This window comes from Mustela erminea, chromosome 16, assembly GCF_009829155.1.
Source record: "Mustela erminea isolate mMusErm1 chromosome 16, mMusErm1.Pri, whole genome shotgun sequence".
NCBI lineage: Eukaryota > Metazoa > Chordata > Mammalia > Carnivora > Mustelidae > Mustela > Mustela erminea.
This window is the reverse complement of record NC_045629.1, coordinates 42,597,876-42,669,964: the sequence shown is the minus strand read 5'-3', so window position 1 is coordinate 42,669,964 and position 72,089 is coordinate 42,597,876. Positions and strand designations below refer to the sequence as shown.

At 40.0% G+C, this 72,089-nt stretch overlaps 1 long non-coding RNA gene across 2 annotated transcripts; it reads right to left on the bottom strand.

The window, feature by feature from the left end:
• Positions 1–14,248: 14,248 nt before the first annotated feature.
• On the bottom strand, positions 14,249–69,177 carry LOC116575235. 2 transcript variants are annotated; one of them, XR_004279665.1, is made up of 6 exons: positions 69,060–69,177; positions 67,679–67,982; positions 49,372–49,598; positions 39,526–40,255; positions 38,368–38,527; positions 14,249–14,643 (listed from the first exon to the last, which is right to left on the bottom strand). It is a non-coding gene; the product is annotated as an uncharacterized LOC116575235 (long non-coding RNA). The 2 variants fall into 2 exon arrangements; XR_004279666.1 differs by lacking the exon at positions 49,372–49,598.
• Between the last annotated feature and the right edge of the window lie 2,912 nt (positions 69,178–72,089).

Below are 72,089 nucleotides of genomic sequence, written 5' to 3'. Positions count from 1 at the left end.
TTAACCCAGCCTTCTTAGCATAGCACAAAAGGCTCTCCAAAATATGTTCTTTCTCTGCCTGTCCAAATCCATGTTCTTTAACTTTCTCTCTAATAGAAAGCAATGTTGGATTTTTTTTTTAAATAAGGTTATGTAACATCATGATAATAGGTGGGATGGATATCCATGATACCTAGATTGAATCCTGGCCTTGTCACTGATTATCTGTGTGACCTTGGGCAAATTACTTAACCTCTTTATCGTTAAGTTTCCCCGTATGCAAAATGGAAGGTCCTGATTCAAACTTTTCCTAACTCAGAGAACTTTGGAAATATTTTATTTGTCCCTAACATAGAGCTAATGAGATTGTCTTTTGGGTGATAGTTTACGGCAATAAGCTGTACCAAAATGTATTTTTGAGAGCAGTGTTAAACATATTAAAATATTCTCACTTGCATAAATCAACTTTCTTATCTCAACTGACTTATCTGACATTTGGTAGGAACAAAAGTTCACCTGTCAATGCAAAAGACAAAGAAGTGAGAAAAAAAAGGGGGGGTAATTTTGAGGAATTTTAAAATTTATTGGAAGAAAGAAAGACTCTCTCTTTAAAACAAAACAAATAAAACAAAACAAAAAACAATTATTCCACCCTGTATGTGAGTGTTATATAAACTGAGAAGGACCATGTATACATAAACTGTTATGTTTAGACTTAGTGCTCACCCTTTTCTGAGTCTCTTCATTTAATTTTTGGGAGAATGATAACTTCTTGCCCTTTTACAGTTAGATAAGATCTTGCAACTAGTTTGACCAATAAGCTGGACCATTCATTACTTCCTGGTTGAAGCACTGAATTACTGGTGGGAAACTAACACTTTCTTCCCATGCTGGATAGAACAAGGACAATATTCTAGATGATACATCAACAAGATGGCAACTCCTCCCTTAGCCTGGATTACTGAGTGACTATATGGGGCAAGTTGCTCCGGAGTGTTGCCTGGACCCACAATAGATTTTTTGATGGTGAGCAATGAACTTCAACTGGATTCAATCATAGACATTTGGGGGTTGTTTGTTATTGCACATAATCTAGCTTCTCCTGGATTATGATTCTATAAGAGAAGAATGACTTTTTCTCCCTTCATGCACTTAGCAAAATTAAATGGACACCCTGGTGGGTAGAGCTGGTTCCCAGTACTAAATCTTGTGTGGGGCACTGGAAGGAGCTGTTGTATAGTTCTATGCTGATGAGGAAGCGATGCCCCTTTGTGATCGACTCCTGGTTGTTTTCCCTCTTTTAATTAGCAGTTTTTGTTATTGTACTTGGGAGGCAAAGCTTTAGGAGCAAAGGCCATGGCTTTAATGATAAATGCCTCCTCAAACATTTCTAACCTGAAAATAAAATAACATAAAACCTCTCAAATGAATGTGGGAGCAAGCTGCAAATGTCAATTCTGCCATTGTATGGATTTAAAATCAAATGTAAACAATGTTTGAGGAAACACTGACCTGAATCAAGTCTTTTTTTTCACACTAGTAATTAGTTCTCCAGCAGCAGGCTCAGGCTGAAAGCTGGGTCAGTGCCCCCTTCCCCTAGGAAGCCGAGAAAATTCTCACCGCAGCCAGACCACAAGACAAGGCCCCTGGGGATGTTGTCTGCCGCTGTTGCCTCTTGGCCCACTTCTGGTAAAGGGCAGGTTTCTTGGCAAATGTCCCCTACCTTGATTTGCAGGGAGTGGATAGAAATTCTTTCTTTCTTCAGTGTGGACAGTAACAGAGTGGAGAGGCTTGAGTAGGGATGCTAGAGGTTAACATTCTAGAAATCAGATGACAGACTTAACCAACACTGGGGCTATCAGAACTGAAAAGATATTTTAACTAAAAAGAAAGGTAAATAGCCACAGTGTTATATACCTTTGCTCTTACTCTGGAACACAGTGCAACTATGAAGTCAAATGATCTGAGGGTTTCTTATTTTGATTTTTATTCTGCAGCTTTTTCAAGTATCAGAACTTTTGATAATGCATTTTCCTGATTCCTGATGGTTTTTTAAAAATTTGAGACTGAATAGCTAGTTTACCTTTCCCACAGTGAGCATCATCTCTTTAAGTCCAAGAAACAGATACCAAATTTTGTGTCAAAAGTACACACCAGCTAATCAAGGAGAACTCTGGAGTTCTTTAACCTCTGAAGCTATTACTCAGAACTCAAAAATTCGGACATGTCCTTGTGAACATCCGTGCCATTTCCAAGTTTATTTGAGAGCCTTTGGTCAGGAAAACATTTTCAGACCATCAAGATTATCCTCTTTGTTTCAAATTCACAGAACGAAAAGAAAGTAAGGCCCTACCTAATGAGGTGGAAAAATCATTTAAAAATCAGATAAATACCAAAGACTTCAGTATTAACAATTTATTATTATAGTATTCACTAACCTTAGGCAGGATGGATATAAATGTTCTCTAAAGTGCTAAGTAGAAAGAATTTAATGATTTCAGTTTAATTCCCTGTTGCACTGAAGTCCATTCTGGAAAGAAAAAATAAAAACCATCAACGTACATTATATTAAAGGTCTGAGTCTCAAAAGGAACTCTAATCTTTGGCTGAGAAAACAAAGTATTTGAAAATGCATCCTGAGTCTACTGAAACTCCATCGCTCTGGAACAAGTCTGCTGTTATCAATGGCCAGTTCCTCTGTTCTGACAGTAAATTAAAATACCATTCTTCGCCTTAACAAAAAAAAAAAAAAAAAAAATGAATAAGAAGAATAAGAAATTTAAATGACTTTGCCGAATCAATTCTTGGGCTTGCTTTTCATATCTTCTTCCTTTATTGAGGCCTTAAATCTGATATCCTTCAAATAGGCAGGCCAGAGACGCCAATGGCTCTTACCTGTCTGCTCCCCTTTCTCTCTCCTGATGCTTCTGGTCTTTGTTCATCATTTTTTTCAGGTCATTACATCCCTTCTGGATTAATTTCTTTAATATCCCATTGGCTGGGCTGCCAGAACTCATTTCTTCATTACTGTTCTTTGCTTAAGGGTAGTGGTTGTTGAATCCTCTACCACATCCCCTTTGATCTGCTTTGGATTTTTTTTTTTTTTATAACATCTATTTCTTTTTCCTTCTTTGTTTATCCCAGTGGCAGAAAAAGAGGATTAATTATTTCTATGAAGCCAGCACTTCTCTTTGTGTCAAAGTGCTGGCAAACAAAACATATTTATCTCAAGAAAGAGCATTTCTCCCTTGGCTGCGGTGGATGGATTTCTCCGTCGGCTGGACGTTGGATTCACTGAGGGCAGGGTCTGTGTTTGTGGATTCCCTTGGCAGAGCCAGTGACACAGGGACAGTGTCTGCAGGTTGAAGTCCAACTCCTTAATAAGTCTCCTTGTCGCTAACCATGCATACCTCCAAACCCATTCCAGAATAATCTTTCTGAAATACAAATGGGAACTGTTATTTCTTGGCTCTGAACATTTCATGGGCTCTCCGAGGTCTTCAGAAGAAACCCCAGCTTTTCAGAACTGCATGATTAAAAACACCGTTTTTCTCCACCTTACGTCGTATCTTCCCACTTCAGTCCTATTGAGATAGATGGGTTTCCAGGCAGAAGAGTTGGGTTTCCATCTCTGGCCTTTTGAGCCTATTAGTCTCTCTTTTGGGAGTGCCTTCCCCTCCTTTCCACATTTGGCAAAGTCCTCACACTTTTTAGGACTCAGTGCAAGATCAGCCACTCTAAACCTTCTCCTATTTGCCCAGGACCCACAGGGTCACTGTCCCCGTAGCACTTTATGTTCTAGTCTGGTGTTGTGCTCATGACGTTTCATCTGAGTACCTACCTGCCTGGATCACCCACTAGGCTTTGAGCTGCTGAATTTATCAGAGAAGTGTGGCTTCCTTTTTAATAATTTTATATAGTTTCTCATCTTTTTTCTTGGTAAGCCACCCTTCTGTTGGTTTTCTGTAGAGTAAATAAGATTTGGACCTGTTTGCATTAAGAAGGTCTTCTTTTCTTCTAAATTCTAAAGAAAAAAAATGCATCATTGGTTTGAATTTATCGAGATAGCATTGAATTAAAAATTGGGGTCATACTATACATACACAATTGTTTTCTTATATTTTGTATTTTCCATTTTATTGTTTTATTGTGAGCATTGTAACATGGTATTAAATATTTTAGGTAAGTATAATTATTGACTGCATAATACATTATTTTTTTGGTTGTACTCTTCATTTCTACAGTCATCACTTACTATAGTATTATTGCATTGAGTATATGTAATGTGTATACTTTTGTATATATATTTATATGTTTGTACTATATCACAACATAAAACATATTTCTTATTAGAGATCAGGATCCAAAAAGTCTGATAGCCAATGACTTCCTTATAGACTAGTTCTGAGACTACCTATTCCTCTTTAATATTTTTTCTTACAAAAGAAAATCAGGTTAAGATGAACCTTAAGGAAGGCAACTTTGAAAGGTTTGACAAATACAAAATTTGTGAGTAGAAGTTAGAATAGTCCTACTTTAGAATTAAGTGAAGAAAGTCCTACCAGAGAAGAGTCAAACATGTGATAGATAAACATATTGTGTTTGATTTCCTTGTGTGACTTATGGGAGCCATACTCATTATTTTTAACTTCACTTGCTTTACCTCCATTAGGTCGCCTGTCTTCTTCTACCACCCTGAGTCGCTGTGCCATTTACTACAGCAGATCGGGGACCCCTCAAATGAGGAGCCAAAGTTATAGACTCAGTACAACACAGTCAAGTGTTGTTTCTACATTTAACCAGCTAGCCTGGGCCCTCTGCTGTCCTTCCCACTGTGTTCTATGTATCATCAAAACTGAAGCATATCTTAAGAGTAAGAAGTTTCAATTAAGGATATCAGGGGGAGGTCCCCGTTTTTAAAAAGTCTATCCTACCTTCCTGCTTAGCAGTAGGCTTCTTGATTCAGAAGAAGGAGGAGATCTTTTAGAACCCTTGTATCTTACTTTCCTTGCATTAACACCTAGCATTAGCACATCTCACAAACATGGGACCTGGTAAGTCCTCTTGTGTAAGTTTTCCACAATTCATCTTTGTGATTCACCATTTCTAATGTGAGTAATTTACAGTAATGAGCCATGAGCTGACACCCAGGCTGGGTGAGACAGAGGCAATGTTCAATCTACAAGTGGCAAAGAGTACTTGAGGGATACATTCTCTGCATTCTGAAAGCATCTTAATGATCCTAAGTGCTTTAGATGTTTAGAGGAAGTTCAAAGGCACTGAATCAATTGTACATCATTAAAAGAAAACAATACATAAAACTCGGGAGCTGGAGGAATGGTATCTACTTTCCTGTTTCAGAGACTGCAGAGACTGAGGAGATGGAAGGGTGGGAAACTGTTGAAGTGCTTTTGTTCCCTGGAAGCACAGGGTAAATGCATGTTTCCTTATGTGTTAATGGCTGGGTTCCAAATGGACCTGGGTAAGGATGAGTGAATTCAGGCGTGTTTTGGAATCATGGAACCTATCAAGCTATTGCTTTTTTCCAGATGTATTGCATTCAGCAAAAAGCCAAACTCGTTAGCTGAACACTACTTCATATTTAATTTTTAAATTGATTCATGTATGTGACAGGATGGAATTTACATGTTTCCGAAGATTTTTACATTTTTTACAATATGGGTAGTTGGGGAACTTTGGAACTGTGTCTCTTATAACAGATGACTTATTTTGTGATAACAAGAATGGCAGATATATTAATATCAGAACATAAATATTATCACCAGGCAGGTGGACACCCTTGGTTCAGAAGGTCAATTTCTTAATATAAGAACACAAGCCATTAATTTGATGAATGGCATTTTCCTTTCTCTCAGAGTAGGCTTTTTAATATGAATCCATTATTGAATAGGGGAGAGAATACTAGTGCCAGCAAACCCCTGCCAGTTATTTTTAGATTCATATTTATGTTTTCCTTTGGTACCCACTGAAGGCAGCAAAGTACCTACAAAGTGGGAGAAACATGGCCATTGACTTCAGATGGCACTGGGTTTGAATCTTGCCTTGCCACTGATTGGTTGAGTGGCCCTGAGCAAATCACTTCTTTAAGACTTACCTTTCCTTCCTTGTGGAAAGAGCACGGTAGGGTTCCCGGTTGTGCTCTTGTGAGAATTAAATGTATGTGCAAATTTTTGAACATAAGGCCTTTTGGAAGTTGTAGCAAATGGCTCAGAGATACTGCCCTCATGACTTCCCTCAGCTGATGGTACAGAGATGGATGTGGAGGTGGGCAGCTTTCCTCCGCTTGGCCACCATTTGCTCCCTGACTTGCCGCCATTGACTTATTTTCTAGCCCGGCCATGTTGAAGTTGTGCCCTTTAGGTGTCAGGCAGGCCTAAAACCTATTCAGAGTCCACCATGTCCCTATTGATGGCCACACAGCAGAGCTGTCTTCTCGGGAGATCCTAGTCAGAGTTTGCCACTTCTGCTCTCTTTGCCTTGCTTTGACTTCCTCACTGTGTTTCCCCCGTGCGTGTTGTGGGTAATAGCCTCCCTTTCCCTATGCTGAAGGACATGGTAATCTGAGAGGGAATGAAGTCCTTGTGTAAAATACATCCTCGTCTCTCTTTTTACATTGGTTCTGTGCCCACAGTATTATCTGGGTAATGAAACATGGAGACCAGAATTTAACTATGTTTGCCTGACAGTTTCTATCGATAGACTGGAGACTGAATATGGAAATAGAGATTCGCGGAGGTATCTCTTGTCTACCAGTGGATCAGCCTTTTCTCACCAAGCTGGTCTTTTTTCTCTTCTCAAGAGATCAGACCTAAAAGAAAGATCATTCCTACGACATGCTATAATATGATCAGGGGATCCTCATCGTTCACAGATTCCATATTTGTGAATTTGCCTATTTACTAACATTTATTTGTAATTCCAAATCAATATTCTCATGCCTTCCCCATCATTCACAGACATAAGCAGACTGAGAAAGGTCTGAGTCCCCTCCAAGCACAAATTCCCCACTGAGGTCCAACAAGGCATCCTTCTGTGCCTGTCTTTCTCTCATACAGAGAATGGAGCAGAGAATGGTGGCAGGAGGGGGCAGTGCAGTGTAGTATGAGAAGCTCCGGCTCTGGGGCCCTTGGACCGGAATCCCAAATCCGGCATCTATTAGTGGAGTGCCCGTAGGGAAATCATTCAACACGTCTGAGCTTCATTTTTTCTTTTGTAAAATAAAGAAAATAGAATCCACTGATTAGAGCCATTTTTAGGATTTAAGATTATGATCTATGTGATATTAATGTATATGCACAGATATACCTCTTAGGAGCAATTGTTCCGTATTCACTAATTCAGTGTTTGCAGAGACCTTGTAAAATGTAACTACCACAAATGATAAACATCAACTGTTAATATGTATATTGTACGTGTGTGTGTATGTGTGTGCAAATATCTGTCCGTGGAAGAGTACATAGGGAATAACAACTAGACCTTGGATTCAGTTCTGTTTCTATTGATAGACTCTACTGATGTGTAGATTGAGACAGGTTACTTTACCTCTATGCCTAGAAGTATACCTCTATGCCTCAATTCCTAATATGTAAAGTTAGGTTCAAGGTGTCTGCTGTCCCCATAACAAGAAGTCATTGTGGGGATAAAATGAATTTAATAGTCATAAAATTTCATAGTAACTTTTAAAGCACCCTCGTAATGGAAAGTTGTATTTTCATCTGGCTCCTTTCCAGGCAGCAGGAGCCATCAGGACACTGGGATGGTGATTCTGCAGGGTCTCTAATCCACAATGGACCATTCGAATTTAGAGTTCATTTATCCCTTGGTTTGTTTATTTGCTCTTTCAATGAACTGGTATTGAAATGGACCATGTGCCCAGGCCTAGGCAAGATGGGGATGCAAATGAATAAGCCAGACCCACTTCTGAGGATGCTTACTGCAGGAGACAAAACATACTTTTTGGATTCTAGGATAGGGGTATCCCAGGCTCCCATGCTTCCGCCAGGCCCAAATTCTTCACACGGCCCTGGGTCTTCTTCTGACGATGGGGACTTACCCATATTCATGTCAGTTACATATGTGTGTGTACTTGTGAGTGTGTGAGAGTGGGTATGACTCTGTCTAGAGAAAGAAATGGGGATGCAAACTCCCCTGACACTTTCTCCAGGTGCAGTCTCCTTTATGTTCTTTCATTCACATGCATCCCCTTGGAGTCCCATGGAATGTCTCTGGGATCTTAGTCATAATCCCTCATGCTACAGCTGCCAGCATATAGAACTTCAAAGATGTCCAGGTGACAGTTCCTGAGAGATAAATGCATCAGCTGCATAAACTTCATGCACCTCAGGTAGTGTTTTGTGGGAAGCAGGTTGGGTCCTTTTTGTGTTTGAAACCCAGAGTAAATAATAAATAAACCCACTAATGTGATTCCCTTTGAGGAATCATTATTTGTCTTGCAACTTCAATTCTCTGATACTATATGAAAGCAATTCTTGGACAACATGCGTGCATAGGAAACCCCCTCAAGTTGTTTAAAGGGTCTATAATTTTGCAACTGGACTTTCAAATTGTCTTGATGATGGATGTAAAATAGGGAGAAAAATTACAGACTTCCTTGGAAACTGCTTTGACACAAGGTTTGAGTGGACATGAAACTGATCTTAAAAGACCTAGAAGGAAACACAGTAATCATGTGAACTCAATCCCTTCGGAGAGAAAGTCTGGAGTGGTGAAATAGATATCCTTATTTTTGGATTATTAGTTTGAAAATGTAATGCAATTTAGTCACTATACAATATACATCTTTTCCTCTAGCCTTCTTCTCTTTGGTTTCTCCCTCATCAATTTGACTAGTTCGTCATCTTTTTTTTTTTTTTTTTAAGATTTTATTTCTTTATTTGACAGAGAGAGAGAGACAGTGAGAAAGGGACACAAGCAGAGGCGGGGGGGGGGGGGGTGGGTAGAAGCAGGCTTCCCACAGAGCAGGGAGCCCAGTTCGGGGCTTGATCCCAGGACCCTGGGATCATGACCTGAGCTGTAGGCAGACGCCTAACGACTGACCGACCCAGGCGTCCCTTGACTAGTCATTCTTATCAAACTAATCAATACTGATTATTCATTCATTCTTTCATGCCTTCATCTATTACTAAGAGTGAATTAGAAGCCTGTAACGTGCACAGCACTATCAGGACTTAAATTCCTCTCCTGGAACATGACCTGTGTGGATAAATGAAGTAGATATCCTAATGCGTAGCGTCTTTCTGTGTAGTCTTTCAATATTACATGTTTATTAAATTCTAGTAGATTCATCCGCTTTTATTAAAGATTTCAAAGATTTTTCTCCCAGTCTGTAAAAGGCAACATCAGCTCAGCCAAAGTAGGTTTGGGGTTTCTGTTCTAATAGCTGTTGAGTTCAAACTGTCTTTTCCAAGGTCTGGCAAGATAGTGAGGAGGTTAAGAGCACAGGCTCTGAAGTCAGACTGCCTGGATCCAAAGTCTGGCTTGGCGTTTTTCTACCTGTATAACTTCAGGCAAGTTACCTAACTCCTTTACACCTCCATCTTATTATCTGTAAAGTGAGAATGATGTTATCTATGTCCTAGGGCTGTCCTGGGTATTAAGTGGGAGGTCCTGTAAGCACATGGTAGAGCAGCTGAACCATACTGACCCCAGTAAGTACTTGTTAGATGTCAGTTGTTATTGCTAGTGTTGTATCATGGAAACCATTTGTTTGATTCCTGGATTAATTCGCTAGCACATTGGATATTCTCTGCCTGAAATTTTACATTTCCCCTAATATGACACATGATGCTCGTTTGGATAAACAAGAGCCCCTGAGTTAATTATTGTTAACGTCATAAATGCAAGGGTGCAGCTATGGGACGGATGGACCCTACATCCCTGAGTGAGGCTTGGGAAAGATACATCCTGTATCTGTACCTCTGGGAATAAATGTATTAAACTACCAATACTGTGACTAGGGAAATGGAAACCTAAGGAATGAATCTGGTGGGAATTTCATTCGGATTCTTAAATTGAGGAAAAAATTGGTGGTTTTTACAAACTTAGACTTGATCAGCATTGCATGGGAGATTTCTAATAATATAGATTTCTGAGCTCCGATTAAGACCTAGTGAATTAGAATTTCCTGGAATTTCTATTTAACAAAAAAGTTCCCACCAGTAATTTGTATGCAGCTAGCCGGATCCCAGCATGTGAGAAGCATTGACTTATGGTGTAGTGGGTTGTTGATAGCTAAATGCCATTAGTAGGCAGACATTCTAGACCAGGTAGAAGAGATTAATTTCAACCTTCATTTGGTTTACCTTGAGGGAATCCTAGGGCCCCTATGCTCCCACTTCTGGACCGGTGACATCAGAGGACAAGGAGGAAAGAGGCTCATTGAAGGGCTTTATAATTTGAGTGGATAGCCTTTGTTCTCTGTGAATCCCTTGGAACTTCCTCCTAAAGCTTAGAAGAAGGTCTCACATCTCACCCTTTGACAATAGTTCCTGGGTGTTCTGGGTGTATGTGGAAAACCTCCAGGAAACATGCAGCTCACAGTTATAAAGCACGATTTGACAAAAACAACAAAACAGAACAACCCCCCCCAAAAACAAACCCCCCAAACACAAAACACTAGAAAGCTGAAAGACAGAAATAAAAATTTAAGAAAACACAGCAGAGCAAACCACCATTGTCTCAAGAAAGCAGTTGGCTTACACAGTTTAGACAATACATTTTGTAAGTGAAATGGTGGCCCTTTTCATTTGGATGCTAGAAAGTGCAGAGTCAAGTTTATGGGTCACATCCCACCAATATAGTGTGGCTGTCTAGCCAGATATTTTATGTACTTGTCTCCCTCTTATACTCTTCACATCATTTTTCTTACACTTATTTATCATTTTCCCGTATTTCCTCAGTGAGGTATTTTTAATCCTCTTCTAGTACATATGGTACAAAGCATATAAAATCATTTTGGAAACAAGTTGGGATTTTAATGTATAGGCAAATATATAGTAGGCAATTGGCACATAAGATATTATTTTTGCCCTAATTTACACAACTTAGTGCTCAGAGAGTCATAGAAACATGTGAAACTAACTGCAGTGTGGTTTTCTAAGTGCTCTGAAGGCAGTGGTGGGGGAACGTGTGCTTCAAACGTGGTTGTTCACAGTGAAGGAGGAACCCCCCATTTGCCCAGGAGCAATTATTCTGCACCTGTTGCGTGCCAACAATTCTTTCAGGCCCCAAAGATAAAAACTCCCTGAGCCCCAAGGAGTACAAGTCAATGGGCATGGGGAAGACAAATATGTAGGCAAATAACTATACTATAACACGATTCATTCCAAAACTGAGTATATATAAAAGGCTGTGAAAACACAGAGAAGGGGCAATTAATTATATCTGGGAAAGGAAGTCTCAAGGAGAGAGAGCTATGGAGAGGTGATGACATTTCAGCTTGATCTTGTGCATAACAAATGACTTCCTATAAGGTATTTTCCACCTGTTTTGAATTAACTAAAATGATTAGGTCTTAGAATTTATAAAGGTCATCTCTACTAGAATGGGAAAAGTGGATCACTCTTGTAAAATAACCATTTAAAAAGCACCGGCCTGATTCTGGATGGCTATCAGAACGAATTAATGCTAAAAACACAGAAGAAAGAAGATTCTTGAAACTGAGATGGGGATTTGATAAAAAATAGTGCTGATAAATAATTGTATATAATTAAAATAAGAAATGTGATATCAAAATAATTTTATCTTCCTACTCTACCACATTGTCTTTTAGTTTGTGTTTGACTGATTTAGGCACAATTACAGGGAAAAACCACTGACTAAGGAGATAAACAGAAATGTTGCCAACCCTTAGGACAGAAGTAATGCTATGTGTGCTCCAAATCCACTTCGTTTTCTTCCTGGGTCCACCAGGAAACTCTGTTTTCTCATCACCCTTGCTGATCTCTGTCACTTCAGAACTGGCCTAAAAAATCTTCCATGCTTGATCTTTGACTCTCTCACTTTCTCTTCCATGGAGACCACATGTGAAAAACAATGGCGTCAGGAGCTGGAAAAAGCTCAGGTCCCTGGGGTACGCTTAGAGGAGGGCTCACTCAGAAAGCGAACTAGGAACCTCCGCACTGGATTTTGCCTGAGCAAAGTAGTATCGTACATTGCGCAAGACTGCTGAGATTTGCGATAGTTTGTTACATAGTGGTTATTCTGTTCTGATAGTTTGTTACATAGTGGTTATTCTGTTCTCCCACACATCTCGTGTCCTCCCTCCACGAGATGATGTCAGCACTTTTCCTTTATAGTTACCTTCTTTTGTTTCCCTCCATCCATCCATCCTCAGAATCACATAACACACTGTGGTTCATTCAAGACATGTTTACAGAATTTATGAATTAAGGTTTTCAGGCACTAAGATTGGTACTGTAATGCCAAACTATCAAGTATGCATAAAATAGGTCATGAAAATAGGCAGATCTCACTTCTCAGAGAAGCTACATTACATTGGCTGTTATTCATGTAGCACACGTATGGGACATCTCGAAGTCTGGCCCCTGTGCCAGGCCCAGGGCACACACAGAGTGTAAGGGCAGCATGTTCTGCTGTCATGGCTGTGAACATACTTGGAAGAGGGCCACCCAGCCTGTAAAGAATGAGTCAGGTCACTTTTTAGTCCTCAGAGTCTCAGATTCGTTTGGCAAAACAGTAAGGTTTTTAAATAGCTGTTTCCATGTGTGAATTCTGAAATTATTTCTGTGACATTCTCATGTACCTGAATGAACAATTTATTCAATCAAGAATATTTCATAAGCATATCCTGCATTTCAGCTAGGCATTGCTCTAGTTATTGAGATGAACACAGTGAACAGACTGGCCCCTGCCTTCAAGTGTCATATAATCTAGGAAGGAGAAACATTTAAAATAGCGCCATGAGTGTTTTCGTGGAGGCAAGACACAGTACGTTGCCTTTATTTCCCACGTTTTCTCTTCTTTCTGGACAAAAAGATATGTTCATACTTCTGGTTTTTAAAGCCAAAGCAACACCAAAAAGAATTGAATGTGCAAAATTTAATTCACTTATTAAGGTCTCTAAATTTATTTTTTCTCCTTGGTCATCATGGCTGTGGTTTGGGTAGAGGGTTGGGAGTTAGTGGAGGGGTATTTTTGTATCAAACATGCTGATTGATTTTAAGCTCCTGATGAACCATGTATGTGCATTTATCTGTGAATAGGTAGCCTTCCATATAGCTTTATGTAGGAACCACAGATATATAAGAATGCTCTTTTTTATCCCTATCACTAGGTTGCTCAGTGGCAAAGGCCTAATTAATTCCTCAGTTCCTTAATACAATATCAAAAATAGTGAACCATTGAACCTGCAAGTATGTCTGGTTTTCTTGCACTCAAATTCCCATGCCTCCAATTCATCCCTTGCATTGAGGAATGCCAGTCTCTGAGATTCATTTCCCCAAGCTCATCGCATTGTACCTATTTACCTATTGAAAATACCCTCAGGGGCTCCCATTGCTTATTGAATTATATCCAATTCCACAGTAGCATTTCATGCCCTCCTTTGCCCCATATAGACTGTGAATCTCCTTAGCACCCTTGTCATCTCTCACTGCAGGTGCAAAGTCCTGAATATTCTTTCCGTTCCACATACCCATTAATCCTTATTCCTACTTCGTTATGGTATCCCAAGTCTGTCCCTGGCCTCCTCACCCATTGTGCTTCCTGGGCGCTAGTTTCCTGCAGAAATGCCTGTTTTCAAGCACTGGAGGTGGAGTAGGGTGCCCATGGACTGGTCCCAGTGGAGATGGCTCCTGTGCTATCAGAGGGCATCTGTAGATCTTCATGCAATGAGGGTATATCTCATCCATTCCACCCCATCTGGCCTTTCCCTGGAGGGTCTCTGCCTGTTCCTTAAGGTCAGCATCTTCTGATCTGCTGTCTTCCAAAGAATGGGTTTGGGGGGATAGAGATTGAGCCAGTGATGCCCAAGGACTGAGAATTTGGAAGTCTAGCCTCTTCCTCATGGCTGCCATCCATCACCTGCCTCGGCATCATCTGGAAACTGAAAAATGCAGAATCCTGGCCCACAACAGACCAACCAAAGCAGAATTTACAGGGTGATCTCAGACAGCCACAGTTTAAATAATTATTCTGTGTAGGTGACTTAAGACTGAGAGCTACCCTCCACAGATGGGAGACAGTCTGTGAGAGGATCCTGGTGTTAGTCCCGTTACAGCCAAAAAGGAAGGGTTAATTGGCTTTCATTTCTTTGTTCACGTTAGTGTTTGACTTCCCGGCTGCCATGTGGATAGCAGGAGAGTGGAGTCGAAGGAGTGGGGGAGTGAGGGCAAATCAAGGCCATACCTCCTTGACAAAGGGGACTGTCCTTGACAATCACAAGGAAAGGAATAAAGTATTATTTGGGGGGTGGGGTGGGAATTACACAGACAATCCTCAATGTCCACTCATGATTTCCTTGAGCACTAGGCCCTGGGCAGGCAAAGCAGAAGGGTTTGCAGTCCTTGATGTGTTGTCCTACTTTGTGCCCCCCACCACATCTCGTTCTATTTCCAGAACTTCATCTTCATTTCAAGCTTGGCGACATTGCTGTAACCAGTGCTGACATATTGGAAGAATAAAAAAGAACATATGATTGTATTTACTTATTGTTGCTTTATCTTACTTTGGCATGAGTTTTATAAAGTATATGATGCATAGTGGAACATATATATTCATAAATTAAAATACATACGTTCGCATGATGCATATAGTCCCTTTTCTTTCCCTGATCCTGTATCCCTTTAAAAAAACTTCACTATCAGCTTTCTTGACCATGCAGCAACCTGGTCCTCTAAGTTAGAACCAACCGCTGACTCCTCTTTCCTGATGACTCTCTAAGGCCTGGGAATTTTGTATTTTGGACTCTCCCAGGGCTTTAATGAATTTCCTTTTGATGCTCGTCCAATGGAACCAGCATTGCTATTTGACATTTTGAATTTTTCATTTCAGTATGTGACCTTGTAGGGTGTTGTTTTGAAGTAACCAAATCCTGATCTTAATCTAGTGAGTTTAACCCTTGCTTGTTTCTCTGCCAATGTCATAGCCAGTTAAATACTTTGGTAGTCACATAATGTGCCAGAAAATTAAAGCTGGTCCTTAATTAAAAGTCCATCCTCTTCCACCTATGACTTAACTCAAATTATTTTGTGTGACCTTACAAATTTGAGATACATACGGTTTATATTCTTAGCTTCTTGAACCTCCACCAGTTAAATATATAACAAATACCTGCCTCTTTCCATAAAGAGCAGCATGTGTGGGTACATTCCATAGTCATTTAATTTCTTTTTAAGTTGGGCTTTTTTTGGTCCAAGGATCATTTTTTTTCATAATAGATCTAAATTTATACCAGTTGGTTACTATTTCCAGGACAGCCTTGTCACCGACATAAATCATCTCATTTCAGCAGCTACAGTAAATAATTGGGCCCCTGAGACATTGTTTTCCATCTTCTTTGCAGAGAGCTCCCTACAACCTCTGGGTTCTCCCCTGGGTGAGCAGGGTGATGGTGCCATTGCCTCTGGCCTTTTCATTTATTATTTATTTCATTTATTGCAGGACTCAGAACAAATTGGAATTGGCAAAAAATGGAGAGAGAGTTTGTGGAATGATAATGTCCAAGGTTCTCAATGATTACCGGAAACTGTGGGCAGAGCAGACAGGGAGAAGAGAATAAGAGAAACACAAAATGTGCTATCATTTCAAAGCAGAGCACCTAAGAAAAAAGTGCTTCTAAGTGCACGAATTTTCATGTCTTAATAACAAAAGGCTGGTTTAAGAAAGTTTTTTGTGTTGTTTTGTTTTTAGAAGTCAAATGTAGGCTCCATTGCTAGAAGGAGCTCTAGCAGGAAGTTGACAGACTTGCAGGATTGGCTCCCTGGGGCTAAGCTTCTCCCCTGTAAGTCTCAGTTTTTCTGGTAGTAAACACCCATGGATTGATTACTTTTCTGGCTCCCTGGAGTATAAAAGGGTCAGCTCACCACTAGGTTGTAATAAAGCTTCCTCCTTGGTTTCTGGTTGATGAAATACTTTCCAGCTTTTGCGCAAAGATTAATTTGCTACACTAGAACTTGATTACAATTCAGTAGCTTTTTATCATACAGCTTTCATCTTGGACCAATTCTTAAAATAGGGAGCTTTTAAATGATATGATCCTGATGGATACCAAGTAGGATTTTACTCAAAGGCAGCCTAAAATGTATAAAGTATCTGGCCTAATAACCGAAACAGAGTAAATACTTAATAAAACAGTTATCTCCTGTCTTTTGGTGTGTGTGTGTGTGTGTATGTGTGTATCCTTTCTTCCAGAATTTCAGAGTTTGACTAGATCCTAGAGGTCATGTAGTCCAATGATGCATAATCTCAGATGCAATAATAGGTAGGTATTGTTTCTACTTTTTTTTTTTTAACAGTTTTTAATTTTAATTCTAGCATTGTTAACATATAGTGTTATATTAGTTTCATGTTTACTATACAGTGATTTAACAATTTTGTACATTGCTCAGTGCTTATCAAAGTAAGTGTACTCTTAATCCCCATTATCTCTTTCATGCATTCCCCCTCCCACCTACCTCACCTTTGATAAACGTTAGTTTGTTTTCTATTGGTAAGAGTCTGTCTCTTGGTTTCTCTCTCTCTCCCTTTCCTTTGCTTATTTTGTTTCTTAAATTCCACATGTGTGAAATTATATGGTATTTGTCTTTCTCTGACTAGCTTATTTCACTTAATGTTATATTCTCTAGGTCCATCCATGTCATTGCAAATGACAAGATTTCATTCTTTTGTAGGGCTGAATAATATTCCATTGTAGATATAAACCACTTCTTTATCCATTCATCTATTGATGGACGCTTGGGTTCCTTCCATAATTTGGCTATTGTGAACAATGCTGCAGTAAACATCTTTGTATTAGTGTTCTTGTATTTAGAGGGTAAAAACCCAGTAATGTGGTTACTGGATTGTAGGGTACTTCCATTTTTAATTTTTTGAGGAACCTCCATACTGTTTTCCAGAGTGGCTAAAACAGTTTGCATCCCCACCAACAGAGAGCACCCTCACCAACACTTGTTGTTTCTTGTGTTTTTTATTTTAACTATTCTGACAGGTGTGAAATGATATCTCACTGAGGTTTTGATTTGCATTTCCCTAATGTTGAGTGATGTTGAGCAACTTCTCACGTGTCTGTTAGCCATCTGGATGTCTTCTTTGGCAAAGTGTCTGTTCATGTCTTCTGCCCATTTTTAATTAGATTATTTGTTTTTTTTGTTGTTGTTGAATTGTAGAAGTTCTTTATATACTTTGGATACTAGCTCTTTATCTGATATGTTATTTGCAAATATCATCTCCCATTCCCTTTTAATTAAAAGGAAACCTATGTTGCCTTTTGTTAGTCATTCCCTTTGCTTAGCAGAGGTAGGTATTGTTATTAACCATAGTCTTCAGATGAGAAAACCGAAATCTTGGAAGATGAAATAATTTACAGAATCATCCAGCTAAGATGAAACTCAGACCTAACTCTAATAACTGTGTTCCTCACTATTATCCTAGATGCCTTTTAGGTAATATTTAAACTCATGCTATCAAGTTGAAAGTATTAGTTATCTGTTGCTGTTTTACAAACCCACCCCAAAACTTGGACATACCCAAATACAATCATGAGTTATTTTCTTGCATGGTTTCTGGTGGGTCAGGAATTCAGGAGGATCCTGACGAGGCAATTCTCACTCAAGGTCTTTTATGAAGTTGCGGTCGGATGTTGGCTGAGGTTGTAGTTGCCTAAAGTCTGGACTGGGGCTAGAAAATTCACCTCCAAGGTGGCTCATTCACACACCTGGCAGATTGATGCTGGCTCTAGCCGGGGTCTTCCATTGCCCTCCATGTGGATTTCTTCCCAGAGCTGTTGAGTGTCCTTCCAGCGTGGTGGCAGGCTTCCCTTATGATATGTGATTCAAAAGGTCAAGGCTAAAGCAATAATGCCTTTCATGATGTAGCCTTAGAAATAACATACTATTATTCCCACCACATTCTGTTGGTCACATGGGAAATTCCAATTCAGTATGTGAAGGACTATATATGGGTATGAATACCAGGAGGCATGAGTCGTTGGGGGTCATCTTAAAGGCTGGCTTCAATTGCAGACTACTACTTATTCTATTCTTTCATAAGCCCTTTCCAAACATGACTCTAGTCTATTGTTCTTAGCCTTTATTGATCCATTATAGACATTCAATAAATATCAGCATAACCAATGAACTCAATAAATATTTGGACCTAGGAAAGTGAAGAAACCCAATTTTTTGAGCTGTTGCTAGAGGAAATTACCTTACTTGGGCCTTCACCAATGACTTACTTTTTTCTGCCAGCCTTTTCCTTTTCAAAATCAGTTTACCTTCCCTCTAAGCTTATAATCTAGTGATTGTGAAAGGGAACCTTTCACTGATGCCGCTCCATCTGATTGAGAGACCTGAGAATAGGTTTGACAAATGGGTTCTTCCCGACTAATCAGAGTCTTCTCCAGGATGATGTCCCTGAGACAGCTTCTGTAGTAGCTCCTAGTCCTACAGAAAGCCATGAACCAGGTCTCTTAGATACTCCATTTCAGAGTCAACCATGAGTCAATTCTGTAATGTATAAAGAGCTATAAATATCTCCATGCATTAATAATGCTGGTTGTTGGTAAATAGAAATACAGTATATAGAAAAAAAATGTTTCTTTGGGAAGAAAGCCATTTTATTTTGTCATCTCTAATTTACTCGCATTTTTCATCCTATATGTTACTTAATGAAGATAAGCCACTGAAGCTTTAGTTAGGACAGGAACTCTGCTTTTCCAGAAGCAGTGCCTGGTGTGATGTTTAAAAATACAGTTCTCTTCCAGTCCCTGCTCCTTTCTTGTTCCAAGGATGTCATTATCAATACTAATATAAATTTTTCATTGCTTGAGCCATTACAATATACTGGGAATAGATTTTTCAATTTTTCAAGTTCCACTGAGTATATTAGCAAAATTATCTGTCTGTCAGTGGGCATGTGGTGACGCCAGTAGCATCTCTGATTTTGATTGTTCTGAATCTTTTATTTTTACAGGTCTCCAGTAGAGAAAAAGCCAAGGATTTATTTGCAAACCATCCTCTCCCCCTTTTCTTCTGATTGCTTTCTCTTATGCCTTTTATTCTCTTATCTGAGTCTTTAAGAAGATGGATACCAAGAGTAATCTTAGAGAAAGGATGTGTATACTTCATTGGTAAAATTGTGAGCTTTTAAAAATCATGCTTCAAGGTGTTTTATTTTATTATTTGTAATATCCTTATAAGTTAGAGCAAAGAATTTGTTAAGGAGGAGGTTCTTGACCCATGCAGAAACTTACTATGCTTCAGGGGGCAGACTCAGAGTGTAGACATATTTTAACACTCAGTATAGTGACAATTCTGGATGCAAATGACCTATGGCAGGTTAAACTCCCTATTCTTTTGTAATCATCATGAACTACAAGTGGGATGCTACCTTTAGAATGCATTGTAGACTTCAGTGTGGGGTGTTATGCAAGAAGAACTTAAGAGAGGGTGATGGTGAGAGGGACAAATTTTACAAGCATTCTTAACTGAAAAGGCTAAGAAATAGAATGATGGGGTCATAGAATGGTAGATTTGGGAGGAACAGAGGGAGAGGGAGAAGCAGTCTCCCTGCATGGCAGGAAGCCTGATGGAAAATTCGATCCCAGGACCCTGGGATCATGACCTGAGCCAAAGGCAGATAGATGCTTAACCGACTGAGGCACCCAGGCACCCAGGACTAAATAGATTTTTTTGTTTGGAATATTTGGTTTGAGTAACTAACTGCAGAGATCAAATTCAACAAATGGTCTTTTATTATTATGTGTTGTTTATATCTATCCACTAAACTTGATCTTGCCGTGTAATGTCAGTGGTGCTCCATGGTTACACACCATGCAGACAACCTGTCAATGGACCTGAGGTCATTAACATCTGCCTTAGGTTCCTGTTGCTGCTGTGAGCAAATTACTGGCTCCAAACGCTTGAAATAAACTTATTATCATAAAGTTCTGAGAGTCAGAAGTCTGAAAATAGGTCTGAGGTGGCTAAAAACAAGGAAGGTGTTGGCAGGGCTAGTTCCTTCTGGAAACCCTAGGGAGATGCCATCCATTTCCTTTCCAATCTTCTACTTTTTTTTTTTTTTTTTTTAAAGAGAGCACAGGAGCGCAGTTGGGGAGGAGCAGAGGCAGAGGGAAAGAATCTCAAGCACACCCCGTGCCTGAGCCACCCTGGAAGCCCCTCCTTTCCTGTCTTCTGGAGGCTGGCTGCATTCCTTCACTTAGGGCCTCTTTCCAGCAATGGCATCACTCGGACGCCTGCTTCTGTCATCACAACTCCTTTTCTGACTCTCATACTCCTGCCTCCCTCTTATAAGAATCCTTGTGGTTGCTCCTCTCCAGAAAATCCAGGATAATCTTCCCATCTCAAGATCATTACTCACATCTACAAAGTCTGTTTTGCTATGGAAGGTAACAAAGTCACAGGTTCTGCAGATTACAACATGGACATCCTTTGCGGAGGGGCGGCATTCTTCCATCACATCTAAATTTAATATTCAGTTTACAACATTGAGTGTGATGGTGAGAGCCTTGCAGAAAGCCTGAAGGCTTTCGTTTGCGTCTTATTTAGAATGCATCATCTGCGTGACCTCAGGTTGCTTACATAAACTGACAAGCCTTAGTTTCTTGGTCTGCACACCAACGGATAGAAATAAGAGCCAAAATGCATTACGCACTTGGTATAGTCACTCATTCACCATTAAAAAAAAAAAAAAAAAAATTCTTGCATACCTCCTTTGTGGCAGGGAGAGTGCTAGTTGCGGGGGGCACCCCCAGGATGAGCAGGCGCTGACACTAGGGCCTGTCTCAAGAGCCTACGGTGCCGTGGGGAAGACAGTTCTTCATCACATTTGTAGTCATACGAAGTATTCTAAAACTTCAAGTTGGACAGCATTGTACTGTAGAGGGGCTTGTGCCGGGGGAGCTGGTCATGGATGATTTGATCTACGAAGGAGCATGGGAGAGACTGTCCTGAGGCAGTGCTTCCTGAATTGAGATGTGGAGACTCTGTAGAGATGAGGAAGGCAGAGAGGGGAGGGAAGAGCATCGCAGGCAGAGAGACCAGCAGGTGCAAAGGGAGAAGGGAGCAGGGCATGGGCGGAGGATCCGAAGAAAGGTGCGGTGATGGACTGGGGAGAGTACATATATCCCAAGTACTACGCCAATGGCTGAAAGGGCACATTCCAAACACTGGCTTACTGGAGGAGGTGACCTCAGGCAAGTCATTAAACTCCGCTAAGCCTCAGTTCCCTCTCGGGTAAAATGCAAAGAATAGTTGTAGCTCTTAGGGTGTTGCAGGTTAGATAACAAAATGCCCATAATTGCAAAGCACTGGAATCTTCGCAATTTTCCTGATCATGAACTCCTTTATTCTTGCATCAACCTGATGAGGTATTATTAACCCTATCTTAACCCTATTTTATAGATGAAGAAACTGAGGCATGGACCCTTAAATAACCTATCAGGAAACACAGCAACCTTGTAGCAGAGCCAGGATTTCAGGCAAGATCAATCTACCTGCAAGGAGCCAGCGTTCCTTACCACAGTGTCACTTGCCCCAGGGGGGTGGCTTCAGGGATGGATGGGATAACATGGGCGTTTTGTAAAGAAATGTAAATCCATAAGTAAAAGCTTATGATTATTCATACTTCCCTCCCGACCATTATGTTTCCTCCCATTATTACATTGAGCGGATTCATTTTATTTCTTTCCCAATTCATTTTCTCTCTACATAAATTCTGATGAAAGCTACAGAGAACAAGAATAAGTGAGAGATGTGAAGTGCATTTGTGTCTCATTGATTCTGTGGGCTTGTTCCTTTTGGCCCGGGTGCCAGAGCTTCTTTCTGAAGGAACAGGGAGACGAGAACAGCTTACTGTCTGTTATACTCTTAGATTCAGTAATCAAGTGTTTGGGGCAACTAAATATTCTGGTAAATTGAGATAACCAAATAAACCATATGAGGTTTATGTAATTTCAAATATTTAGCATTCAAAGATATATTTAACACTAAAACTTTATATTTAATCTTCCTTTAATAATTTCAGAGATGTTTCCGAACCATGCTGGTTTTCCGGATTCCCATCACCATGTCAATTATCTTTGCCTTGATGAAGTGCAGGAGTGCTGGCTTAATAGTCATTTGTAGTCTGTAGGACGCCAGAGAACCGTCCCTTACTAGAAATTGTCATAGATTGAAATTTAAATTCAATTTCTTGATTAATTCTGTAAATTTAAAACAATACAGGGAGGCTTTTGCAATTGTCTCCTTTTAATTTCAGCATTAATGTGAAACAATAAAAAGGTTTATATCTTGTGGAAAATACATAACCCCCAAATGCTTCACCAATCCAATCAACAAGATGCAAAACGAAGAGAGAAGGATCTTCCATTTGTCAGGTTATAGATTGTTTTTAGCGTTCATCCAGATGTCTGACGATGTCAGAACGCAAGTTTTTAGCAATTCTGATGCCAGAAGATATTCAAGGACAGATCTATTTTCATCAAGAACCACAAAAAAAAAAATGTATTTTCTTTTCTGGTGCTGTTTTGAGATCACCCAGTATTTAAGAGAAGTCCAACATCAATGGACACTTCTTAATTTCTATGATCCCAGATTTCTCATTGCTCCTACAAATTTAAGGTCTGAAGAAGCCACTGACAGCTTGGAGCTAGGCTCTCAAATTTGGAGCCAGCGGCATGTCTTCTGCAATGACTGAAATAACTCAGTGAAATTTCTTTCTCCCTTAACTAAAAGCTTCCTCCAGTCGTGAAATTCCCTTTGCTCTGCCGCAACCCCAATGTAAAAAGGAGAACATGTTCAGATATTGAAAAACCGTAGGCCATTACCTACTTTATCACTCATATCAAAGACACTGGAAAGATAGCACATGTACAATTGATGGATTATTCTGATCATGAAAGTCTGATGACCCCACTTGGGTTTTCAAACAAGGCATTTAATAACCACTGCCTTGTTAAAAGGTGGAAAATGATCTGGCTGGTGGCCTGATAGGACGAGGTTTTATTGATTTTACTGAGGCCCTTGACTTGGGAGATCACAGGCTTCTTAAGGGCAAACTTAAAAGGAACCATTAAGATGGATGAGTAATTACCTGTGTGATGGCTGTCATTCTGTAAAAACATCAGGATTGGGGAGCTTCTCCTTTGGGTATCACTTGATGGGGGAGGGCAAGACCGTAGACGAAGTCTTGTTTCAACCACTTTTAGTCCTTTGCATATATATATGAATTAGCTTTGTTCTGTTAGAAATATTGGGTGTAGATGATTTCTAAAGACATAGGTTTTGTTTTATTCATTGAATGTTAGTGTACAAGGAAGAATAGATAGTTACAGGTGCTAAAACAGCTAAATGATGTTTCAAATGTTCCTGAAAAAAAGAAAGAACTTTATAAATGCCTTTAGTGCTCATGGTTCCGAATCCACGCTGGAATGAGGATCTCCGAAGCTTGGGACTCCCAAGGGGCCCGGTTGGACTTGAGACAACGTCAGAAAAGAGAGCACTGCTGGCAGACTGGGGTAGGAGGTACTGGGTTGGACTCAGTGCTCAGGAAATGTGGAGGCGGCCTAGGGTGCTGGAGAATGGAGCTGATGATCAGCACCCTGAGCAGTAAGACAGGCATTCGGGACCCCAGGGAGCAGGGCTCCGAGTGCATGATGTCCTGTGGACTGGAAAATGGCCGTCTGAGAGATTGTGCAGTAGAGTTCTCGGGCCCTCTCTCCTTTGTTCCTTGCCCTCTTTGAATTGGCATCACTCACTGAGTTGCCAAGACTATCCCCAGGGTGGAGAGGGAGTAGAGGAAGAGGTTATGTTTACTGAAAACCACTGGACTACTGAACCTGGGTGAGGCAAGACTTTCCATCAGTGTTAAAATAATCACTTATCTATCATTCACTTATTCATTTATTTGTCACATATCTATGGGGCAAATATTGTATACAAGTGCCAGAATCACTATGTTGTGTAATAGAGATCGACAATGATATTAACCTGATTGTCGTTCTCAAAGAGATTCTAGCTTAATAGAGACGGTCATATATGTAAATAAATGCATTATTACTATAGGTGCTGTCATGTACTGTATAGAGAATATACTGGACAGAGCAAAGCCATAAGAAAATGTGGCAACTGAATTTTCTGAACAGGGAATGGAGCTGGGAATGACTCAGAAAGGAGATAATGTGTAACTGAGTCCTGAAAGATGATTGGCCATTAGCCAGAACTGTGGTTAGCTGAGGTGGGCAGACGTCGAGTCACGCAGGGGGCTAGAGTAACTCCAGGGAGAAGGAGGAATCTCGCCATCAGGGGTGTTTTCGTGTGGGGGATAAGAGGGTCTTTATACATGGTCTGGGGTCAGGGAGAGGACAGGTATCTGCAAAGCAAGGTTTCCTTGGGTGAAAGATTACATGAACTTGTTGCAGAGCTTCCTTCTAAAACTCCAAATTCTATTAGAAAGAAGAAAGTGTGTACTCATCATTGACATCTTTGTCTGTTTTACTGAGCTTGGGTACCTAAGTTTTTGCCTTCTCGAGGGGATCCCAAATGGGTAGCATTCCGTCATGTTCGTATAATGTTTTGGGCCTCCCCTTTGCTAGGAGGGATGACTTGGCTGCTATCATCCTCTGAAGCCATAAGTGAAAGTTTGTTCTTGGCAGGTCTTTGTAGGAGATGCTGAATCTTCCTACTCATCCATGCAGATGGAAAGTTTTTGCTCTGTATGTGGGTGTGATTCTGCTGGCTGCTATTTTGTGGGTTAAAGAACAGAGTTCTTCTGTATCCTATAACAAGATGAATCAGCCACCAAAGAGCTCACTGTGACATGAGAATTATTTGTAAGCTATCATACAGGTTTACCTTGATTTATACTAGATGAAAGCATTACCACAGCATGTGTGAGCTTAGGAGAGGAGAGGAAATCCCTTGCTTTATTTCCTACTTGGAAATACATTTTTTAAAAGGTCAGATCCAAGAGTGAAATCATGGAGGTGAGGTGCTAAAAATATGTATTAATCCCATCATTAAATGAGCTGATCATTGTTAGACAAAGAAAAAAAATGGATGGGATAGCACTTGGGAAAATGATCTACAAAGTATTATAATGACAATATTGCAATTAGATTCCAACGATGTGATATTACATAGTAGAGGAATATTTGGGAGGTTATATTTCTATGTAAGGAGCTAATCAATGATTACATTTTTCATTATATGAATTTTTATATATTTGTGTACATTGGCTTTCTTCCCAGAGAAAAAATTAATACATAAGATATTTCACTTTGTTAGAAGCCATCTCTAGTAAAGGATCGTTAAAAATAATGCATGTGTCTGAAGAGAATTTGAACTGTTTTTTTCTCCTTGTCTTTTATAAATGTTATAAAGTATAGCACTATCACAGGGTGACCTGTATTGGAGGAGTAAACTGCCAGAAATTTATTGATATCACACAGAAAAGAAGAGAGAAATCAGAGACCAATTTAATGCATTTCTCTTATTTTCATTATTCTTTTATATTTTAAGCCCACTGCGCATTCTTTGCCTTTGAATTTCAATTCCAATATACTCATGAACACTTCCTTAATTGTTAGTATCTGTGGGGTAGAATTCACTGGAAGGCCTACACCTATGGCTGTGGTTTAGCTCTAGAAACTAATTCTCTACAATGGCTTATTTCATATATTGTTGATATATATGAATTATTTCATATATTGTTGGCTTATTTCATATATTGTTGAGGGCAAACTGCTGAAGTGCAGATCCTATATTCCAAATGCATTCATGAGTACTAATTCATTTGGGAGGACATCTGTCTGTTGAACATGTTTTGGGGAGCAATTTTTATGCACACGATTTGTATTCGAGAACGCACAATAATTTTAGGAATAAAATTATCTACATCTTTTTTTTCAAAAGAGATCCATAAATGTTGGGAGTCTTTTGTGTGATGAAAAACAATGTCTCCTAAAATAAGTAAGGATTGTCAGTGAAAGTGCTCCAAATAGCTTGATTGGAAACAATGGGAAGTCCTAGGGAGAGCCCAGAGACTTGGCAGGAAGTAGGCCTGCACTCAAATACTGGTTCCACCATTTGCATGAATTGTGTCATATTACATAACCTCCTAAGCCCTTGATTCTTCATCAGTAAAATGGGGTTACTAATCAAATCAAGGGATATTTATTAAGGTTCTTACCATTGCCAGTTGCATTGTGAGTTTTAATAAATGATGGTTATTGTCATTAAATGTAAATTCATGAGTAGTTTTGAAAGACTACCTTCTCTCCTATGGAGGTGAACTGACTAGATTGTAAATATAACTTAGTTTATTTCAGAATAACCCTGACTTGAGGATCTCTGAGAGTCTGATTTTCGTAGAATCTGCTTAGGTGGCTGTGATAATTTCACTGGCAGCCCAGCAAGACAGTTTCCAACATGGTTGGGAAGTTGACTTGAGCCACATCATGTCGACTTCTGGACAGCTAGAGCATCAATGTTAAGAAGTACCAGACCAGAAATGGAAAAAGGAAATGTATATGCAGATTTAAGTATCATACTCCCAAATATCATTACATGACATTCAAATAACTTCTATTTTTCTCACAATATGTGCTTACTGTAGAAAATTTAGAAAATACCAATATGAAAAAATGTTTCTTTCACCCATTATTCAGATATAATTTATAACTGTTAATATTTCAGTATATATCTGTCTAGTTCTTTCTCTAATTATGCAGCAGATTTCTCCCAACGAAAATGGACTCATGTTGAACGTATTTCTTTGAAGTATGCTTTTTTGATTTAATGCTTTATTATGATCATATTTTCAAGTCTTTAGAGTACTCAAACATATTTTAATGTGTATATGATATTCCAGCATACTTTAATCAATCCTCTCCTTTTGGACATTTATGTTGTACCCAGCACTCCTCACTCTTTGTCTGATGGGTGAGTCGCAGGGAATAGTAGTGGAGTCATTGGACTAGGTCAGGGCAGCAAACTGATCAACGTGTTCACATCTAACTATGTGAGTCAGTCATTTCCTCATTACTAGAGCAGTTTGCTTAGAGGTTTTGTTTAATTATAGCCCAATTTGTGGCCCAAAGAACACCTATCTGGTAATCAGAATTTGAAGATTTTCATGCGTAAGGTTCTGATTTTAAGACTTTGAAATCATAAATACCTCCTACCAACTGAAAATTCATATTAATTCAATTTCCTACAAGCAAGTGGTACAGCATCTTAGAAAATATGCTAAAGTTTATTCTGCATTTCATGAAAGTGAGCTTATCACCAAAGTATATGGCGATCAATGGATCTTTTGTGTCACTGTTCTGGGAAATGCAAACTATCCTTTCTCCAAACAAGTTCTGTTCATTGCCCTTGCCCCCCCCCCCCACCCCCCCCCCCCCCCCCCCCCCCCCCCCCCCCGCTTGCCTTTATTTACATTAAGGCTTGGTTTAAAAAGAACTAGAACTGTTTCCCAAGAGTCCTGGGTTAGCATTCTTTCATTGGCCATTAATTCTCTGTGGTGTTATATAATTCATGAACTCTCTGTGACCTACTCTCTTTACTTGCTCTCCCTAACTTACAGTGCACGTATATAGACAAAAGGAAGTAATAGGTTCAAAATTTCTTTGAAAAAATACACAAGTACTATCCATTTATCTTTCATCTTTAGCCTTGTTTTCTTGGAAAACTTTAGTCTCAGTTGCCTAATTTTCAGTGATTGCAGGTCATTCTACTGTGGAAGATGACACTTGAGTAAAACACTGAAGGAAATGAGAGATATTTCTCAAGAGGGAAAGTCTTGCCAGGCAGAAAAAAACAGCAAGTGCAAAGGCCCTGGATCAGGAACATGTTTCGGTAATGTAAATTGTTCAGGAGGGTCTCTGCTGCCTACCATGTGATGCCAACATTCTTTCTCTCTTCTACTTTGACTCTTTGTAGCTATGTCTTCCATCACTGCTGATAGGCCACAGGTACAGTAAGGACACATATCTGAGCACAACTGTTAGTGCTGTCCTCACAAAAGCCAATGCCCAAGGACTGATGTCATGATACTCCCCCATGGAAAAAAAAGCCTGGTGTCTGATTTTGAATATGGCCATTGCTACCATCATTTGTCAATGATTCAGATAACACAAGCACCAATCCCACTGAACCGTCTTACATATTGTTCTTTGACTCTAAGAATATTTTCTGTCCCGTCTCCCCAAAAGTCACTTGACTCTAGCTAATTCTTACTCTTTCTGAAAATTTCAGCTTAAAAGTCTCTTCTTCCATTCGTAAGCTTCTCTGCTCTGTCCCTGTCCTATCATTTCTGAGATCCCATCTTTACTGAGCTCATGTCACTCTTCTGTTCAACTCTTCCATGGCTTTCCATCAGGTAAAAATAGGTCACATTGGCCTATTGGGTCCTACCTGAATGGCTTGTTCTCATCATTTCTCCCTGGCTCCACCCTCTACTATAATCCCATCTATTCACTCTACTGGAACAGTCTGCACATATCAGACATGGTTCTGTCTCAGGGCCTTTGCACTTGCTGTTCCTTTTACCTGGAAAGCTCTTCCCTCAGGTGTCTCTCATTTCTTCCAGTATTTTACTTAAGGGTCATCTTTTCAGGTAGACTCTCTCTGGTCAACTTATCTAAAATTTCGACATACCTCCTCAGTCTCATAGTCACTTCCCTGATTTATTTTTTTCCTTTAGAACTAGTTACATTATAAATATATTATGCATGTTACTTACATATATTTTCTCCCCACTACTCTCCACTACTCCCACCAGATTACAAGCTTAGGGTGGGCAGGGATTTCTGTCCCTCATTAATGTAACTGCTGTGTTCTCAGTGCCAGGAACCTAATAAATACTTGCTGAAGGATTGAACATTGAGTCTATGTATGCATTTACATATGCATTTATTATCTACTTATTTATTAATTTTACTTTGTTTTATTGAAGATTTTTTTCCTCAGGACCCAGGCAGGGGGCCAAGAAGGCTGGCGCAGAGGATGATCTGAATGAGGATTGCCTTGCTGAGCTCAGAATTGTTACTTATACTTTTTTAATTCACAGCGTCAAAGAAGCTCTTGATTCCATACACCCTGTCCCCATAATCCTCCGGACATTTTCAGGAACACCCCAATTCTGGGATATAAAGCTAATGAGCCCCCTTGTGCATTAAAGTTAATAGAAATGAGGAAACCCTCATATATTCTACTATAACAAAATTTAAACATAGGATAGCAGCTACTTCTGACATTCTCATCAAACTTGTAAAAAGAACATATATTAAGATACATAGACAAAGAAAAGAAAACCCTTTCCCTAAATGTTAAAAATTCCTTTTATAGTGAAAAATCAACACACTAGATCTTTTATTCCATTTAAAGAAGAACACTTGCAATGCAGGAATGAGAAATCTAGTATGTTAAAATTTATAATAATCTATTTTTTAAGGCTTGAATCACAGATTTTTTTTTGATGGATATGGGCAGGTTGTGTCTTTCAAACAGAATTTTAAAGATTCCTGTGATGTTAGTGGGAAATTGCTCACTACTTTGCTCTTCAAATGGCATCCCTGGCTCTTGAGAAAGATTTCTGAAAGCCTTTATTTGATTCTTGACAGCTGTGCATTCTTCCAGGCTGCCAGATGAGACTCTATCTTGTCTAAATGTAAATACCTGGTTACTTGACTCCCTGGCATGGAGGGCAGTTTATTCTTTTTGTAGGAAGCCTTGATTTTAAAGAGAGGAGAGACTGAGGGCCTTTCATTAGCAGGCAGGCTTCAAACTGTTTCCAGACCCTGTGTTTACTCCTATAGAGCAGACTTGGTTTTCATGCCCAATAAGTTTGAGAAAGCAGTAAACTCTGTCCGGTAAATGGGTCACTGATAGAGAGTGGGAGGTCACTCTGGTCTTGCAGAATATGAAACTGTTGCTCTCCTGGGACTGAGGACACTGGTGGGTCAGTGTTCACCATGCAGCACACTAGGGAGGACTGAGTTTCCCCTCCACCCTGGGCAATTAGGATCACAAGGTGCTCCGGTCAGTAGACGGAGAAGGGCAACCCTGGGAGGAGGAACGGTTCTGACTTCGTCTTGGGCGATCTGAAGGTCTTGAATGAGGGAAACTTAGAAATGCCTCTTTTAACATACACAGGCACACGTTCACATACACACTCATAAGGCTATTAAACACTCACCCCTCTTTTTGGGGGGCAGGGTTAGGGGGTGGCCTGAAATTGCACAATTGAAGCTGTCATTTCTGCAGCACTTCTTGTGAAGTATCTAGGTGTTTCTCCTAATATCTCCACTGCAACTTCCAAATCATAGTCTTCCTGTGTTAGCTGAAAGCATTAAAACCAGAAATTACCATAATAGTGCTATTTACCCCTCATTTATGGAGCTACTAGTGTTATTTTTCCACTGACTTTACAGAATGCATTTCAACCCACAGTATTTTTGGTCTGGTTGATGAAACTCAATTGTACTTAAAAAACACAGTTGGGCATTGTATCCGAAGACGAAACCAGCAGGCTTGTCATTTCACAAAAGGGACTTCCAGAGGTTGCAGTCCCTGTAATCGGAGAGTATTTCATTTGGTGTTTGATGCTGTGGACTAATGCCTTATTTCACAGCTAATCATCTCCATGTGCTTATGTAACTGGACCAGGGTTTGAAGGAAGACTGTGCGTTTCAACAGCACTATGAACTAGGTGCAAGAAGTTCAGTTTCTCTTTATGTAAAAACAGATCTGAAAGGGGGGGCTGGTGAGTGGGACATCAGCCCTGGAAGAGTTGTACCAAGACGTTGAAAGAAAAAAGTGTGTGTTTGTGTGTGTGTGTGTGTGTGTGTGTGCACATGCATGATGCGTGCGTGTGTGCATGTGATATCCCTGAGGTTGTTAGCAAGGATTTACTTCATTGATGTTTTATGCTCAGGCATAGCACTTGGAGACTCTCTCTGAACTCACAAACAGCCCTGATTATGGTGTTTGTGACAATGCCACGGGGTCTTTGCATTATTTATCCCCGTCTGCTTTACTCATCCAGCTTTCTGGGAATATTTTCAGATGGAATCACTAATTAGCACATATGTGGAAACTTCTCAAAGCAGTTTGGCCCCCTCCTCATTACTTTTTAATTTTTTTTTTTCTATTTGCCTAATGTATGTCAAAGATAACATTTTACACGATGGGTCGGGGAAATGTTCACACTGAAATGGGCACGTTTCATGGAAGAAAAAAATTAGTCAAGCAGGGGACCTTTTATAGGATCAGAAAGAAAGCAGCTCAAATGCATACTAATGAAGAATGGTGTTCGTTTGGTCCATAAGGTGTTCTATGGAGTATTTTATTAGTTGACCTCTAGGAGAGCTTTCTCAAATTGCCTCACAAATATGTTAACTATCCTGTAAACTGTGCCTTTATTGATCAGTGCGCATCCTGACTTTGCTAGATTACACGGTGGCCTCCTTCTGCTTCCCAGAGCTTTGAATTCTGTACATTTGGGGCACATATTTTCCTAGTTAAAGCACAATCCACATGTGTAAGAACATGCCTTTTTTTTTTTTTTCCATTTTGAAAAACCAAGGAAAATGTGAAAACAAGGTCTCTGAATTTCTGCATCTCCTTTCCCAGGTTTCTTCCTATCTTTCTACATCAAAAACTGAAATGACTTCCTGTGTCTCACAGTAAACCCAGGGCTTGAAATGTGAATTCTCAAGCAATGGCATTCTTAAGATGACAGAAAAATCTAGGTTCAGCCAGAAGAGGAAATATTAACACTGGAGGAATTAAAAAAAAAAAAAAAAAGAAAACAAACAAACAAAAAAACCCCATGGGGATATTTAACAATAAATCATCAAGATAAAACAGATCTCTTAGACAAAAAATGTAAACTTGGCAATACAATGTTGAATTAGGTAGACTGTTATTTTCTGTGTAACATAGGCCTACTAAATATATATATATTTTTAAGTGGAGCAGCAGTACCCGTGTGTGAATGACTGGATGTGGTGTCTAAAGGATCTGCTACCCAGTGTATTTATTACGGTCACATTTGCTTTCTGAAGAACTCAGTGTAAGTATGGGTGGGAACCCTTCAGAGTGTTCTCCACGGAAGTCCAAAATACATCCATATGCAGTCTTTTACACAGTGCAATTTAACTTCAGGCATAAAATGTCTCGTCATTTGTGAAGTGTCCAAGTTACGATCATCACCTACAGAATCTCATAAATGATATTAATTGAAGAGATTTTTTTCTTTTTTAACTTACCGTCAGTGGCTCTTAGAGAGTTTTATCTCTAGTATCCTAAAGTCTAGAGTTTAAAGCTTAGTCTAGAATGGAGACTTAAGATTTGCTTCTCTGCTATAGTCTTAAAGAGGAGCCTGGGACAGCATGTGGACCCGTCTTCTATGCCATCTCCATTCTCTAAGAGCGGCTGCCTGTGGGCTTAGTGGGAAAGTGTGTTGGGATCTAGAAGTAATATCTGTAACCACTACAGTAAGGCGTTTGTGGCAGTAACAATGCACATGCCGGGCATTTTCCAGCCCTCATCTAAAAATTTACATTCAGTCATGTGAGCTTGCTAATTTAACAGCTGATTTACAGATGAGAAAACTGCATCACATTTTGTTCCAAACTCAAGCTAATTCAAAATGTTCTAAATCTGAACTGTCCAATATGGCAGCCATCAGCTACATGTGGGTATCGAGCCCTTGAAATGCGTGGCTGGTCCAAACTGAGGTACACCGTAACTGTAAAAATACGTGTTGGGTTTCAGAGACTCAGTATGAAAAACAGAATGTAAACATCTTACTAATATTTCTTACGTTGTTATATGTTGAAATGATAATATTTTGGATATACTGGGTTAAATAAACTATGTCAGTAAAATTAATCGCACCTATTTCTTTTGATTTCTAAAAAAATCTGGCTACTAGAAGACTTAAAATTACCTAGGGGGCTCACATTTCTGGCTCATGTGATATTTCCATTGGATCGCATTGCTCTCAATTAACATGTCTTCTCTTCTTTCATTAGCTCTAATGTTTAAATATTTTAAACTTTAAAGACAGATTGTGGTTTCTTTTTGACAATTCTGTAGAAAGAGATTGTTCTTTTTGTCCCCCCAAAATATTTAACTTATTTTCCAGGTTGCTTTATGCCTTTGGGCCTTGGCTCTCATGTGTTGTCTGGAAAGCCAGCATGCCCCTGGCCCACCTCTGAGTGAAAGCCCCACTCACTGATTTTCCAAGACTTGCCTCAAGTATCACTGTGGTATCATGCCTAAAATTAAGGCCCAGTACAATGAGCTGCCTTAGGGTCTAGTGAGGTTAGCATGGCCTCCGATGGCCTCACCCCAAGTTCCCCTCCTCATTCTGCTCCTGCAGAGAAGGTACGAGAGCCAAACAACATTCCTTGTCAGGAGGTCCAAGTGCAGCTCTCGCCTGTCCTTGAGTAGTGGGTTTCACTTCCCTGCCAGCCACACAATTATTCAAACAAGCCAATCGCAGCCTCCTGTGGGAACCAGAGGTGCCCACCTTCTTGGTGTTACAAAGCTAGCCTTCCGCAGTCTCATTGAACCTGCTCCAGAGTGCAAGACTGGTATGATCTCACGTATGACAAGACACCTTCCTCCCCCTGGACATGAGTCTATGTGACTCACAAATTGCTGTCCATTGAGACTGCCCAGGGCTGGTGTCATGTTCGGACACCCCATTAACCCGAGGCTGGAATCTCTTGCTCACCAACAGGGCGAATAGGAGGTCATCGAAACAACTGCCTTCTTGCATAAACCTTTGCTCATCCAGCTCTTCCAATGTGGAACTGGCCAGCCCTCTCCTTTGCGGCACTGGCTGTACTGAGTATCCTTCGATCTTAGTAACCAGCCCTCTCGCTTGCACTCATTTGTTTATGCATCTCTGTTCTTCTATTAGAAACTGAAAGTTGATTGAAGGTAGCAGAATTTCTCCTGTGTGTTTATATTTCTGGTTCTGAGGGCTGTGCTGGTACCTAGCATGCCCTTGGCCAAGTGCTCGGTGAATGAACAATTCCGAAAACCATGGCATAGTTGATGCTGGTATTAGGAATTTCCTATTTTTTAAACACAAAGAAATAAACTGATTTTTCCTCAGCCTAATAATTGCTAGTGGAGGGGTAGGGAGGGAATCTGCTTATGATGCAACCTGCTAAGGAAGAGAAGAGGTGGTCTGAGGTGATGGGGAGAGAGCTGGTGACTCCTATCTCTCCTCCTCTGAAAGCTCTGGAGTGGTAGAAAGAAGAGGATGCCTTGGGGAATAAATTTAAAGACACATCAGGTCCATAGAGTTGTTTGAGCAACCACATTATATCTTTTAGGGAACCATAAGTTAAGCAAAAAGATACTTTTTTAAAATTCAAAAGCAAAGAGGGGCATAGTTGGTTAAGCATCCGACTCTTGGTTTCAGCTGAGGTTATGATCTCAGGATTCTGGACCAGAGCCCTGCCTCCGGCTTTGTGCTCAGCGAGAATTTGCTTGAGATCCTCTCTCTCTCTCCCTCTGCCCTTCCTGCTTGGGCTAACTCTCTCTCTCTCAAATAAATAAATCAATCTTTAAAAATAAATAAATAAAAGCAAAAAGAAATGCTCACTGTGATTATGGATAACTCAGATTTGTTTCAGAGGAGAAGTCCATGTCCACAGAGGGAAGGAGCCTAGAGTAGGTATGCATTTGGTTGGAGAACAATAAGATGAATCTAATCTCATAGAAAGAACTGGGCTGAATCCAGTGCAGTTGGCAAGCCTGGGCTTGTAACTGATAAAGCTTTTACAAGGCTAGGTCTTGCTCTCAAGCCACTATGGTGCCTGTACCCTAGGGACATGAGGACCTGCAGAGTCACGGATGGAAGAAGTCCCGCTGAATCAGTCATTAGCCTTTCTCTCAGCCCCTTCCAGGGCCAGACATCTGGTCTCCCACTGCTCTTCTCTGGCCCTTGCCCAGAAGACAGGAAGAGCATCCAAGGCCAAGAACACTGTTGCTCTGCTACTTCTCAGTTTTCTCAAATGTTCCCAGTTGAATGAAACAGTGATGGCATTATTATCTCTCTGCTATCTGATTTATACTGTCACTAATCTGTACAAGCTGGACTTCACCAATTAATAAATGACTATTAGCAATTCAAAACAATTAAAATGGTCAGATAAAATATCATAGTCTGGTTTAACTGCATTAAAAATTAATACTGAGATGGCTTATATTTTCTAAAATGTTAGTAGTCATGGGCTAACTATCCTAGTTAGGACTTTCATTTCTCATTTTTATCTCTATGTATTTTTCATGTTGAATTGTCCTGTCCTTTACACAATTACTGTGATAGTAGATAGTAGATTGTTTTCAAGTCTTCGCTTAGCAACAACAGCTTTATATTAGTCCCTAAATGGCTTTAGGGTATGGTTGGTCCCTGGCAACCCTAGTCTAAACTCACTGCTTTCCAATGGAGCTGCCCCTTGCTGCTGGGGTGTCTGTTATAGGAGTGGAGTGGAGATGTGGCAAACTAGTAAAGGTGCCACCAAAGCCAAAAGGGATTCAGTAGCTGGGCTCTCTCCTGGCCAAGTTTCAGTTCCCAAATAGTCTATTTCACTGATAATCATGGCCTCTGGCCCAGAGGATCTTTAGAGTGGGAAGATAAAATTCGGGGTTTATACTTCTGAGCTTCAGTTTCCATCTCAGCCTGTGGACTGCCCTCCATTTAGAATTAAATTAACTTAAAAAGAGAGTGCAAGTACTTTGTTTGAAAAATCTGTTCAGTTTGCCTGGTGATCTAATTTTCAGCCCAGATATGATTTGGCCTCCCTGTTGGATAGTGTCTGCTTTTCATTTGCTGAGTGTTGTTCACAAGGTCCCAGGACATCGCAGGCAGCTGCCAACAGAGCAGCAGACCTTGGAAGGCCAGCCCCCATGCATATTTCTTAACTTCAGAGTCATAAGACTGGCCTCTAGCTCTGCTGCGATCACCCTGGCTTCAAGAAGGAAGGCATGCTTTCTGTTCCGCAAAGCATCTTGTATTATTTTTTAAACATTTTTCTTTTGATACATACCCAAGCACCACACATTTTTCCCCCTTAATTTTTAAACCCACGTACACTTCCAGGGAAATTGAATCCATATGTTTCTGATTCATTTACACACAACTCATCAAAATATTGTTTTAAAAGAGCTAAACTCAAATCCCACAGGGCCTGAGCGGGTTTCAGACTTGGCTGAAGGCTCTCCCTTCTCTGGTCATGGCTGGATGTGAGCAAACCCAGCTCCAGTGGAACAGGAACCCTCACACTTCCCAGAGTCTGCACTGAATAGCACCTTTCTTTGAGGTTCAGATAGAATATGGAGGCTCCTTCTCCCGAGCCAGCTTTCACTTGCGCAGTTGCTATGGCCCCTGCTTGCCTTAGCCCAGACCTTGGGGGAGCAAACTCATGGGAAAAGTCACTCTCTACATCATTCTAGCCAAATTGGAATGATCAGAAATCTTCCAGGGAGCCTATTGATGTATATTTTCCTGCCTGATTGTAGACTCATAATATCATGGAGCTGTCAGGGACCCTTCAGAAATCATTCTGCTACCTTCACATAAGCCTCACAAAACTCCTCATCAAACAGTAAAGCTATCCTAATTACAGTCGCCAGTCCTGTTGGATAGTAGAGGTTGGTTCTTATTTCCTTTTAGGTAATTCTGACCAAAGCTCCACAACTCTCAGTCAGTAATTCTGTTAAATTTAGATATATATCCAAGGTCTGTATGCTTGCCCTCAACTAAATTCTTGAGGTTCCACTAGTTCTCAGATAATGAACTGTGAAATTGTCCTATTGTGCCATTTGGTAACTGTCGAAGCAAGCATGGAGACTGGCAGGACAGCCAGCCCTGAGAAGCTTTGTCTGTGGTTCAGAACTCTTCTCTTATGCCTGACTTAATCGGGAAGCTCAGTCGGAATGGTTGAAAGAGCTGTCAACATCCGGACAGCTCTGCCCTGAAGATTCCCAAGGCAATCACGGCATGAAAAAACAGCGTCTGGGGGTCCATTCTTCCATTGCCGATACAGAGAATAGGAACACTGACATTGCAGGCACCACCGAAAGGTTAGCGACGGGGCTGAGATGCACTGGTGAGCGGGAGCTGGGAGCCTCCCACAGGGTTCAGGACTCCCAAAGGCAGCACATTTGCTCAATGGCAAGGGGGCTTCCAGAACTCAGGGCATGTCTCACTGCTATCCTGAAAGAACGGGTGAACCTTTCAATATATTTTTTTGATTAATGTCAATTAATGTAACTGCTCTGAAATAGTGGGGCCTCATTAGTATCAAAAAGTTCTGTGAGTTGGCATTAAAATGGCATCAGGCATTCAGCTAAATTCCTGCTTTCCTCAGGGGCCGCCAGCTTGCTCAATTTGCCTGGGGCTTTTGACTCGACAGCCTCTTCCTACATTAAACAAGTGAATCTGGGCACTCTGGTGGGTTCGCAAATCCTGACAGATGTTTCTTTACAAAAACATGCAGGCCCAACATCCCCTGAAAACCTGAAATGGATGAGGGTCTTCCTCTTTTTTCAAACTTTCTCCACATCGCTCATTTATTCATTTTACTCAAATCCACATGAAAGAGTCTGCTGAGCCCAGCTCCAATATACCATTTTGCATTATAACATAGATGTGTCTGAGCATTTAAAGATGTGTTTATTCTTATTTTTATTTGTCTCTCAGTTACTCAAGTGTTAGAACTGTTTAGTGGCCATGGACTATTCCTCTGGGTGATTCTTTCCTGGCATCATGTTATGATCTAAATTTATTATGATCGGGTTGGTTGGTGTAGCTAAAAATAAAAAAAGGACAATGGGGCGTATCACCAGGGCACACTTTGTATAGGCTTTAGAAGGCAGCTTTTAAAATCAGCTGAATCACTTAGCAACTGTATTGGAAATGAAACACATCCACTTCTAAGTATCCAGAACTTGGGTAGGGTACGTGATTTTCACAAAATCTTGCTATAATCAGGGTGTAGTTAGGCATGAGATTTGTGGCTCAACTTTTTTTTTTAAAGAGTACTATTAATAAAAATACCAGCAGCTACTGCCTTTGGTGCCAAGACATGTGTCAGTTCTAGCATATCCCTGACATTACCTGATAAGATCACAGCAAGCAGTTGAAGAGAGCAGTCTATAACACCCATTAGACAGATGAGGACACTGAGGCCCACAGGAGTTGGCTCGTTTATCCAAGACAACACGGCTAGTAAACGGAAGAAGAGGGACTCAGATCCAAGCCAATCTGATTCCAAAGCCTATAAGGAAATGAAAAAAAAAAAAAAAACATGAAATGAGACAAAATCAAGTAAAATGGCCTTGGAAGTCACAGGCAGTACTATCAACTATACTTTATTTTAAAACATTTCTTAAGAGAAGAGTACTTTTGCAAATGTTAGGCATTCTGCCTGCTAGATGACTGTCGCACTGTAGAACAAGGATGGAATGCAGAAGCCAGCCCCTCTGTGATCTTCTCCCTGCTGTCCAAGCAGTACCCCCTCCATCTCCCCTCTGCAGAGGACCATCCCCTTCCCTTCTACAGGATCCTCACTCAGCTCTATCTTTCTTCTGTGGTCTTTCTCCCCGGCCAGACAGTACTGCCCTCTGGGGAAGGGACTGAGTGCTCTGGTATTCCCCGCACCTGGCACAGGGCTTGGCATGGAGTGTAGCCATTCAGCAGGTGGGTAGTGAATGGGGATATCGAAGAAACTGAGCAGCCACCCCTGAAGCCAGAAGGCCATAGGGAAGAAAGAACAGGACTGTAACCTGAGCCAACTTCTGTTCGGAACAAAACCATCTTTAGGTAAGATCTGACTGAGGCTAGTTGGTCTAGTTGGTGCCTTTTGCCTTAGAGATCTAGTTAGAGGTCTAGTTGGTGCCATTTGCCTTTATTTTATTATCAGATGGAATTTTCCAGCATCTTCCTACCTAGATACCAGATTACCTATAAACCAGGTGTGGCTTTTATGGAGAAACTTCTGGCTAACCTTTGGGCTGTGCGGAGGCTTAAGAAAATCGTCAAAGCTTATTAAGAACTTATTTATTTAGACAAAAGAGATCAAAACCCTTCTAGGCCATGCTTTGTTCAAACTGCAAGCTGTTGGCTGGTCCCAGCACGGTCCTTTGGTACAATCCAACTGACACCCCTCTCCTTTCAGAACACAGAACATGACACAGGCGGACAAGCAAACATAATTAAACACTGGCCCAGATAGGGTTTTTCTTAATTAGTTGTGAGTTTCTATAATGAAAATACCTGGAGATTTATCTGACTTCAAAGTCCCATTAAAGCTGTGTTGCTTTTGTTGCTTTGAAAATTTGGGAGTTGAGGACTCCTCGCCTCGTGCCTCTTAATGATGATAATTATATGATATGCTTAAAAGTGCTTTTGATCTTGGCCTCTCAAAGCACTCAAGTGAGGCATCAATTCCCTCAACCCCACTCGGAGGCAGGCCTTCCTTGTTTACGGACAATGCGCGCTGACACGGATGTCACAGGCGTCGCTGCTTCGGAGGGAGGCTGTCGGCCGCTTTAGCGAGAAGGCACAGGGATACTTCTCAGTCGCCGGCCGAAATATCAGTCCGCGGGCATGATGGCAAAACCTCACACATGTAGCATGTCTTATGTAGCTTCTGATCGCATTTAAACAAAACAAAAAATTCATAGAGGAACCAAGTAATACAACACCCACTGAACCTATGACAAGGTTAATAGAATTTCTCACTCTGTCTTTTCCTTTCTCCGGGAGTTTCTCAGAAAGCAGGGCACCAACCAAGTGACAGGTGTGCGGCGTAAATCTCATCTCGGGCTACAAGGAGCGAGTCCCCACCTTTCCTGCAGTTCCCCAGTCTTGCTAATGAAACAATTGGTGGAGTACAGCCGTTCCTTCATGCATCTGTAACTGATTTTGTTGACTTTGTATCTCGCTAGCATGTTAGCTTCTGCTGTCCTCATTCACAGAGCAGGCCTCAGACAGACATTAATACCTATTATGGAAAACTGAATTACAAGTTAGGCAATTAAAGCTGGATTTTGGCACCCACCTTTTCAAGGAAATATATTATGAGCAAGTTGAAGTTGAGTGAGTGTCCCTTGTACATGATATAATTTGTACTTTTTTTTTTTAACCTAGAGTGATTAAATAAATCTTTTATTTGAGCAGATGGCTCAGGAGCCTAGTTTGGGGGACTTCTCAAGATCCATACAGAGGAGAACTTGATGGAGGGGAATAAAACATGCAGACCATCCTTGCTTGTTCATCAGCAGGTCCTAGAGTACCATGCCTTCACCTTATTCCTGCCTCTGAGAGGAAGATGACCGGGGATCCAGTGACATCAGAGATGAGTGTTATAAACACATATAACCGGGAACTTCTGGCACATTGGAAGAGAGACTTAATGTCAGGATAGCATCCCTATTTTACATATCCAGATCCACGGAGAGGCTGCAAAATCCAAGAAAATCCAGAGCAAAATAAATAAAACACAACAGAACAAACCTAGAACTTATTTAAAGATTGTTAAAATTAGACCAAGAGTAGCAATGTTATTGTAATTACCTTGAACATCCTATAAAATACAATGTACATTTTTTAAAAAATCTCAAAGACCCTGGTATATTATTTTCTTTGTGGTGAGGGGGTTTGAAAAGTTAAGAAAAAGGAACAACAACTGATGTGTATTATATTCTTTTCCTATGTGCCAGAATTGTTCTAAGTTCTTCCAGTGTAATCTTCCCATCAGCCCTACAATGTGGGTTTTGTTTTCTCATTTAGAGATGCAGAAACCGGGATTCAGGAAGGTTAACTAACTTGCTAGAGGACAGTGTTAATAAAAGAGCCAGGATTATTACTCAAAGCTGTCTGACTCCAAAGCTCACGTTCTTATCCAGGAGATTATTCTGCCTGGAGGATGCAATTTGAGCTGGAAGACAAGGGAGCTGGAACCAATAATGCTAGCACAAGAAAAATCCATCTCATCATCTCATATATTGTTCCTTCTATGGAGCGGTAAGTGTGCGTGCGCGCGTGTGCACACACACACACACACACACACACACAAGAGAGAGAGAGAGACATAGGTCCCATCATTACATTTTCTAAGTCTGGGAAAACTGTACAGATTAGCCTAAGGTTTTAAAGTTATCACAGTGGGTGTTAAATGAGTACTCAAAATATAACCAATAATCAAGCATTAGACACAATAATACATTTTTTTCTTTTTTCTTTTTTGGTCATTCTGGTCTTTCAGAAAGCAAAACCCTGTGTTGGATAAGACTATTCAAGTTTTGGAAATGAGGCAAAGGCAGGTAGTTGCAATGTTGCATTGGAGTACTGTGTACCAGGTCCTCTTCGGGGTGAAATCTTTGCTTTATCTTCTCTTTACTCTTGGTTAGAGCCCCGACTCTATGAAAGTATAAGAAAACTTCGAGATTCTCATTCAAGAGACACAGAGATGATCCTGTGTGCACAGAGTAGATAACCATAACCCTAAAGCTTAGGACTGCGTTGTCCTGAAGGACATTAGCCAGGTTTGTCTTTATTTTTTTTTTAAATATTTTATTCATTTATTTGACAGAGAAGTAGGCAGAGAGGCAGGCAGAGAGAGAGAGAGAGAGAGGAGGAAGCAGGCTCCCTGCTGATCAGAGAGCCTGATGTGGGCTCAATCCCAGGATCCTGGGATCATGATCTGAGCAGAAGGAAGAGACTTTAACCCTCTGAGCCACCCAGGGGCCCCTAGGTTTATCTTTAACTGAGAAAACCCACCTTAACACTCCTTAGCTGAGTGATGAAATGAAACTCCGGTCCTCAAATTTGCCTTTGAGCCAGGCTTACCTCTCCCTGATGTTTCCCTCATTAGTAAGGTAAGTGAACTTTTGACGTATGCTAACATTTTATTTGTATAAGAGTCATGCACTTTTACTTGTTCGAAAATTAAACTCTGGCATCTGAGAAAGCTGAGTAGGTGAGCGAGATACATCTGAAATGGGATTTTATTTCTTTTAAAGATTTTATTTATTTATTTATTTGTTTATTTGACAGGGGCGGGGTGGGGCACAAGCAGGGGGAGTAGCAGGCAGAGGGAGAGCGAGAAGCAGGCTCCCTGCCAAGCAGGGAGCCCGATGTGGGCCTCCATCCCAGGACCCCAAGATCGTGACCTGTCCTGAAAACAGATGCTTAGCAGACTGAGTCCCCTAGGCACCCCTGAAATGAGATTTTAACAACAGGTCCAGTACAGAAGAACTCCAGATAAATAAAACATAAGAGACCAGGTACATCAGAAACACCTTAAGCCTATGTAGCTGAGACTTCAACATTAGACAAGCTTCCTCTCTGCTCAGGCCAGGCCTAGCCTCTTTGATGGAGAGAGCTGCCAGGGGCAGTATTGCCCAAAGTGCCCCAATTGAAGAAGACAATCCAATCTTTTCTCAGGCACGGGAAAGCAGAACAGTGCACACTTCTGGCATCTCTTATCCTCTAAGACTGAATAGATCAGAGTCAGGCTGATGTGCTCCATGCATGCCAACAGAGAGGGATAAAACGCTCGAAGTTGTTTCAGGATGTCAAAGGTCAAATTATTCTGGCAGTTATCTGCGATGATCTAAGTGATATGTTTTAGAGAAGTGTTTCTCAAGTATAATATGCGGCCCCGCTGGAGAGAGCAATTACCCTCCTAATGGACCACAGACTCATCCGAAATGTAAGACATTTTTTGAGTGTCAATGAAACACGGTTCTTTAGAGTTCCTCTTTTATATGTGGCCAAGCCTACTTGATAGCAACCTATCAAGTTTTTATATTAAGAACAAAATTAAGACTCACCAGAGTTTACTGAGGATTCCAAAGTAGACTACAGGCTGCGCTCACTTGGCAATATGGCAGCTCTGGGAGAGGAAGGACTTTGTTTGTTCCCTGCTGTATCCCAGGGTAGCCAGAGGGATGCTCCGCGCACCTAGCATGTGGATGATAATGAGGATGGACTGAACTATTTGAAGAGATGGTGGCTCCTCCTTCACATGGGCTTAGGCCTCAAGTTTTATTTCCCACCATCTTGGGGGAAGGATACATTGTTATTAGAACATCCACAGTTTGTTGTGATTTTCAGTTGCTGCTGAACTTGCTTTAGAATTATAAATTACTGCTAGATTGGCTTCATCGTTACTAATTTTGGTATGAGGTGGGTTGTTTGGCTAACCCTAAATGTGTAGCTCTGCACATTTGCATCAACATTATTTTGGTCTATAATTTTCCAATAACTAGATTTTAAGGCATGCCTGCAGTGAGTTCAATAATGAATCATCTATATGTCTAAAGATAAAAGAGACACATACAGGCATCATTTGCCAAACTGTGTTGCCTTCACTAGTTATGTGCTGTCTCTCCATTTGCTCTATTTAAATAAAATGCACTACCAAATGTAACAGAAGTACTAGATTATTTTTAACTTTGTTTCATTGTTTTATAATAGAAAACTGTAGTAAGTTTATAATTAGTTTCTGAATATTTCTCATCATCTTTAATCAGTCAGTGGGTTCCTATACATTGAAAGTTAGGAAACAGGTGGGAAAGGATGGTGTCTGTCCTACTAAATGGTCTCTGATGTCTCCTGGCCCACCAAACTGTGTTCACCAAAAACGGAGAATCACGATTTCAGAGCCCAGTGCCTTTGTATGTAGACACTAGCCAAAAACACTGTCTAAAAAGGTACCAAAGAACCTCAAAGTCTTCAGAGAATCCCTCTGAGCTCACCTCCTCCCTAAATCGATCCTCCTTTTATTAGTTTCCTCAGGCTGCTGTAACAAATCCTCACAGACAAGCTGGCTTAAAACATCAGAAATTAATTTCCTTAGAGTTCTGGCCAAAAGTTGGAAATCAAGGTGTTGGAAGAACTGGCTCCTCCATGTCCCTCTCTGAGCTTCTGATGGCTGCTGGCCGACCTCAGTGCTCCTCAGCTTGTAGACACATGACTCCAGTGTCTGCCTCTGTATTCATATGGTGTTCTTGCCTGTACATCTGTGTCTCTGTGTCCAAATTTTTCTCTTCTTATAAGGATACCATTCATTGATATTCTTTTTTAAATTATTTTTTTAAGATTTATTTATTTTTGAGAGAAAGAGAGGGAGAGAGCTTGAGCAGGCGGAGGAACAAAGGGAGAGGGACCCCTTGTTGAGCATGGAGTCCTACACTAGGCCCCACATGGGCCTTGAGGTTGGGCTCCAACCCAGGACCCTACGATCTTGACCTGAGCTGAAATTGACAATAGGCTGCTTGACCAACTGAACCACCCGTGTGCCCCTCATTGATATTCTTTCAAATGACCCTGGTCATTGCATTAAGGCAAGCTCTAATCTAACATGATTTCATCTTGATTATGTCTGCAAAAACCTTATTTTCAAAAAGGGTCCCATTTACAAGTAGTGGGGATTACGACTTGAAAGTATCTTTCTGGGGGACACATTTCAACCCACAGCATCCTTATTTGATCCCCACCCCTCCGTGATTATTATCTTGGCTCTATGTCTTGTCTTCCTCTCCTTAATTAACCTTACCCTTTGGTACTTGAAGGCTACTTGGAACCTTCTGGCTTGACCGCCTCCAACACCCTGCAGTCCACACACCCAAGATAGAACTATGCTTGCATAAAGTAGGCCCTTGATGAATGTCTGTGGCATGACTTCCTGGTTCCTAAAATCTCCAAATGTTAATTCTCTTATTTGAAAGAATCAATACTCCAGAATGTCCCCCAGATTATCACTAATCACAGAAATGGTCAGGATTTAAAATATATTTTATTCTTTTTCACTGAAAACAACCATTTTCTAATGGCCACTGGAGAAGATAAAGCACGTGTTGTTGGTCCACTAATATACTTCTCCGAGGCTGGATGCCTCGTAAGTTCCCTAAGGCAGACTTAATGACCTAGTCATATGGCATACCTCACTGCATCTTTTTGTTTAATCATGTTTCAGGCAAACTCAGTTAAAGCACATACACTGCTTTTTAAAGAGTGACTTGAGGGGTGCCTGGGTGGCTCAGTCAGTAATCCCAGGGTTACAGGATTGAGTCCTGCATTGAGCTCCTTGCTCAGCAGGGAGCCTGCTTCTCTCTCTGCCTCTGCCTGCCACTCTGCCTACTTGTGCTCTCTCTCTGATAAAAAATAAATAAAATCTTAAAAAAAAAAGTGACTTGAAGAGAATTTTTATTTCTTATGCAAACTGGTATTTTTTAAAGGATGTCTAAGTTAATCTAAATAAATCTGTTCAGAAGGCAGAGAGTGACTATACAGCAGAGATTGGACTCTGTAGCTAACTGCTTTCCCTGTGATGGTCAACGTGCATAGAACCTGGATGTCCTTCTTGCAGAAAGCACTGGGATTCTTCCCCAGGTCTTGTAGAGTCACGGTTAGAGTGTGACCTCAGCAAGAAAGCTTATCAAGTGCATACCATTACCTTAGGATTTGCCCTTTATACAGCAATTATCTGCTAATAATGGTCGGCACAATAGTTTTAGAGGTATTTTAGGAAAAGAAATCTTGTCTTATTTAACTTTGTATTATTGGTAGGGTGGTGTGTGAGTCAATTAATAAATGTGGAAGCAAGTGGGTGCCTGGGTGGCTCAGATGTTAAGCATCTGCCTTCAACTCAGATCATGATCCCAGGGTCCTGGGATCCAGTGCCATGTCGGGCTCCCTGCTCAGAGGGAGGCCTGTTTCTCCCTCTCCCCTTCCCCCTGATTGTGTTCTCTCTCTTGTTGTTTCTCTCTCTCTCTCTGTCAAATAAATAAAATATTAAAAAAAAAAATGGGAAAGTGAAGTTCAATTAGATGAAACAGAGCAAGGCATCATCCGGAGGCGAAGTGGCCCTCCAGATGTTATTTTGTCTTAAGAAGACAAGATCAAAGAATAATGATTAAAGAAGAGGTTGAAGGTAAAGCCATGAAAAAAAGTGCACTAGATAAATACGAGGTAAAAGAAAGTTGAGTATAGTACAATACCAGAAACATAGATTTAGTAGAAGCAGTAGTCACATTGCATTTAATTAAGATAGGTTATTAGAATAACACAATTATAAGCTTTATGTAATAAACAAGTACAAAGTCGGAAATTCACATTTAGTGGGTATTCAAGCATATGTGGGATATTTCCAAAAAATTACCATATAGTAGTCCAAAATGTAAATTTTAACAAATACCCAAAAATCAGAATAATTAAGATCATGTTTTGTTTTTTTTTCACTAGAATGAAATTTTACTAGAAATTAAAAATAAGAAATAAAAATACATCCAAAAGAAGGCCGTACATTTGGAAACTAAAAAACACACTTCTAAATAATTCATGGATTAAAGAAGAAATCATTATAGAAATAAAGTATTTAGAAGGAAAATAATAAAACTACTAACATCGAGACTTGTAGGATGAAGCTAAATTAATGGTTGAGGGTTTTTTATAGTTTTAAATGTTTGCTGAAGGAAATCAGAAAAATTGATAATTACAAGCTAAGCTTTCAACTCAAGAAATTAGAAAAAGGGTGTCACAGTCACTCCAAAGAAAATAGAAAGAAGGAAATATAAATGAGCATACATTAAAGAAATTAAAAAAATTTAAAACAATAGAAAAGATTGACAAAAGCAAAAACTGATTTCTTTGAAAAGACTAATAACAGTAAGAAACTTCCAGTAAAATCAATCAAGGAAGTAAGTAGAAAATAGCAGAAAAGTAGAAAACAGTAATGGTAGAAATTTAAAATTGAAAAATAAATGAAATAGAAATGAAAAACACAAAAGAATAGTATTCACAATTTATGCCAAGAAATTTGAAATCAATAAAACAATTTCATAAAAATTGTAACAATTGCCAAAGTGAACTCAGGAAATACTGGAAAATGTGAATACACTAGGGAGTTTATACCAATAATCAAAAACCTACCATGAAAGAAATACCAGAGGCAGATGACTTTACAGGTGAGTTTTCTTCAAAAGAATAAATAGCTTATATCTTGTACAAAGTGTTTCTGTAAACAAAAAAGCTGGAAACTCTTTTTATGATGTTTGTATAACCTTGATACCAAATCCAGACGATACGAGGAAGGAAATTTATAAACTAACCTCATTTACCATGATAAAGGCAATAACCTGTATTCAAATAGAATATTTAATATGATATGAACACTTTATGTGTATTGTGTTATTAATACTAGCAAAAACCTTAGGAAGGGGATAGTGGGTGCTATTTTTGACTCTAATTCTCAGCTGGGAAAACTGAAGCATACATTGTCAGAACTTGGCTTTTAATGCCAAAATCATAATTTAAGGGAATCAAATCAAGGGGTGTGTGTGTGTGTGTGTGTGTGTGTGTGTGTGAGAGTGTGTGTGTATCTATAACATAGATACACACACACATATATAGATATATACATATCTATCTATATGTAATATATAATATTATATCAAATTATTAATATAATATTTATTTATTATATATTTATAATATAGATATATAATGATTTATATATTTATAATATAAATATTAATATAATTATTACATATATGTATATATTAGATATATACATATAATACATATATAGATCTATATCTATATATGTGTGTATCTATAATATAGATATCTATAATATCTATATTATAGATTCACACACACACATATATAGTCTACAACATGAAGTGACTAAAGATGGAAAAACAACCACATTCATGTTGAAAATGAAATATGACACCTGTTAGTATCATTAGTGTATGCATCAACACTGTACTAGAACTTTTTTCCAACATGATAAAATAAGGAAGAGGAATGAAATATACAGGAACTAGAATATAAGAAATAAAACGTTCACACATGATATGATGGCCTACACAGAAAAACTAAGAGGATCTACAAACTATTAAAACAGGTAAGAGTCCCACAATGATGCCAGATATATAAACTATAAGTAAAAATCAATGTGTGCCCCATAACCATGCATACTAGATCAGAAAACATCATTAAAAAAAGAAAAACATAGCTATTAAAAATCATGATTGTAAAGAATATTTAAATGACATAGGGCAGTGGAAAGATAATCATGATGTCATGTTGAGTGAAAAGAAGTCATACAAAATTATATTTATCCCTACATCATTATTTTTATCCCTACATATATTTATCCCTACATCATTATTTTCTTTACAATTTATAAAATCCAATCTTGCACAAGTTTTGGTTGTGATTCCCTGATATATGGAAATGAAGTCCAGCAACATGTCAAATGAATCACGGGATTTGGAATGATATTTTTTCTTCCAATTTCCTGTGTCTTTCAAGTGTTTGTAACAAGCTATATTTTGAAAATGAGTAAAAACCTATGAAAAAGTCTTAATTGAACATGCTGAATAGAACCTGAAAAGAAGTCTTGGACAAATGCTTTTGGTGAAGATGGTAATTATTCTTGAAGGGAAAGAAGACCTAATTGCCCTTATAAAAGCTACAATTCCAGTGTCAAATCAAAGCCATGGCCTTGGGGAAAGGAGATTCATTGGTACCCTAATACCTCAAAACCGTTCATTCCCCAACACTTTCTAATATCTGCTAAATGATTCCGTGCCCTGGCCAAAGACTACATTGGAAAGAGAAGGAAATGGATCTAATAATCAAGGCAATTGATAGATCTGTTTTTGGTAGCAATTTAAATTAAGCGTGGGATAGAGCAACAGCCTGAAATCTACACAGAGCTTTCCTTTTGTCAATCAAAGCTACGAGTCTTCTAATGGTGGTGTGATTCTCTGGTAGGTACCAGGTCACAAAAATAAATTTATCAAAAACTACTTTTAAATATTTTAAAATATTGGGGTACCTAGGTGGTTTACTTCGTTAACCCACTGCCTTCAGCTCAGGTCATGATCCCAGAGTCCTGGGATCAAGTCCTGCATCAGGCTCCCAGCTCCATGGGGAGTCTGCTTCTCCCACTGACCTTCTCCCCTCTCATGCTCTCTCTCACTCTCTTTCTATCTCAAATAAATAAATAATCTTAAAAAAAATTTAAAAATATTTTAAAACATTAAATGAATCACAACCTTATAGGAACTCCAGCTCAGTCTTTTTTCCTGGAGATTTTACCTACGGTCCTCTTGCATTGCTGATGTCAGCATGTGGGGCTGCAGTTCGTGAGGAGATCTGTGGGGCCCTCAGTTTAAAATGTGCCGGGGCTGGGATGGTGGAAGCCTTTCATGGCAGTAGGATGCAGTGGACAGGAGACCTTGCTTCAGAATACTTTGAGTCTTGTTCTGGCACTTTCCAGCTATGTGACTCTGGGCAAGGCACTTCGGTTTCTGAGCCTCAGTTATCTTGTAAAATGGAAATAATGAGAACACTTATGTTGCAGAATTGTGAACATTTGACTAAAGAACAGGAAGAACTTAGTGTGCTCTTATTAAGTTAACTATTGTTTCATAAGCTAAATACAAATTTCCAACCTTTGTCGGATAATCTGTTGTCATAGATAGGTCAGTTGATTTAAAAAAAAATCTGCCAGTTTAGCACCTGGGTGGCTTAGTTGGTTGGGCTGCCGACTCTTGATTTCGGCTCAGGACATGATCTCAGGGTCCTGGGATTGGGCTCCAGGCTCAGTGGGTTCTGCTTGAGGATTTTCTCTCTCCCCACCTCCCCATATCCACCCTCCTGCTTGCTCTCTTTCTTTCTGTAAAATAAATTAAAAACCTTTTTTTAAAAATCTGCCAGCTTTATTGTCCTCTCCAGACACTCCAACCTTCAAAAAATTCCCTTTCTCTGAATTTATGTATTGTAAGAGCACTCATAGATAAAGCCCAGATTTCTTCATTCTTGAAGAAAATTAGCAAATGCTGAAGGGTATCCGGACTGTATAGCCTTGTTCTCTAATTTAGGTTGAAAGCAGTCTTCAGGAAAATGCTCAGAAACAGGAAAAGTCCAGAAGGTGCGCATAAGCCAAGTACGGATGAGGCTCGAAACGAGGCAAACCCACTAAGCTCAGCTTGAGTACATCCCCAGAATAGGGAAACGAAGCCAAAGGGTTGGGAGCCAGGCGGCTTCTGGAAACAATCTGGGAGAAAAGCTAGAGGTTCTAAATAAAACTGAGGATACTTGGCTGGCTGGTTGATGGTTGGCCCCAACTTCGAGGTGAATCTGCCTCTTTTGAGGACTCGGAGGAGGGTGGGCAATGTATTTTTCTAATAGCTGTCGACTGTGAAATTGTTTTTGAAAGAAAAAAGAAAAGTCAGTGGCTATCACAACAATCGAGAAACCAGATTACAAAATCTTTTATCTGCTTATCCGCTGCCGTGGCCCTCATGGTAGTAAGTATGGAATGCTTAGAAGGAGAAATTTTGGGCTGTCAGTCCAAGGAGAGAAGGGAAATCAATGGAATTATACAGGACACATTCACAGAGCTCTTATTTTGTTCATCTCCGACAAATCTGGAAGTTGCTTTTTTGCCTGACAAATGGCATTGGCTTTGTACGTCCCTTCTCTTGGATAGTTGAGCAAGATACCTTTGACCCTAAAAGAAGCCAGAACACCAAAAAAAACAGAGTTGGGAAGGAGAACCATTCTATCTGTAGGCATTTGAGGAGTGTGTTGGAATAATTCCTTGTCTGAGGTTGTATGGACTTAGAATTTAGACTTATGCAGAAATGAGGAATTTTAAGTGCCTTAGTGATTAAAGTTTTTAAGAAAAAGACTGAATTTATCAGCATATCCCCCTCCTCCTCCCCCCCCACAAGGTCTAAAACCTAAAACATGGTGAGGATTTGGAAGACTAGAGAAGAAAAGTCTGAGTAGTGGCAATTTTGTACCACTAACAAATGAGAATCTTGGTGAAAACCAGGACTGGTGTGTTCGCAGTCGCTATTTCCTGTGTCTGTATCCACATAAACTGCATTTCCACTTCTCGAAACAGAATGACAGAAGTATCCTTGCGCGTTCCTCAGATCAATGTATAAATAACTAAAAAGTAACTGTGCTAGAGTCCATGTTTACCTTGGATGAATGCCCTGATGTTTTTGGTGCCCCTTTAAAGCAAACATCTTTAGAGAAGATGACTTGTCTGTATTATCTTTCCCTCCTGTCCTCTCTAGCCCGATCAGATTTTGTTCCCACAGCTTCACTTAGGGCTCTCATCTCACCAAATCCAGGAATCCGTTCCCTCCTGGGTGTTAGCTGGCAAATCAGCGCTTGTTTTTTTGTTTTTTGTTGTTGTTGTTGTTTTTTAAGATTTTATTTATTTATTTGACAGAGAGAGATCACAAGTAGGCAGAGAGGCAGGCAGAGAGAGAGAGGGAAGCAGGTTCCCCGCTGAGCAGAGAGCCCGATGCGGGACTCGATCCCAGAACCCTGAGATCATGACCTGAACCGAAGGCAGCGGCTTAACCCACCGAGCCACACAGGCGCCCCAGCAGCTTGTTCTTGACTGCAAGGACTCCCCTTTCTTTTTTGGAATATATTCTTCTCTGGAACCCTGAGACATCACCCGTCTTCTCATTCTTCCTCTTCCTCTGGACATGACATTGTGGATGCCTCCAGGGCTTGATTCACAGTCCTATCCACTGTTCTGTCTACCTTCTCTTTGTAGAGAATGTATTTCATTGAATCCCCCAGTTTTAAACATCATGGAACACAAAGCAATCCCAGTTTCTGCTTCTACCCTGACCTTTTCTTGAGGCACCAGACTCATGTATTCGATTGCCTGCTTAATATCCTCACTTTTAGGTCTGCATATTTCAAACTAAACAAGTCCATTATGGGACTCTTGATTTTTTTCATCTTGATTTTTCCCCAGTTTTTTTTTTTTTTAAACTAAATTAGTCTCACTATCATCAAACCATTCTCTCAAGCCCAAATCCAGGACTCATTCTTGCTACCTCTTTTTCTTGCAATCTCCCATCCAATGCAACAGCAAGTCAATCACCCCCCCCCCCCCAAGAAAACCATATTTGGAAAAATATATTCTCACTCTACTACCGTTCAAGTGGGAGCCAGCAGCATCTCTGACCCAGACCATGGCACCCACGGCTGGTTTCCTGGCTTCTGTTCTTGCTCACATAGTCTGTTTGACGTACAGCCAACTGACTCTTAAAATGCATCTCAGATCATGTCATTTTCCTGCTCAAAACTCACTGCTTCTCATTTCATTTTGAATAAAACTCGAAATCCTTCCTCACACACAAGAGGTTCTCCATACATTTGTCCCGGCCTATTTCTCTGCTCATTTCCTACCACTTTCGTCAGTGCATAGGACCGTTCTATTGACGTTACATTTCCTGTGGAGGGGATGAGACACCCTCATTTCCCATCTGTTGGTCCGTCTTCCTGAAGGACTCTGTCCCCAGGCCTTTGCAGAGCTGGCAGCACTCACATCTTTGCTCCAGCACCACCTCCTAAAAGACTTCCCAGGCCACCCTAGGGAAGTCGTGGCACTCCCTCTCCTATCCTTCTCTGCGCTTTAATTGCTCATAGCACTGTCCCTAGGTCAGTTCATCTTTTTCACTCATTTGCTTGTCTGCTTCTCTCACTGGAATGTAAACTCCATGAGGACAGGGGCATTGTCCTTTTTCTCCTGTTGGAGCCCCTGCATCTTGAAGAATGTCTGGCACAGAGCAGTCGCACTGGTAACTGGTGGCAGGTATAAAGTGCCTCTTTACACATCTACAGCCAACTTTCTCTTTTGTAGGATAGAAACCGTTTTGTAGTGTTTAGTGTGAATCTCTATCCCATCCCCCCACCCCAAAAATGGGTTAACATCATGCAGAATGAAAGACCATTTTGTTTTCCCATCACTGCATGAATTAAAACTAACAGGTAGATAACTAACAGACGGCCAACTTCCAATGCAGAGAAAACACTCGAGACTCTTCCATGTCATTAGCCAAGTGCAACTATGTTTCCTTGTCCAGTGTCCGTTCCGTTACCATTGCTTCCTTTCTTTCCTCTGGCGTTCCTGCCCCCCACCGCAGCTCATTTGGAAGTTATAAGCCCACAGACACCGGTGGCAGGTGGCAGGGCTGACAAACAGTAGGTATTTTGCTCCAAGGCACCCTGTAATTTAATGTACCAGTAGAACCTGTCTCCTGATTTATAGATTGATGGATCACAAGGACTGCCTGCGTAGATATTGGGGAGGCAACATCAGAATTCACAAGGCTGGCTGTCCAAAGCATGAACCAATATCATTTAACTAATGAAACTGGGAGTCCTGGTGCTTCTTTCCACTCAAAACCAGAACCAAAACAACCCCACAGTCTTTAATCACCAAAGATTTGCAGACCTGAATAAGATCGGGTAACTTTTTGTCTAAATCGCTCTATGTGTAGAGAAAGAGTCTAAGGTAAAAAAGTTATGAAACTTGCCCAGAATCACGCACCAGCCCAGACTTCCCCCTATGTGTTGGATCACATACGAATCGCTGGACACCATGGTCTCTGTCTAATGACTGGCTTCCACCAAAATATGTTCCCATTGGAATTATATGTCCCTGGATGGTTATCCCCAATCCACACCTACTCCAATATTTATGTCATATTAACGTATCAAATACCTTGACTTTGGGTTTTATTAATATAGACTGATGAGACCTGAAAGAAATTGTTTGCTCTTGTCCTCATTTCTACAGAATTCTAGTAACATCATCTTTTCCAAGAAGTATAATTAAAATCCTTCCTCAGAGTGACCTTGTGTGGTATTTCCCTCACATTCATAAGCAAAAATAGCTCTACAGAATTCATCTTTATAAATGTTGTCAAGCCGTTCTCCATTTCCATCTGACTGGCTACGAGGCAGGACCATGGGTTGGCGGGACCCTGCGCCCTGCAGTCACATCTTGGGGCCCAATCCTCTTTTGATTGTCAGCAACCACTCATTCTGCTATTTTAGGAAAGGTGCTTCATCTTTCCCTCCGTCAGTTTTCATGTTTATAAAATAAAGATAATAATAACTTACTCATAGGATTTATAAGGGCCGATTGACTTAACCAACATAAAACATTTAGAACAATACCTGGCACACATTAAGTGTCACATAATGTTACCAAAAAGGGAAAATACTTAGGTGATGAAATACTTTCTAGAAAGGCTTCATTTTTCTGCCCTTCAATGTTTACTACAAGGAAGGTGGCGCACTGAGATTGACCTCCCCAAGACACAGCGAAGCAGTAAACACTACAATTACTGTTTGTAAGTTTGTAACAAAGTTTGGAATGAAGAAATTTGATTATAAAATTATCCCACTTTTTCTCCATTACCAAAACCAGAAGGGCAAACATAAGGCAAAAAGCAGCAACTGGGGCAATGGACTCATTATTTCAACACTTAGGCACTCTCTGAACAATTTGGAAACTGAATCCTGTGTAATATTTTGGCAACAATTTAAAAAGCAATAATAATGGATGTTTGCCAAATCATCATATTTGCTTTAGTAAAGGGATAGCTTAATATCTGACAAGAGTTGTGGCTACGTTTAACTTTTCTTCAAGTAAGAGTTTAGTAAATTAATACATGTAGAATTTATTTACAAAAGTCTTTGGTTAGTTTGTGAAAACACGCAGCAAGGAAACCCCATTTTACAGAGAGAGTGTAAGAGGGAGAGAAAGTAAGCTTTCTTACTTTCTTAAGTAAGCTTTTTTAAGCAGAATGGAAGCTTTTCTAAACTCTTACCATTTGTGAAAGACTCAGATCTGAGACTCTGAAAGTCAAGTCTGTTTCTCGAAGATGATAAGCAGACTCTGACACCAAAGTTCCTTAAACAAGTTACTTAACTTCTCTGCCTCAATTTCCTTTCCTTATAAAATGAGGACAATAACAGTACCTATATCTAAGGTTGTTGGGAGGATTGAATGAGTTAATACATGCAAAGCACTTAGAACAATACTTGATAAGTGAGTGCTCCATAAATTCATCAATTTCTATGTCAGAAGTTTATTGGTCAAAGGAATTAGGATGAGAAACTACAAAGGAGAGAGGGAGGGGGGAGAGAGGAAGGGGGGGTAGTGAAAAGAAGAAGGAGAAGAAGAAAAGGGAGGAAGGCTGAGAAGCCGCCAGACGGGTGGGCAGGCTGGCGGTGGGAAGCCGAGCACATTCCAGGGTTACAGAGGTGATTGGGTTCCCCAGCAGCAGACCCTGTGCCAGTAACTTAAGAATGTGCTCCCAGGGCACCTGGGTGGCTCAGTGGGTTAAGGCTTCTGCCTTCGGCTCAGGTCGTGATCCCAGAGTCCTGGGATCGAGCCCCGCATCGGGCTCTCTGCTCTGCAGGGAGTCTGCTTCCCTTCCTTTCTCTCTGCCTGCCTCTGCCTACTTGTGATCTCTGTCTGTCAAGTAAATAAATAAAATCTTAAAAAAAAAAAAAAAGAAAGAAAGAATGTGCTCCCAGCAGAGCCTGGAAAGAAGAGGGAGGAAGCGGGACTAGGAAGGGCAGGAAGCTGAATGAAAGTAGGAGTCCAGCCAAAGTCCAGTGGGGGCCTGACCCCGCAGGGGGGCTGTGAAGTCTAAATGCCACTTTGGAGTTTGTCCCAGCTCTGGCAAGAGCTTTCATACTCCTCTACCTGTCAGTCCCCAACTGGCATGCTTCTGGGACATGTAAACTTGGGCACTGTTTAAAGCCCTCCACGCAAGCAGAAGATTCCTGTATTCTCCAAACTCTCCAGTCCTAGGTGGGGTATTTAGAAGGTACACCCTAAGAGGGAAGCACAGCGAGGTTAACTTGGCTCGGAGGGACGTGAGAGGGGCTGCCACACAGGGTTGGCCCCCATCTTTCTCCCGACGGGAGGCTGGTGATGAGCCCGTAGCTTGAAAGCCAGCGAAGGTCAAATGCAAAGAGAGGGGAGGCTCAGCTGAGAAAGCAGGTGTTTTGTAAGCACAGACACCTGAACAGGAGCCACAAGTACTGACTGGAGTGGTTAAAATGGTTTGCATGCTCTGTCAGAACAATGAAAACTTCCGGAAACAAGTAAACCAATATGACGTTTGATTTGCAGTGGATGGTTTTCATTCATTTCATTCTCCCACTTTTTAATAGGCCCAGTGAGGGAGTGGTGTTAATTTTGTCTTGTGTACGGCATGTATGACATTTCGCAGGGCGATCTGTTATGCTTCTCACACTCTACATAGTAACAGAACTCATGCAGACTGCCTGTTTTGGTACTTAGGAAGTGGCATCTATATTTACATATTACTATGTATATACAAATACGTTTGTGTATAGATATAAATATATGTGCATCTGCATACTTCTCATTTGCATACACATACACGGTCATGTGGAGAGACAGGTCAGAGGCCAGAGTGCGATTCAAGATGAACTTTCTGGATTTGGCTTTTGGTGATCAAGCTGCCTCTCAGACTTACAGATGCATAAAGACACACAATATCAGATTACATGTGCTCTGCCTTCTGACATTCTTTACCTAACCCAGGCATTCCGCAGGCAAATTAGAAGAGCAATTAGTATTTTCCTTTACATATATAAAAAAAAGTATTTTCCTTTATAGCCAAGAGTTTCTGGCAAATTCCAAAAAAGTCAAGTCATGAACAACGAAAGAAAATCTAGTTTCAACTTAAACTTTTTGCAGTCACCATGAGGATGAGATTAAGTTTTACCTCAGTGACATCAGGTAAAGATACTTATGTAAATAGTTTCATCATCAGGGAATAAATATGCTATGAACTGTCCCAAACATGGTCACAAATATAATACAGTAGCAGCAGAAGACCTAGGTTGGAATCCCAGCTTATTGTAGATGTGACTTGGGTCACATCTATTTCCAGAGCTTCATCTGTAAAGGGACAATAACAATAGAGGATAGTTTTCAGAATTAAATGAGATGGTTCATGATATGGCACTTCATGAACTGTCACGTACGACATGTTGTAAAGTTTCAGGATCGTAGCAGCCATAGTCATAATCAAGGTCAAAGTGATAATGGGCACAGAAGATACCCAACTCCTGATTCTAACTTATATTCTTCAGGTGGAAGCTCCAATATTGTGAGATCCATTCATTCTATCTGAACAGAGACAATACTGTGGATCTATAAAAATCACAGGGAAAAGAAATATCTTTAAAAATTTGAGTTATTTGTAGCATTTTCTTGCATTTTATGACTTGTTATTTCCAAAGTAGATCTTGATAAAGGCATCTATTTTTTTTTTCCCTAGCCAGTAAGAACCTTCTGGATGAGTTATAATTTTGGGATATGCTTAACTAATTTGTTTTGATGCATGCAAATACTCTTCTACTTGCTAGAATCTGACTCAGAGAGCAGGAGATTTGGGTGATAGTTTCCCAATATTTGGGGGCTGTGGGAATTTAGAAATGGACATGAGCAATTGTACAAGGTTCAAGCACCAGGGATGCAAGGCCCTCCAGTATTTTTTCTGAATTTCTGTGAACTCCTCAGACCCCACCTTCTTGTCCTGCTGATTTTCTCAACCTGAATGCAGTGTGCTGTCAGACAGCAGTATCTGTGTACACCTGGTCAGACCAGCAGGCTCCTTAACCTTCAGTTCCCTCACCTGTAACCATGAGACAATAAATATGCACCTCACAGGGTTCTATGCAATAACTGGAAGGGTTATCTTGGTCCTAGGCATTTAATAAATGTTTCTTCTATTTCTTCTTCCTCCTCCCACTTTGTGTCCTCCTCCTTCTCATTTTTTTCCCCTTTTATTACGATTAGTCTTCCACATACTCACTCTTCTCCCTGTATTGCTCATTTATTTAAACCCGAAATTTAAATCTCTCATATCTGAAAATCAGAAATACTCTAGGACACTCTGGCTTATGACCTGGGTGTTCCCTAGCTGAAGGGTCTGGGAGACCCTGTGCTTATTCTTAGAAGAAAGCAACAATGAATGCTGCCCTCAAAGGTCAAGATCCCTCCTTCAGTGGGCAGTTAGAGTGATGCATCAGAGAACACTTCTTTTTGTATGCCCAGGGTCCTAGAGAAGGGTGACAATATTAATAGCAGATTATGAGAAATCTGCTTGACAACACCAGGGATCATTCCATCCATCTTCTCGTGTCAGCCATTACCAGTCACTGGTCGAGTGTTAATGTCAAGTTTAACCTTGAAGCATATCTACTCAGATGGAAACAATAAAAGGCACTGAGATGAATAAATGGATATACTCATCATCAGGTGGGAAGGAGAAAAATTTAGAAGACTGTTCTCTGCTTCCTAAAATGTCAGTCAAGAAGAAATTCTTTGGGTTGTGGATGGGATGCCCTTCCAAAGTGTTTTATATGATTTGCACAACTTGTTCCTAGTTCCTCAGAACAAGGAGGAAATGCATTATTTTTGTGATTCCTCCCCTGATTTTCAGTAGGTCTGCCTTAGTTTGTTTGGCTTTGGTCCTGTGGTTAATGCTGTAATAATACTCAGAGAACCATAAAATCTAAGTATTGAAGGGACTTTGAGGTCACTTAGTGCACTTAGTTTAAGGTGTTTTTTTTTTTTTTTTTTCCCTAAAGCATTTCTGGAAAATGGCCATGCAGCTAGTCTCATATGCTCCTATAATCATATTCTCCACTGTATCGGTCCATGATCTGCATCTTGTTCAAGAATGGTTCCACAGCCTTGGCTTTTAGAAGAGAAAGAAAGCTTAGAGATGATGTGTGTCTGTACCTTTCAATCTTTTTCCTACTAGGATCATCCTTCTCTGTCTCCTCTGCCTGCTTCCCCTCCCAAACACACTTTTCTCGAACACATTCTCTGGTTCAAGTGGTGGTACCAGCCACTGACCAAGTCAGAAATTTGGCAGGCTCCTTTAGGTCCTCTTGTTTGTTTTTCACATCTAACCAGTATATGGACAGAACTCTGGAAAATCTTGACAAGTAACATTTCGGGGCTTTAGGTATGGAGAGGAAACTAAAATGGAGAGTGGGTAAGAATGTTCAGAGAGGAAGTGAGCCCAGGAGCAACAGGCCATACAAGACAAAGGTAGAGAGAGTGATTAGCGGTGTAAAGTACTGCAAGAAATTCATCTTTGATGAGGGCTACATGGTGTCTGTTAGATTTTGTATTTTAGAAGTCACAAGTGACCATTACCGAAATCGTTGCTATGGAAGTGTCTAGTCAGATATTAGTTCAAAGGAACCAAAGAGTGAGGAAATAGAAACACAGAAAAAGCTTTGATTCTTTTCACAAGAACTTAGCTAAAAAGAGAAGTAGAGGGGCACCTGGGTGGCTCAGTGGGTTAAGCCTCTGCTTTTGGCTCAGGTCATGATCCCAGGGTCCTGGGATGGAGCCTCGCATCAGGCTCTCTGCTCAGCAGGGAGCCTGCTTCCCTTCCTCTCTCTCTGCCTGCTTCTCTACCTACTTGTGATCTCTGTCAAATAAATAAATAAAATCTTTTTTAAAAAAAAGAGAGGTAAAGAGATAGTTGGTACTCAAATAAAGATATACGTAGATGCCTGATGTACACCTGTATTTGTAATTAAGTTGTGTGCATTTTACAGAAACTAAATGATATATGTATAAGTCAAATACAAATATATAAAATGCACATATGTTTTTAAATAAGATGAACTCATGCCCATTTATAGACTGAAGGGAATGGGTTCAAATGAGGAACAGTTTAAGAAGAGAAAATAAAGTATTTGAGGATAATCATGAAACTAAATAGTAGCTACAAGAGTTGACAGGAGTGAGGTTCCCTACTAGTGAAAGCCTTGAGGGAAGGAGTAAAATACAGGTAGAGATATAGCTTATTTGGCCTTCAGCTGAACAAAAAAGAGAGAAATAAATAAATTTTCTATTAATGCTAGGAAATTCCATAATTCACATCAGAAGAATTAAATTTTCAAAAAGAAAATGCCTTGATGGCCTCTTGATATAAAAAGATAGAAGTCTGCTACAGCATGGCCTGGGTGGTTCTCAAACTTTGTGGTCCTAGGATCCCTTTATATCCTTAAAAAATTGCTAAAGACTCCAAAGAGTTTCTGTTTATATGAGTTATAAGTATATGTATTTAGCAAATTGAAATTGAAACAGAAATTTAAGAAATATGTGTTTTTAAAATTTATTTAAAAATAACATTAAACCAAATGTTAACAGAATGACATATTTTTATGAAAAATAATGTTTTCAAAAACATTACTGAGAAGTGTTTTACCTTTTTGCAAATCTCTCTAGAGTCTCTCCTAATGGAAGACAGCTGGATTCCTATAACAAACTCTGCATTAGTCTATTGCAATATCTCCTGTCATGCATCTTCTAGAAAACTCAATATATGCTACCAAAAAGATAACAGTGAGAATGGCAAATAATTTCTTAATTACATTATGAAAATAGTTTTTCCCTTACAGAGGACCCCTTAAAAAGGTCATAGTGACTCTACATGTCCCCAGACCACACTTTGAGAACTGCTATTCCATGATTAAACCAAGTTAGAGTGGAAGTATTCTGCATCATATATAGAGAGAAGGAGGAATGCAGAGTTTCTGGAAGAGGCATTTCTGGAGAGGAGAGTTAGAAAGATATACCAAGGAGGGCTGGTGCTCAGGATCTGAGAAGGTATTTGGGAGAAAACCCTGAGAAAATGGCATCAAACTGGGTGGTTGGGAAGCTTGTGGTCAGTAGAGAATTCCAGGTCAGAAGGAATGCCCAGTGAGTGTTTAGGTGTGTTTAATGCCTAACATTCAGTTTTAAGAATAGCTCCTGTTGTTCTGATCCCTAAATTCATGAGTGAAGAATGGTAACCACTGGTGTGAGAATAAGGTTTTTGCAGTAGAAAGAAAGTTCCTGTATAAACCGTTTCAAGGGATACACAAGCCATCTCCACCTTGGTAAACCATTTTGGTCTTCATCACAGATGTAGAATTGTGGTTAAGATATTTTTCTTTAAATGTCAAAGAAAGATCTTACCTGGGTATGAGGTCATCAGAAACAGGATATAGGATAGTTGAATCAGGTCAGGCTAGATTGCCAAAACTTTCTGGAAGCACCAAACAAGATACATGAAAGTGAGAGAGTTGGTGACTGAGAAAGCAGTTGAGGAGAATAACAGATTTTTTTTTAATAGTTGCTGAGTGATATATTAGTCAGTATGCTCTAGAGGAACAGAACCAATAAGATGGAGATATATATATATATATATATATATATATATATATATATATATATATATATATATATATAGCGAGAGAGAGAGAGAGAGAAAGAGAGTTTTACTTTAAGAAGTTGGCTCAGGCAACTGTGAGGAATGACGTGTTCAAAGTCCCAGGGCAGATTGGCAGGCTGGAGATGGATGGGAGAGTGATGTTGCAGTCTGAAATCTGAAGGCAGTCTGGAGGCAGTATTTCTTCTTCCTTGGGAGACCTCAGATGAGGCCCACCCACATTATGGAGGATAATCTGCTTTACTCAAAGCCTACTGATTAAACAGTTAATTACATCTAAAAAATACCTTTACCACAACACCTAGTCTGGTGTCCGACCATTGACTAGCCAAGCTGAGAAGTGGATAATATCAACTATTAAAAGGGATATTGATAGGTTGGACCAGGGTCCAAGAACAAATAAAGGAATGTCAGGTAATAATAAGGGCCCCAGAAGAGACTGGAGGCCAGTCTCTTTGTCATTACTCCATGTGGTGGCTGGGATTTTTCTCAAGTTAATACATGTGCTAGGAACATGTTGACTTGGAGCTACAGAGGTGATCGTGACAGAACTTGTTTGTTCCCTCATGGTGCTTAGGATTTAGGAACATTCTTAATTTCTTGATTATAATCAAGTTTAGCATGTAGCAAGGGGAAGCATGAAAACCCTGAAAAGGTATCAGTGACCATGCCATGTGAGTTCATACCTCATTGGATGCACTGGGCAGGAGGCTGTGGGCAGGGGATCTCCGAATTTCACAATTCCATTCGTCTATTTCAAGCAACATTATGTATTGCTTCACCTCTCAACCTTATCTTGTATATCTGCCCTGATATGCCCCAGCAAAACCATGACACCGGGCACATGGACCTTTTCCATTCAGGGCAAGGCTGACTGTCAGGACAGCAAGCATCACTGGGCTGGAATCATGGTTCTAGAATTAAGGGTAGCTCTCCAGAGAACAAGGAACAGCCCTACATGGGCCCAGATCATGTTAGTCAACATGCTTCTAGGTGAGTTGGCAAAAGAGGAAGAAACCGTCAGCATTCAGGATGAATATGGGAGAAAACAACATGGTGCGTGTTGGACCATTTGATGTATCAACAGAGGGATTTAAACAGCATCCCTCAGGCCGTTCATCTGGAGAAGGAACATGAGTCTCAAGTCCCATGAGAAATGAAACAGCGATGATCAGCCCTGCTTCATTGACTCCTCTCCCCTCTCCGCTTTTCTTTCCCTTCCCTCCTTCCACTCAACTTTTGAAGATCTTACCTCTTTCTTCTTTGTCCCACAAAAAGAAATACTTGTAAGTCTGACCAACACTCCGGTCTTTCAGAGCCAGAGCAGCATGGCCTGTCCAGTCTCCTTCCCCCAGCCAAAAAGGAATGCTAGGCCCAGAGCAAGTGGAAATTCATTCCATGAGACTCTTAAGGGATAATCTTTACACTCTTTTCTGTGTGCCCTTCATCAGGATTCTATTGTCAGCCATGTGAGTTCAGCTGTTAACTGCTCACTTAAAAAAAATGATCTCTCTCCACTCTCATTTTCCCCAGTAAGAGCCTGACAAGCAAACAGCACCTGCCATTGCTCACAGAGACAAATACAAGAAAATGGAAAACTAAAGGCGCGAAGCATGAGAATCCCACTAATGCTCGATGACTGATCTTGTTAGCACGCATAGTGCGTCCTCAGATTTTTCCAGAACCTCAGATCTCTCTACTGAACAACCACAAACACACACAAAAGCACTTTGGAGCAGGCTGCACAGCACACCCCCCCACCCCTGCCTGGAGCTTGATTGTCAGCCTCATACACAAACCCAGACAATGCTCTCAATAGGCGTCTTTGGGGGAGACAATCTCGGAAAGCATGATAACGGGATTTGTCACCCTGATGTGGCTGCTGTTTCAGCAAGCATTTCAATAATGAAAGAAAGTTTTACTAATTGTAAATGTGAATGAATTTCAGCTGTCTCTTAAAAAAAATTCTTTTGGAAGAAAGCCAATTAAGATCATCTGTCTAATGCATCTATTCACCCCCACTGCAACAATATGTCAGTTATAATAGATGTCTCATAAACTCAGACTTCTCAGGACAGGCTGCTGAGCCTGCTGAAACAAGGGAGGGGTGAGAGCCTCTACCTGCAAGATGTTTAGAGGTAACTGATCAAACTTTTCTCAGTGAAATGTTAGTCCACTGGGAAGTAGAGCTAGGGGGCATTCATAAGAGGCCAACACACCAAGAAGCAGTGGGTTTCAAAACAATGATCTGTAGGAACCAGAGCTGGTCTCTCTCCTACTGGCAGCCTGTGCGTGAATTGTGATCTCACCAGGGAACTGGGGAAGTTAATTGCCAGATCACCGGCCTGGCTACTAGATGCCTACTATTGTCTTACGGGCAGAGGGGAAGCGTTATGTTCAGAAGAGTGCACAAGAGCCTCCAGACCTTGAAGCAGAGGCAGTCATACTGACAAATTCTCTTGGGTGAAAGATCTTCACCCCTAAGGATGGGACTTTCTCTCTCACTATCTCAGCTCCTCCTCTAGACTGCTCCACTAGCTGTCGTGTTGAAGGTCATGTTGAAGGCCAAGCTGTAGTTAGTCTAGTGGGGACACGGGTCTGGTCTCTTCTTTGGGGTCATGCTCTGCACTGTGATGTGCTGTGCATGTGATGAGTGGCACCTGCTTCCCTAACGTCCCCACTCTCGTCATTCTGCTTACGAAACCCTACTATTGCCTTTGCCAACATCAGCATCACCTCCACCAACACCATTTGTACAAACACCATGGAACTTGTCAATGCCCACAATAACATCATTGCTGTCCTCATTACCAGCGCCAATAGAACCATTAACATGTGTGTGGTAAATTCCATAATGGGCCCCAAAGATATCCAGGTTTTGATCCCTGGAACCTTTAAATATTACTTTTTGTACCAAAAGGCACGTGGAAGATGTGATCGAAGATCTTGAGACAGGGAGGTTATCCTGGGTTATCTAGGGCTTCCAATCTAATCACAAGGGAGACAGAGTTTCTATTTCCCAAATGACACCGACATTGTTCTCTACAAGGGAAAGGAGAAAGTTAAGATTAGCAGCTTAGATATTTATGCTCAGGTCCTAGATAGTAGTGCCCCTTCTCTTTTCAATCCCAGGTTGTTCCAGGAGTATGGTACAGAACTGATTCCACGTTTACATAAGGCACCTGTTCCTGAAGCAAAGCATAAATAGGTCCTGGCCTATGCATTTTCCTGCCTCAATAGTTTCAACTTCAAACAGGATGTAAAGTCTCCTTTTTTTTCTTTTTAAAGATTTTATTTATTTCACACACAGAGAGAGATCACAAGTAGGCAGGCAGAGAGAGAGGAGGAAGCAGACTCCCCGCTGAGCAGAGAGCCCGATGTGGGACTTGATCCCAGGATGTTGGGATCATGACCTGAGCGGAAGGTAGAGGCTTAACTGACTGAGCCACCCAGGTGCCCCAAGTCTCCTTTTTTATCCAATTTCCCTGACCTATGGTCTCAGCCACGCCTGGCATATAATTAATATTCAGTTGTGGGTGGGTTACAAGTATAAAAATCAATAGATATAGGAATGCTTTCTCAATCTGTTTTTCTTGAGAAGAAACCTTGAGGAAATTATCTGATGCTTCATATTCCCACACATAAAAAGAAAGCAGCTAAGATGGGAATAAAATCATCAATTTTGTTTATTACCATTGGCAGGATTTACTAACCATCTATTTTCACATGGCTGGGTCCTGGGCAGGGTGGCCTTGCTTTTTTAGAGCTACAATGAGCCTGAATAATTTAGATTAGGTGACTACACTAATTGAATTTACCACATAATTAGCTCACGGTTTTCACTCCACTTTGCCATGCAAATCCTTTCTGAAAAGTAAAACCCATTCTAATTTAACTCTTTTATAAATACTTCAAATCAAAGCTTGGTCAACCAATTTATATATTTATATAAAGAATATATCTCTTCTGAGTTATTTTTTGAAGATTCAATTGTAGTGTTGATGTGACAATTTATTTTTTCCTTCCTAGAGGTAGTAAGATTACATTATAAACAACTTGGAGAACTGGCAAAAAATATATAATCTTATGCCTTGGAGGTAGCCATTTGTAGCAATTTGACATTTTCCATTTGTTTTTTTTCCTCCACTTATAACTGTCACATAGTTAGAATTAGAGTATAGGATGGGTAGAAGTTAAAACACTTTAAGTAAAATATTTTTAAATGTTTGCATTAGTTTTCATTAAAAACTATGGATAATCATCATAGCCTATACACATATTTGCCTATTGCATAACAGAAATATAAAAAAAATTTAAAAATGAAACAAAACTTTTTTACCAATAATAATCTAAAAAGCAATCCTAGAAAGATGAAGTTACATCAAACACAACTTAATTTGTCTCTTCCTATTTGGCATATTAAGTTTATTTATTAACTGTAAGCCATGTATAACCATCATCATTGGTTAGATGTAATGGAGTCTTCTCTGGGTGAACTGGAACCTTCACACAGTCTGTAAATAACCTGTCACTAGAGATCATGTTTGATACACAACAGTGCAACCTGGGAAATATAATTCTTAAACTTGAACCTATGAGCATTACCGTCAGTTTTTATATGATGTTTAAGTATATACTACTAAACCATACTACAAACTAAGCCTAGATGTCTGTAAAGTGGTTTGGTATTTTGTACGGGAATCAATGTTGTTAAAAATTAAAAATACTATTTGTGGGCATGTAGACGAATACTTATTCTTGTCCTTTAAGATACCCAGATAATATAAACGGCCAAAATTATTCCCATTTCTTGTCTTGATTGTATAGGTTTACAATGTCTTTGACAGAAAGCGGATACAGAATTTACTGCAAAATCTTTTTTCTTTATGTTTCTGTTTCTCTATCAATAAAATGGAAACATCTACTTAATACTTGTATAAAAGTACAGTTGAAAAGAATGATCTCTTTCTTTCTCTCTCTCTCTCTATATATATATATGATCTATATGGAATTATAAGAATTATAAGAATATAATTATAAGAATTAAAAGTTTTCCTTAAGAAGCAAAACAAAAACAATGAAATTCAGATTTGTACAAAGAGAAATAGCAAACATATTATCAAAAATAAAAAATACAGATAATATCATCAAATACTCATTTCTGTAGCATCTTAGAAGTCGAAGAGAACCCTGGAAGGGACACACGGAGTTTAGAACTAGCTGTTTGGGTTTATTTGGCTTTAAATCTTGACTCTGTGCTCACTTGGTGGTTCTTTTACCCCTTAAAACTTGATTTTCTTCATCTGTTGAAGCAAAACAACACGATCGTTACACAATGGTTTACGAAAATGTATAATCTTTGCAGTAGACATTGTTCTAGAGCTGTGCTGTCCAATGTGGCAGCTGCTAGCCACATGTGACTACTTAAATTTAAATTTCTTAAAATTAAGTACAGTAAAAATTCATTTACTCAGTTAATTACATGTCAAGGGTTCTCCATGCGGTGAGTGGTGATTATACTGGACAGAGATAGAGAAAATGTTTCTAGCATCACAGAAAGTTCTACTGCATACCTGTTATGTAAAAAAGAAAGTTGTGTGTCAAAACCGTCAGAAGCAGAGAGTTAAAAAAAAGTGAAGCATATTTCTATCCCGCAGCACATCTCAGAGCCTTTGATATGTGTAACTCAGGACATCCCATAGAGTGATATTCAGGCAGAAACTACTCCAGCTGTTTGCTAAAACTCTTTGCTAAAACAATTTGCTAAAACTGTTTGCTAAAACTCTAGTCCCCCATCTTTTTTTTTTGTTTGTTTTTAATTATGACCCAAATTTTGTTATTTGGGATTCTGTTTTCTCACTATTTTATAAAAATTGTTTGTAATGTGAATATATTACATATACAAGAAAAAATAAATTATTTATTTGGAAGAGATTCTTTGATCTCAGAGAAAGTAGGTCCAGCTCTTGGGCTGAGAGTGTATCTGCAACTCAGTTCTGAAATGTTAAGAGAAATCTGGTACATTTCTGGAAGAATTTCCATTCCTGATGGAAGAGATAAGCTGTCAACATATAAGCTATAATAATTATTTTTAATTGCCCATTGATAATATATAGAAATGCTACTGGGCACACTTGATATTCCATGTGTCCTTTCCATTCTGGCTGCCCAGAACCCTAACACCTCCCATTCTTGGGGGAGCTCTGGCCATGACTCGCTTGCGGTTTCCCTGGTGCTTGCTTTTTCCCCATTATTGTTCACCGACTGGCCTCTTGGGATCTCACCTTGAGATTGCGCAGATGGATGTTAAAATTCAAAGGGATTCCTGTCAGAACTCTGGAAACTCCTTTGTGAAGACCCCCCTTCTTTGCTTCTCTGTCCACCAAATTTGAGCCATCTCAGCCTCCTCGTGCTCGTATCCCTGCTCCCATGCCTCCATGGATCTTCTGTCCTGGATGCGGGCTTTCCTTTTGGCACCACAACTCAGAAAATGCTTCCACGCAGAGCGGGCAGGGGCTGCAGGTTCACCTGTCTGTTCCCCCTCTCAGGGATCACAGTCCCACACTGTGTTTTATTCAGTCTCCATGTCTGTAGTGAGAAAACAGGTTTGGTATTAGCTGGAAGCACCATCACTGGTCGACTTTTACGTTGTACACCATGTTGACGAAGGGTATGTATGCTAGATGTTACTCTAGTTGCTGATGCTTCCAAGAAGGGCGGTTGCTGTTACAATGAAACTGTTTGTTAGAGGCCCTATTAACTGTGTGGTAATGAAGCATTGTTTTTAATATTTTTCGTTCTAACAAGGGTAGTTTTTACTTCTTTATAAGTGCTTTACTATTTTTTAGTGAGCATGGGGATCTGGTTTGGGGTTTTAGACCAAAATAAAATGCATTATAATTTTTTCCTACTTAAAACAATGGGAAATTGTTTCCTTAGCCAAAAATCACGCACAAGGTCTGAATCTCAGAAATGACTACTGTTAACTGGGAGCTGCCTTGATATGAATAAGACATCAGCTGTTCCTGTTCGCACCTTCTGTGTCGTTTTCACAACTATATGTTAAGGACCTAGAGTAGTTCCTGGGGCATAGGTGGGGGACCATGAATATTTGTTAAGCAAATGATAGGAGTTCAAGGTGGAATCTGCTATGATAATGGTGATGATTGTAAGTGTGATTATTATCCAGTCTCTTTTAGATATTAATTGCTATTTTAGTTAAATGAATCACATTGAATCACTCCATATGCCCTAACTTAGGGAGCTATGCTCCTTCTCCATGAGACATTAGAAATTGAGAAAGGATAATATCCAGGCCATAAGCACATTTAGCAGGACTTAGCAAAATACCAGTCGGGTTCGGTGGGGCTAACAATTTTACCATTTAACTAAATGTTTAGGGGAATGTCTAAACTACGGTCAGCTCTATCAGTGTCAACCTCCTCAAAGTGTGGAAGTACACAAAATCAATGCTAGAAATTAAGCCTCATTTTCTCAGAGTCCATGAATTTTTGGCCCTGTCTCACCCTTACCATTTGTGTAGCTGAGGGCAGGAGTACAAACGGAGGCCCACATAGCACAGGTCCAAATGAAAGTTTTAAATCAGTTACTATACATTTCAATAAAATATGTCCTGTCCTGCTACCTTGGGACAGGTATACTTACATAATGACTGGAGAACCAAATCCAAATTTAGAATCTTCAAATTCCTCAGTGTTTCTATCCCAAGGTAGTGGGTCAATGCATTCCCATCCCACAGCCTGTCCTCTGCTTTCTTTTTCCCCCTGGCTACCTTGGCTCTGTCCTGCCATACTGATTGTTGGATACACATTTGGAAACACCCTGTCTATGTGTCTAAGCTCTGGCCACACCCTATGCAAATGCCTATCCCTTGGTCACCCCTCTGGCCTAAGGGCACTCACACCAGTAATGAACTGAGACTTCAGAAGCAGTGACCCAAGGACTCCTTAGTCATTTGGGCAGATAATTCCTTGGCTTAAGCATCAAGGACATCATCTGGCAAGGGTAGGACTATGACCTTCAGGTGCACATCTCCCCTTGGTCCAGCACAGCCTTTTCCCTTAGAGAGAGGAATGGCCCTGGAGAGCCAGAGTGGGCTCTCTAAAGTCGCAGGGCCAGTGCCCCTCTTGGCTGGACCTAAGACATTGGGATTATAAGTATATGGGAAAAGGTAGAAGTTGAGAAGTTAAGCAATTCACAGGATGGTTTCAGTGGCTGGCACTTCTAGACATCTGACCAACATCTACATACACTTCTTTCCTATAAAGAGAAGTCTGATTTCATTTAGGCAGCAGTACCCCTAGCTAAGAAGCTCAATTGCCAAGATGCTCTTGCAGTTAGGAATGTTCATACACTATGGCTCTGGCCAGTGAAGCTAAGCAGATTCTGGGGGTTTCTATGAGGGTTTTGTTCTCTTTGAGGCAGTCTCTTCCCCCTGCCTTCTTGGTGCTTTCTTTTTCCTGTCTGGAGCACATATATGAACTTGAAGGTGGAATGGCACCTTTATAATCATGAGATGAACTCAAAGATGAAAGTCACATGGTAAAGCTGACATATAGCAGGAACATGAAGGAATCCTGGAACGTCGATGACATTCACCAGCCTTCTTTGTTAACATAAACCCTTATTTTGCTGAGCCCTTCGAAGCAGGTCTCATAAATAGTCCAAAACAACTACTAATAAAATGCAATCAATTGTTTTTATAGAATCCCTACTTTCCAACAAATGTGTGTGTTTGTATGTTGCTTCTCAGTTTACACCAATAACAGGGGGAAATGATCAAAGTTATGAATTTAATTTATGAATGATCAAATTTATGAAAATTATAAATGATCTTTTTGTTTGTCTCCAACATATTCAGTATTGCATGGTCAAGGTGATACTAGATTTTAAGCTCCTTAAACATAAAGGCTGAATTTTATTTATTATTTTCCCCAGTGCTTTCCACATTATCTGAAATATAATCACATCAATGACACAAAGGTAGAGAAGTATTAAAAGTTTGAATAAAAAATATTAACTTCTGTAATCTGAGTTCTTTCTATTATTTAGAATTTTATTAAATACATTATGAATTGTCTTTTTGGTCATAGAGAGGCCCTCAGTTTTCAGAATTATAAGTCACATATATTTGCATAAAATGAGTATTCTGCATATGATTTTCTACAGAAAAAATGTAGGACCTTGCTGAAAAAGCAGCATACCCAATGGCAGAATTTGGAATCTGATAAAGGAGATTTATAAAAAAATATAACTTTCTTTCACTTAATTCATTGTATCTTTTATCTTTTTTTTTTTTAAGAAAAGAAAGTCTCTAATCTTTGATTTTGCATTGAAGTTTTCTCATATATACAAACACAGAAAATACATCTGTAAGATATACCTATATTTTCACTCAAAGTTTCCTCTGTGTCTACTCAAAGATCCAAATCATTTTTTGGAAAAATAAACAAGATTATTTTTCCTAGTTTAGAAAGTCTTCGATAGTAGCTTAGCAAAGAGACTGGGTTACAAGTTCATTAGACTTAGCATTTTCTTAGCAAAAGTACTTGAATATGAAATCATTAATCCTTTGTGTAAAGAAAGGTTTTTTTTTTTTTTTTTTTTTTTCCGCCTTACTTTTCTTTGAATGGAGTATAGTTGATCCATCAAATTCGGGTTTCTTTCTGAAATGTACTTTGTGAACAGCTGCCCTAATACTCTGACATATTCAGTATTGTATGGTCAAGATGATACCAACTTGGTACGGTATTCTGCTTCTACTGACATCCACAAGTTTCTTCTTCTTTTTTCCTCTTCCAAATTAAAGGTCTAAGAAACAGTGTCAAGTATCATTTATTACTTATTTCCTCAGAGGCTGTGAACAGAAACTATTATCTCCTTCCAATCTTTTGTGCTATCTTTATTGAAAATTTTCAGGGAGAACTGAACCAGTGTACTTACTGTTGACCTCAGAGCTATGGTAGCACAATTTTTGTGCTAGAAAAATATAAAAAATGAAAGAGCTAGAAAGGTACACATTCAGGATTACAAAAGAGAAAAAGTCTGCACTATGTTCTGAGTAATGAGAATTCAACATACTGCATGGTCTGAGGTACAAATAGTTAAAAAAAAACAACCAAAAAACCCAGCATCAAATAAATTATGTAATTTCATATTTGAGTCACTATAACCTATGGCATGACATAAGAATGTTTTCAAAGAAGAAAAATTAGATTAAAAATAGGCTGTTTTCCTATAGGCTAGAACATATTAGCTTTCATAGAAAACTAAGACTAAAGATGGGTTAAGTCTTGTGGTAAATATCAGTCTTCATTTTTAAACTTGTATTAGTTAACGGAACATTAATTCTGCATCATCTTTTTAAAATTTTTTTTTAAAGATTTTTTTTATTTATTTGACAGACAGAGAACACAAGTGGGCAGAGAGGCAGGCAGAGAGATGAGGAGGAAGCAGGCTCCCTCCTCAACAGAGAGCCTAATGCGGGGCTCAATTCCAGGACCCTGGGATCATGACCTGAGCCGAAGGCAGAGGCTTTAACCCACTGAGCCACCCAGGCGCCCCAATTCTGAGCCTTATACTGGGGGAAAGGGAAAACTTAGTTGTTTCCTCCTGCTACGACTGATTGTTTATTTACTCACATACTCATTCAATGAGTGTTTTTTTCAGTGCCCC